We start from the raw sequence: 72,089 nt of genomic DNA on the forward strand, positions 1-72,089 counted from the left end.
CCAGAGTATGCTTCAAAATGTGACTGTGGTAAAACGGGGAACAATTGGCAGGAGTAACTATGACTCTCTAAAGTTAGCCAAATGCATCGTCAACTGGTGAAATACATCGGCAAACTCGACAAGCTCCTGGCAGGAGTACTGTGATAGTCTTTATCTCGACAGATAATGACGTATCGCTTCAGGTGAACTGGCAAGAGTAAGCGTGTAGGTGTGGCTGTTGTAAAACGGGGAGTAACGGACAGGAGTAACTATGACTCTCTTAAGGTGGCAAAATGCCTCGTCAACAGGCGAAATAATTCGGCAAACTGGAGGAGCTCCTAGCAGGAGTACTGTGAAAGTCATAATGTCGACAAATAATGGCGTATCGTTTCTGGTGAATGGGGCGGAGGAGGGTTGTAGATGTGATTGTGGTTTAACGGGGAGATACTGGCAGGAGTAACTATGACGCTCTTAAGGTAGCCAACTGCCTCGTCAACTGGCGAAATGCATCGGTAAACTAGAGAAGCTCCTGGCAGGAGTACTGTGAAAGTCTTTATGGCGACAGATAATGACATATCGCTACAGGTGAACTAGCTAGAGGAAGCTTGAAAATGTGACTGTGGTAAAACGTGGAACAATTGACAAGAGTAACTACGACTCTCTAAAGGTAACCAAATGATTCGTCAACAGGCGAAATATATCGGCAGACTGGAGGAGCTAATAGCAGGAGTACTGTGAAAGTCATAATGTCGACAAATAATTGCGTATGGCTTCTGGTGAACGGGACAGAGCAGGCTTGTAGATGTGACTGTGGTCTAACGGGGAGACACTGGCTGGAGTAACTATGACGCTCTTAAGGTAGCCAAATGCCTCGTCAATTGGCGAAATACATCGGCAAACTCGAGAAGCTCCTGGCAGGAGAACTTTGAAAGTCTTTATGTCGACAGATAATGACGTATCGCTTCAGGTGAACTGGCCAGAGTATGCTTGAAAATGTGACTGTGGTAAAACGGGGAACAATTGGCAGGAGTAACTATGACTCTCTAAAGTTAGCCAAATGCATCGTCAACTGGTGAAATACATCGGCAAACTCGACAAGCTCCTGGCAGGAGTACTGTGATAGTCTTTATCTCGACAGATAATGACGTATCGCTTCAGGTGAACTGGCAAGAGTAAGCGTGTAGGTGTGGCTGTTGTAAAACGGGGAGTAACGGACAGGAGTAACTATGACTCTCTTAAGGTGGCAAAATGCCTCGTCAACAGGCGAAATAATTCGGCAAACTGGAGGAGCTCCTAGCAGGAGTACTGTGAAAGTCATAATGTCGACAAATAATGGCGTATCGTTTCTGGTGAATGGGGCGGAGGAGGGTTGTAGATGTGATTGTGGTTTAACGGGGAGATACTGGCAGGAGTAACTATGACGCTCTTAAGGTAGCCAACTGCCTCGTCAACTGGCGAAATGCATCGGTAAACTAGAGAAGCTCCTGGCAGGAGTACTGTGAAAGTCTTTATGGCGACAGATAATGACATATCGCTACAGGTGAACTAGCTAGAGGAAGCTTGAAAATGTGACTGTGGTAAAACGTGGAACAATTGACAAGAGTAACTACGACTCTCTAAAGGTAACCAAATGATTCGTCAACAGGCGAAATATATCGGCAGACTGGAGGAGCTAATAGCAGGAGTACTGTGAAAGTCATAATGTCGACAAATAATTGCGTATGGCTTCTGGTGAACGGGACAGAGCAGGCTTGTAGATGTGACTGTGGTCTAACGGGGAGACACTGGCAGGAGTAACTATGACGCTCTTAAGGTAGCCAAATGCCTCGTCAATTGGCGAAATACATCGGCAAACTCGAGAAGCTCCTGGCAGGAGAACTTTGAAAGTCTTTATGTCGACAGATAATGACGTATCGCTTCAGGTGAACTGGCCAGAGTATGCTTCAAAATGTGACTGTGGTAAAACGGGGAACAATTGGCAGGAGTAACTATGACTCTCTAAAGTTAGCCAAATGCATCGTCAACTGGTGAAATACATCGGCAAACTCGACAAGCTCCTGGCAGGAGTACTGTGATAGTCTTTATCTCGACAGATAATGACGTATCGCTTCAGGTGAACTGGCAAGAGTAAGCGTGTAGGTGTGGCTGTTGTAAAACGGGGAGTAACGGACAGGAGTAACTATGACTCTCTTAAGGTGGCAAAATGCCTCGTCAACAGGCGAAATAATTCGGCAAACTGGAGGAGCTCCTAGCAGGAGTACTGTGAAAGTCATAATGTCGACAAATAATGGCGTATCGTTTCTGGTGAATGGGGCGGAGGAGGGTTGTAGATGTGATTGTGGTTTAACGGGGAGATACTGGCAGGAGTAACTATGACGCTCTTAAGGTAGCCAACTGCCTCGTCAACTGGCGAAATGCATCGGTAAACTAGAGAAGCTCCTGGCAGGAGTACTGTGAAAGTCTTTATGGCGACAGATAATGACATATCGCTACAGGTGAACTAGCTAGAGGAAGCTTGAAAATGTGACTGTGGTAAAACGTGGAACAATTGACAAGAGTAACTACGACTCTCTAAAGGTAACCAAATGATTCGTCAACAGGCGAAATATATCGGCAGACTGGAGGAGCTAATAGCAGGAGTACTGTGAAAGTCATAATGTCGACAAATAATTGCGTATGGCTTCTGGTGAACGGGACAGAGCAGGCTTGTAGATGTGACTGTGGTCTAACGGGGAGACACTGGCAGGAGTAACTATGACGCTCTTAAGGTAGCCAAATGCCTCGTCAATTGGCGAAATACATCGGCAAACTCGAGAAGCTCCTGGCAGGAGAACTTTGAAAGTCTTTATGTCGACAGATAATGACGTATCGCTTCAGGTGAACTGGCCAGAGTATGCTTCAAAATGTGACTGTGGTAAAACGGGGAACAATTGGCAGGAGTAACTATGACTCTCTAAAGTTAGCCAAATGCATCGTCAACTGGTGAAATACATCGGCAAACTCGACAAGCTCCTGGCAGGAGTACTGTGATAGTCTTTATCTCGACAGATAATGACGTATCGCTTCAGGTGAACTGGCAAGAGTAAGCGTGTAGGTGTGGCTGTTGTAAAACGGGGAGTAACGGACAGGAGTAACTATGACTCTCTTAAGGTGGCAAAATGCCTCGTCAACAGGCGAAATAATTCGGCAAACTGGAGGAGCTCCTAGCAGGAGTACTGTGAAAGTCATAATGTCGACAAATAATGGCGTATCGTTTCTGGTGAATGGGGCGGAGGAGGGTTGTAGATGTGATTGTGGTTTAACGGGGAGATACTGGCAGGTGTAACTATGACGCTCTTAAGGTAGCCAACTGCCTCGTCAACTGGCGAAATGCATCGGTAAACTAGAGAAGCTCCTGGCAGGAGTACTGTGAAAGTCTTTATGGCGACAGATAATGACATATCGCTACAGGTGAACTAGCTAGAGGAAGCTTGAAAATGTGACTGTGGTAAAACGTGGAACAATTGACAAGAGTAACTACGACTCTCTAAAGGTAACCAAATGATTCGTCAACAGGCGAAATATATCGGCAGACTGGAGGAGCTAATAGCAGGAGTACTGTGAAAGTCATAATGTCGACAAATAATTGCGTATGGCTTCTGGTGAACGGGACAGAGCAGGCTTGTAGATGTGACTGTGGTCTAACGGGGAGACACTGGCTGGAGTAACTATGACGCTCTTAAGGTAGCCAAATGCCTCGTCAATTGGCGAAATACATCGGCAAACTCGAGAAGCTCCTGGCAGGAGAACTTTGAAAGTCTTTATGTCGACAGATAATGACGTATCGCTTCAGGTGAACTGGCCAGAGTATGCTTGAAAATGTGACTGTGGTAAAACGGGGAACAATTGGCAGGAGTAACTATGACTCTCTAAAGTTAGCCAAATGCATCGTCAACTGGTGAAATACATCGGCAAACTCGACAAGCTCCTGGCAGGAGTACTGTGATAGTCTTTATCTCGACAGATAATGACGTATCGCTTCAGGTGAACTGGCAAGAGTAAGCGTGTAGGTGTGGCTGTTGTAAAACGGGGAGTAACGGACAGGAGTAACTATGACTCTCTTAAGGTGGCAAAATGCCTCGTCAACAGGCGAAATAATTCGGCAAACTGGAGGAGCTCCTAGCAGGAGTACTGTGAAAGTCATAATGTCGACAAATAATGGCGTATCGTTTCTGGTGAATGGGGCGGAGGAGGGTTGTAGATGTGATTGTGGTTTAACGGGGAGATACTGGCAGGAGTAACTATGACGCTCTTAAGGTAGCCAACTGCCTCGTCAACTGGCGAAATGCATCGGTAAACTAGAGAAGCTCCTGGCAGGAGTACTGTGAAAGTCTTTATGGCGACAGATAATGACATATCGCTACAGGTGAACTAGCTAGAGGAAGCTTGAAAATGTGACTGTGGTAAAACGTGGAACAATTGACAAGAGTAACTACGACTCTCTAAAGGTAACCAAATGATTCGTCAACAGGCGAAATATATCGGCAGACTGGAGGAGCTAATAGCAGGAGTACTGTGAAAGTCATAATGTCGACAAATAATTGCGTATGGCTTCTGGTGAACGGGACAGAGCAGGCTTGTAGATGTGACTGTGGTCTAACGGGGAGACACTGGCAGGAGTAACTATGACGCTCTTAAGGTAGCCAAATGCCTCGTCAATTGGCGAAATACATCGGCAAACTCGAGAAGCTCCTGGCAGGAGAACTTTGAAAGTCTTTATGTCGACAGATAATGACGTATCGCTTCAGGTGAACTGGCCAGAGTATGCTTCAAAATGTGACTGTGGTAAAACGGGGAACAATTGGCAGGAGTAACTATGACTCTCTAAAGTTAGCCAAATGCATCGTCAACTGGTGAAATACATCGGCAAACTCGACAAGCTCCTGGCAGGAGTACTGTGATAGTCTTTATCTCGACAGATAATGACGTATCGCTTCAGGTGAACTGGCAAGAGTAAGCGTGTAGGTGTGGCTGTTGTAAAACGGGGAGTAACGGACAGGAGTAACTATGACTCTCTTAAGGTGGCAAAATGCCTCGTCAACAGGCGAAATAATTCGGCAAACTGGAGGAGCTCCTAGCAGGAGTACTGTGAAAGTCATAATGTCGACAAATAATGGCGTATCGTTTCTGGTGAATGGGGCGGAGGAGGGTTGTAGATGTGATTGTGGTTTAACGGGGAGATACTGGCAGGAGTAACTATGACGCTCTTAAGGTAGCCAACTGCCTCGTCAACTGGCGAAATGCATCGGTAAACTAGAGAAGCTCCTGGCAGGAGTACTGTGAAAGTCTTTATGGCGACAGATAATGACATATCGCTACAGGTGAACTAGCTAGAGGAAGCTTGAAAATGTGACTGTGGTAAAACGTGGAACAATTGACAAGAGTAACTACGACTCTCTAAAGGTAACCAAATGATTCGTCAACAGGCGAAATATATCGGCAGACTGGAGGAGCTAATAGCAGGAGTACTGTGAAAGTCATAATGTCGACAAATAATTGCGTATGGCTTCTGGTGAACGGGACAGAGCAGGCTTGTAGATGTGACTGTGGTCTAACGGGGAGACACTGGCAGGAGTAACTATGACGCTCTTAAGGTAGCCAAATGCCTCGTCAATTGGCGAAATACATCGGCAAACTCGAGAAGCTCCTGGCAGGAGAACTTTGAAAGTCTTTATGTCGACAGATAATGACGTATCGCTTCAGGTGAACTGGCCAGAGTATGCTTCAAAATGTGACTGTGGTAAAACGGGGAACAATTGGCAGGAGTAACTATGACTCTCTAAAGTTAGCCAAATGCATCGTCAACTGGTGAAATACATCGGCAAACTCGACAAGCTCCTGGCAGGAGTACTGTGATAGTCTTTATCTCGACAGATAATGACGTATCGCTTCAGGTGAACTGGCAAGAGTAAGCGTGTAGGTGTGGCTGTTGTAAAACGGGGAGTAACGGACAGGAGTAACTATGACTCTCTTAAGGTGGCAAAATGCCTCGTCAACAGGCGAAATAATTCGGCAAACTGGAGGAGCTCCTAGCAGGAGTACTGTGAAAGTCATAATGTCGACAAATAATGGCGTATCGTTTCTGGTGAATGGGGCGGAGGAGGGTTGTAGATGTGATTGTGGTTTAACGGGGAGATACTGGCAGGAGTAACTATGACGCTCTTAAGGTAGCCAACTGCCTCGTCAACTGGCGAAATGCATCGGTAAACTAGAGAAGCTCCTGGCAGGAGTACTGTGAAAGTCTTTATGGCGACAGATAATGACATATCGCTACAGGTGAACTAGCTAGAGGAAGCTTGAAAATGTGACTGTGGTAAAACGTGGAACAATTGACAAGAGTAACTACGACTCTCTAAAGGTAACCAAATGATTCGTCAACAGGCGAAATATATCGGCAGACTGGAGGAGCTAATAGCAGGAGTACTGTGAAAGTCATAATGTCGACAAATAATTGCGTATGGCTTCTGGTGAACGGGACAGAGCAGGCTTGTAGATGTGACTGTGGTCTAACGGGGAGACACTGGCTGGAGTAACTATGACGCTCTTAAGGTAGCCAAATGCCTCGTCAATTGGCGAAATACATCGGCAAACTCGAGAAGCTCCTGGCAGGAGAACTTTGAAAGTCTTTATGTCGACAGATAATGACGTATCGCTTCAGGTGAACTGGCCAGAGTATGCTTGAAAATGTGACTGTGGTAAAACGGGGAACAATTGGCAGGAGTAACTATGACTCTCTAAAGTTAGCCAAATGCATCGTCAACTGGTGAAATACATCGGCAAACTCGACAAGCTCCTGGCAGGAGTACTGTGATAGTCTTTATCTCGACAGATAATGACGTATCGCTTCAGGTGAACTGGCAAGAGTAAGCGTGTAGGTGTGGCTGTTGTAAAACGGGGAGTAACGGACAGGAGTAACTATGACTCTCTTAAGGTGGCAAAATGCCTCGTCAACAGGCGAAATAATTCGGCAAACTGGAGGAGCTCCTAGCAGGAGTACTGTGAAAGTCATAATGTCGACAAATAATGGCGTATCGTTTCTGGTGAATGGGGCGGAGGAGGGTTGTAGATGTGATTGTGGTTTAACGGGGAGATACTGGCAGGAGTAACTATGACGCTCTTAAGGTAGCCAACTGCCTCGTCAACTGGCGAAATGCATCGGTAAACTAGAGAAGCTCCTGGCAGGAGTACTGTGAAAGTCTTTATGGCGACAGATAATGACATATCGCTACAGGTGAACTAGCTAGAGGAAGCTTGAAAATGTGACTGTGGTAAAACGTGGAACAATTGACAAGAGTAACTACGACTCTCTAAAGGTAACCAAATGATTCGTCAACAGGCGAAATATATCGGCAGACTGGAGGAGCTAATAGCAGGAGTACTGTGAAAGTCATAATGTCGACAAATAATTGCGTATGGCTTCTGGTGAACGGGACAGAGCAGGCTTGTAGATGTGACTGTGGTCTAACGGGGAGACACTGGCAGGAGTAACTATGACGCTCTTAAGGTAGCCAAATGCCTCGTCAATTGGCGAAATACATCGGCAAACTCGAGAAGCTCCTGGCAGGAGAACTTTGAAAGTCTTTATGTCGACAGATAATGACGTATCGCTTCAGGTGAACTGGCCAGAGTATGCTTCAAAATGTGACTGTGGTAAAACGGGGAACAATTGGCAGGAGTAACTATGACTCTCTAAAGTTAGCCAAATGCATCGTCAACTGGTGAAATACATCGGCAAACTCGACAAGCTCCTGGCAGGAGTACTGTGATAGTCTTTATCTCGACAGATAATGACGTATCGCTTCAGGTGAACTGGCAAGAGTAAGCGTGTAGGTGTGGCTGTTGTAAAACGGGGAGTAACGGACAGGAGTAACTATGACTCTCTTAAGGTGGCAAAATGCCTCGTCAACAGGCGAAATAATTCGGCAAACTGGAGGAGCTCCTAGCAGGAGTACTGTGAAAGTCATAATGTCGACAAATAATGGCGTATCGTTTCTGGTGAATGGGGCGGAGGAGGGTTGTAGATGTGATTGTGGTTTAACGGGGAGATACTGGCAGGAGTAACTATGACGCTCTTAAGGTAGCCAACTGCCTCGTCAACTGGCGAAATGCATCGGTAAACTAGAGAAGCTCCTGGCAGGAGTACTGTGAAAGTCTTTATGGCGACAGATAATGACATATCGCTACAGGTGAACTAGCTAGAGGAAGCTTGAAAATGTGACTGTGGTAAAACGTGGAACAATTGACAAGAGTAACTACGACTCTCTAAAGGTAACCAAATGATTCGTCAACAGGCGAAATATATCGGCAGACTGGAGGAGCTAATAGCAGGAGTACTGTGAAAGTCATAATGTCGACAAATAATTGCGTATGGCTTCTGGTGAACGGGACAGAGCAGGCTTGTAGATGTGACTGTGGTCTAACGGGGAGACACTGGCAGGAGTAACTATGACGCTCTTAAGGTAGCCAAATGCCTCGTCAATTGGCGAAATACATCGGCAAACTCGAGAAGCTCCTGGCAGGAGAACTTTGAAAGTCTTTATGTCGACAGATAATGACGTATCGCTTCAGGTGAACTGGCCAGAGTATGCTTCAAAATGTGACTGTGGTAAAACGGGGAACAATTGGCAGGAGTAACTATGACTCTCTAAAGTTAGCCAAATGCATCGTCAACTGGTGAAATACATCGGCAAACTCGACAAGCTCCTGGCAGGAGTACTGTGATAGTCTTTATCTCGACAGATAATGACGTATCGCTTCAGGTGAACTGGCAAGAGTAAGCGTGTAGGTGTGGCTGTTGTAAAACGGGGAGTAACGGACAGGAGTAACTATGACTCTCTTAAGGTGGCAAAATGCCTCGTCAACAGGCGAAATAATTCGGCAAACTGGAGGAGCTCCTAGCAGGAGTACTGTGAAAGTCATAATGTCGACAAATAATGGCGTATCGTTTCTGGTGAATGGGGCGGAGGAGGGTTGTAGATGTGATTGTGGTTTAACGGGGAGATACTGGCAGGAGTAACTATGACGCTCTTAAGGTAGCCAACTGCCTCGTCAACTGGCGAAATGCATCGGTAAACTAGAGAAGCTCCTGGCAGGAGTACTGTGAAAGTCTTTATGGCGACAGATAATGACATATCGCTACAGGTGAACTAGCTAGAGGAAGCTTGAAAATGTGACTGTGGTAAAACGTGGAACAATTGACAAGAGTAACTACGACTCTCTAAAGGTAACCAAATGATTCGTCAACAGGCGAAATATATCGGCAGACTGGAGGAGCTAATAGCAGGAGTACTGTGAAAGTCATAATGTCGACAAATAATTGCGTATGGCTTCTGGTGAACGGGACAGAGCAGGCTTGTAGATGTGACTGTGGTCTAACGGGGAGACACTGGCTGGAGTAACTATGACGCTCTTAAGGTAGCCAAATGCCTCGTCAATTGGCGAAATACATCGGCAAACTCGAGAAGCTCCTGGCAGGAGAACTTTGAAAGTCTTTATGTCGACAGATAATGACGTATCGCTTCAGGTGAACTGGCCAGAGTATGCTTGAAAATGTGACTGTGGTAAAACGGGGAACAATTGGCAGGAGTAACTATGACTCTCTAAAGTTAGCCAAATGCATCGTCAACTGGTGAAATACATCGGCAAACTCGACAAGCTCCTGGCAGGAGTACTGTGATAGTCTTTATCTCGACAGATAATGACGTATCGCTTCAGGTGAACTGGCAAGAGTAAGCGTGTAGGTGTGGCTGTTGTAAAACGGGGAGTAACGGACAGGAGTAACTATGACTCTCTTAAGGTGGCAAAATGCCTCGTCAACAGGCGAAATAATTCGGCAAACTGGAGGAGCTCCTAGCAGGAGTACTGTGAAAGTCATAATGTCGACAAATAATGGCGTATCGTTTCTGGTGAATGGGGCGGAGGAGGGTTGTAGATGTGATTGTGGTTTAACGGGGAGATACTGGCAGGAGTAACTATGACGCTCTTAAGGTAGCCAACTGCCTCGTCAACTGGCGAAATGCATTGGTAAACTAGAGAAGCTCCTGGCAGGAGTACTGTGAAAGTCTTTATGGCGACAGATAATGACATATCGCTACAGGTGAACTAGCTAGAGGAAGCTTGAAAATGTGACTGTGGTAAAACGTGGAACAATTGACAAGAGTAACTACGACTCTCTAAAGGTAACCAAATGATTCGTCAACAGGCGAAATATATCGGCAGACTGGAGGAGCTAATAGCAGGAGTACTGTGAAAGTCATAATGTCGACAAATAATTGCGTATGGCTTCTGGTGAACGGGACAGAGCAGGCTTGTAGATGTGACTGTGGTCTAACGGGGAGACACTGGCAGGAGTAACTATGACGCTCTTAAGGTAGCCAAATGCCTCGTCAATTGGCGAAATACATCGGCAAACTCGAGAAGCTCCTGGCAGGAGAACTTTGAAAGTCTTTATGTCGACAGATAATGACGTATCGCTTCAGGTGAACTGGCCAGAGTATGCTTCAAAATGTGACTGTGGTAAAACGGGGAACAATTGGCAGGAGTAACTATGACTCTCTAAAGTTAGCCAAATGCATCGTCAACTGGTGAAATACATCGGCAAACTCGACAAGCTCCTGGCAGGAGTACTGTGATAGTCTTTATCTCGACAGATAATGACGTATCGCTTCAGGTGAACTGGCAAGAGTAAGCGTGTAGGTGTGGCTGTTGTAAAACGGGGAGTAACGGACAGGAGTAACTATGACTCTCTTAAGGTGGCAAAATGCCTCGTCAACAGGCGAAATAATTCGGCAAACTGGAGGAGCTCCTAGCAGGAGTACTGTGAAAGTCATAATGTCGACAAATAATGGCGTATCGTTTCTGGTGAATGGGGCGGAGGAGGGTTGTAGATGTGATTGTGGTTTAACGGGGAGATACTGGCAGGAGTAACTATGACGCTCTTAAGGTAGCCAACTGCCTCGTCAACTGGCGAAATGCATCGGTAAACTAGAGAAGCTCCTGGCAGGAGTACTGTGAAAGTCTTTATGGCGACAGATAATGACATATCGCTACAGGTGAACTAGCTAGAGGAAGCTTGAAAATGTGACTGTGGTAAAACGTGGAACAATTGACAAGAGTAACTACGACTCTCTAAAGGTAACCAAATGATTCGTCAACAGGCGAAATATATCGGCAGACTGGAGGAGCTAATAGCAGGAGTACTGTGAAAGTCATAATGTCGACAAATAATTGCGTATGGCTTCTGGTGAACGGGACAGAGCAGGCTTGTAGATGTGACTGTGGTCTAACGGGGAGACACTGGCAGGAGTAACTATGACGCTCTTAAGGTAGCCAAATGCCTCGTCAATTGGCGAAATACATCGGCAAACTCGAGAAGCTCCTGGCAGGAGAACTTTGAAAGTCTTTATGTCGACAGATAATGACGTATCGCTTCAGGTGAACTGGCCAGAGTATGCTTCAAAATGTGACTGTGGTAAAACGGGGAACAATTGGCAGGAGTAACTATGACTCTCTAAAGTTAGCCAAATGCATCGTCAACTGGTGAAATACATCGGCAAACTCGACAAGCTCCTGGCAGGAGTACTGTGATAGTCTTTATCTCGACAGATAATGACGTATCGCTTCAGGTGAACTGGCAAGAGTAAGCGTGTAGGTGTGGCTGTTGTAAAACGGGGAGTAACGGACAGGAGTAACTATGACTCTCTTAAGGTGGCAAAATGCCTCGTCAACAGGCGAAATAATTCGGCAAACTGGAGGAGCTCCTAGCAGGAGTACTGTGAAAGTCATAATGTCGACAAATAATGGCGTATCGTTTCTGGTGAATGGGGCGGAGGAGGGTTGTAGATGTGATTGTGGTTTAACGGGGAGATACTGGCAGGAGTAACTATGACGCTCTTAAGGTAGCCAACTGCCTCGTCAACTGGCGAAATGCATCGGTAAACTAGAGAAGCTCCTGGCAGGAGTACTGTGAAAGTCTTTATGGCGACAGATAATGACATATCGCTACAGGTGAACTAGCTAGAGGAAGCTTGAAAATGTGACTGTGGTAAAACGTGGAACAATTGACAAGAGTAACTACGACTCTCTAAAGGTAACCAAATGATTCGTCAACAGGCGAAATATATCGGCAGACTGGAGGAGCTAATAGCAGGAGTACTGTGAAAGTCATAATGTCGACAAATAATTGCGTATGGCTTCTGGTGAACGGGACAGAGCAGGCTTGTAGATGTGACTGTGGTCTAACGGGGAGACACTGGCTGGAGTAACTATGACGCTCTTAAGGTAGCCAAATGCCTCGTCAATTGGCGAAATACATCGGCAAACTCGAGAAGCTCCTGGCAGGAGAACTTTGAAAGTCTTTATGTCGACAGATAATGACGTATCGCTTCAGGTGAACTGGCCAGAGTATGCTTGAAAATGTGACTGTGGTAAAACGGGGAACAATTGGCAGGAGTAACTATGACTCTCTAAAGTTAGCCAAATGCATCGTCAACTGGTGAAATACATCGGCAAACTCGACAAGCTCCTGGCAGGAGTACTGTGATAGTCTTTATCTCGACAGATAATGACGTATCGCTTCAGGTGAACTGGCAAGAGTAAGCGTGTAGGTGTGGCTGTTGTAAAACGGGGAGTAACGGACAGGAGTAACTATGACTCTCTTAAGGTGGCAAAATGCCTCGTCAACAGGCGAAATAATTCGGCAAACTGGAGGAGCTCCTAGCAGGAGTACTGTGAAAGTCATAATGTCGACAAATAATGGCGTATCGTTTCTGGTGAATGGGGCGGAGGAGGGTTGTAGATGTGATTGTGGTTTAACGGGGAGATACTGGCAGGAGTAACTATGACGCTCTTAAGGTAGCCAACTGCCTCGTCAACTGGCGAAATGCATTGGTAAACTAGAGAAGCTCCTGGCAGGAGTACTGTGAAAGTCTTTATGGCGACAGATAATGACATATCGCTACAGGTGAACTAGCTAGAGGAAGCTTGAAAATGTGACTGTGGTAAAACGTGGAACAATTGACAAGAGTAACTACGACTCTCTAAAGGTAACCAAATGATTCGTCAACAGGCGAAATATATCGGCAGACTGGAGGAGCTAATAGCAGGAGTACTGTGAAAGTCATAATGTCGACAAATAATTGCGTATGGCTTCTGGTGAACGGGACAGAGCAGGCTTGTAGATGTGACTGTGGTCTAACGGGGAGACACTGGCAGGAGTAACTATGACGCTCTTAAGGTAGCCAAATGCCTCGTCAATTGGCGAAATACATCGGCAAACTCGAGAAGCTCCTGGCAGGAGAACTTTGAAAGTCTTTATGTCGACAGATAATGACGTATCGCTTCAGGTGAACTGGCCAGAGTATGCTTCAAAATGTGACTGTGGTAAAACGGGGAACAATTGGCAGGAGTAACTATGACTCTCTAAAGTTAGCCAAATGCATCGTCAACTGGTGAAATACATCGGCAAACTCGACAAGCTCCTGGCAGGAGTACTGTGATAGTCTTTATCTCGACAGATAATGACGTATCGCTTCAGGTGAACTGGCAAGAGTAAGCGTGTAGGTGTGGCTGTTGTAAAACGGGGAGTAACGGACAGGAGTAACTATGACTCTCTTAAGGTGGCAAAATGCCTCGTCAACAGGCGAAATAATTCGGCAAACTGGAGGAGCTCCTAGCAGGAGTACTGTGAAAGTCATAATGTCGACAAATAATGGCGTATCGTTTCTGGTGAATGGGGCGGAGGAGGGTTGTAGATGTGATTGTGGTTTAACGGGGAGATACTGGCAGGAGTAACTATGACGCTCTTAAGGTAGCCAACTGCCTCGTCAACTGGCGAAATGCATCGGTAAACTAGAGAAGCTCCTGGCAGGAGTACTGTGAAAGTCTTTATGGCGACAGATAATGACATATCGCTACAGGTGAACTAGCTAGAGGAAGCTTGAAAATGTGACTGTGGTAAAACGTGGAACAATTGACAAGAGTAACTACGACTCTCTAAAGGTAACCAAATGATTCGTCAACAGGCGAAATATATCGGCAGACTGGAGGAGCTAATAGCAGGAGTACTGTGAAAGTCATAATGTCGACAAATAATTGCGTATGGCTTCTGGTGAACGGGACAGAGCAGGCTTGTAGATGTGACTGTGGTCTAACGGGGAGACACTGGCTGGAGTAACTATGACGCTCTTAAGGTAGCCAAATGCCTCGTCAATTGGCGAAATACATCGGCAAACTCGAGAAGCTCCTGGCAGGAGAACTTTGAAAGTCTTTATGTCGACAGATAATGACGTATCGCTTCAGGTGAACTGGCCAGAGTATGCTTGAAAATGTGACTGTGGTAAAACGGGGAACAATTGGCAGGAGTAACTATGACTCTCTAAAGTTAGCCAAATGCATCGTCAACTGGTGAAATACATCGGCAAACTCGACAAGCTCCTGGCAGGAGTACTGTGATAGTCTTTATCTCGACAGATAATGACGTATCGCTTCAGGTGAACTGGCAAGAGTAAGCGTGTAGGTGTGGCTGTTGTAAAACGGGGAGTAACGGACAGGAGTAACTATGACTCTCTTAAGGTGGCAAAATGCCTCGTCAACAGGCGAAATAATTCGGCAAACTGGAGGAGCTCCTAGCAGGAGTACTGTGAAAGTCATAATGTCGACAAATAATGGCGTATCGTTTCTGGTGAATGGGGCGGAGGAGGGTTGTAGATGTGATTGTGGTTTAACGGGGAGATACTGGCAGGAGTAACTATGACGCTCTTAAGGTAGCCAACTGCCTCGTCAACTGGCGAAATGCATCGGTAAACTAGAGAAGCTCCTGGCAGGAGTACTGTGAAAGTCTTTATGGCGACAGATAATGACATATCGCTACAGGTGAACTAGCTAGAGGAAGCTTGAAAATGTGACTGTGGTAAAACGTGGAACAATTGACAAGAGTAACTACGACTCTCTAAAGGTAACCAAATGATTCGTCAACAGGCGAAATATATCGGCAGACTGGAGGAGCTAATAGCAGGAGTACTGTGAAAGTCATAATGTCGACAAATAATTGCGTATGGCTTCTGGTGAACGGGACAGAGCAGGCTTGTAGATGTGACTGTGGTCTAACGGGGAGACACTGGCAGGAGTAACTATGACGCTCTTAAGGTAGCCAAATGCCTCGTCAATTGGCGAAATACATCGGCAAACTCGAGAAGCTCCTGGCAGGAGAACTTTGAAAGTCTTTATGTCGACAGATAATGACGTATCGCTTCAGGTGAACTGGCCAGAGTATGCTTGAAAATGTGACTGTGGTAAAACGGGGAACAATTGGCAGGAGTAACTATGACTCTCTAAAGTTAGCCAAATGCATCGTCAACTGGTGAAATACATCGGCAAACTCGACAAGCTCCTGGCAGGAGTACTGTGATAGTCTTTATCTCGACAGATAATGACGTATCGCTTCAGGTGAACTGGCAAGAGTAAGCGTGTAGGTGTGGCTGTTGTAAAACGGGGAGTAACGGACAGGAGTAACTATGACTCTCTTAAGGTGGCAAAATGCCTCGTCAACAGGCGAAATAATTCGGCAAACTGGAGGAGCTCCTAGCAGGAGTACTGTGAAAGTCATAATGTCGACAAATAATGGCGTATCGTTTCTGGTGAATGGGGCGGAGGAGGGTTGTAGATGTGATTGTGGTTTAACGGGGAGATACTGGCAGGAGTAACTATGACGCTCTTAAGGTAGCCAACTGCCTCGTCAACTGGCGAAATGCATCGGTAAACTAGAGAAGCTCCTGGCAGGAGTACTGTGAAAGTCTTTATGGCGACAGATAATGACATATCGCTACAGGTGAACTAGCTAGAGGAAGCTTGAAAATGTGACTGTGGTAAAACGTGGAACAATTGACAAGAGTAACTACGACTCTCTAAAGGTAACCAAATGATTCGTCAACAGGCGAAATATATCGGCAGACTGGAGGAGCTAATAGCAGGAGTACTGTGAAAGTCATAATGTCGACAAATAATTGCGTATGGCTTCTGGTGAACGGGACAGAGCAGGCTTGTAGATGTGACTGTGGTCTAACGGGGAGACACTGGCTGGAGTAACTATGACGCTCTTAAGGTAGCCAAATGCCTCGTCAATTGGCGAAATACATCGGCAAACTCGAGAAGCTCCTGGCAGGAGAACTTTGAAAGTCTTTATGTCGACAGATAATGACGTATCGCTTCAGGTGAACTGGCCAGAGTATGCTTGAAAATGTGACTGTGGTAAAACGGGGAACAATTGGCAGGAGTAACTATGACTCTCTAAAGTTAGCCAAATGCATCGTCAACTGGTGAAATACATCGGCAAACTCGACAAGCTCCTGGCAGGAGTACTGTGATAGTCTTTATCTCGACAGATAATGACGTATCGCTTCAGGTGAACTGGCAAGAGTAAGCGTGTAGGTGTGGCTGTTGTAAAACGGGGAGTAACGGACAGGAGTAACTATGACTCTCTTAAGGTGGCAAAATGCCTCGTCAACAGGCGAAATAATTCGGCAAACTGGAGGAGCTCCTAGCAGGAGTACTGTGAAAGTCATAATGTCGACAAATAATGGCGTATCGTTTCTGGTGAATGGGGCGGAGGAGGGTTGTAGATGTGATTGTGGTTTAACGGGGAGATACTGGCAGGAGTAACTATGACGCTCTTAAGGTAGCCAACTGCCTCGTCAACTGGCGAAATGCATCGGTAAACTAGAGAAGCTCCTGGCAGGAGTACTGTGAAAGTCTTTATGGCGACAGATAATGACATATCGCTACAGGTGAACTAGCTAGAGGAAGCTTGAAAATGTGACTGTGGTAAAACGTGGAACAATTGACAAGAGTAACTACGACTCTCTAAAGGTAACCAAATGATTCGTCAACAGGCGAAATATATCGGCAGACTGGAGGAGCTAATAGCAGGAGTACTGTGAAAGTCATAATGTCGACAAATAATTGCGTATGGCTTCTGGTGAACGGGACAGAGCAGGCTTGTAGATGTGACTGTGGTCTAACGGGGAGACACTGGCAGGAGTAACTATGACGCTCTTAAGGTAGCCAAATGCCTCGTCAATTGGCGAAATACATCGGCAAACTCGAGAAGCTCCTGGCAGGAGAACTTTGAAAGTCTTTATGTCGACAGATAATGACGTATCGCTTCAGGTGAACTGGCCAGAGTATGCTTGAAAATGTGACTGTGGTAAAACGGGGAACAATTGGCAGGAGTAACTATGACTCTCTAAAGTTAGCCAAATGCATCGTCAACTGGTGAAATACATCGGCAAACTCGACAAGCTCCTGGCAGGAGTACTGTGATAGTCTTTATCTCGACAGATAATGACGTATCGCTTCAGGTGAACTGGCAAGAGTAAGCGTGTAGGTGTGGCTGTTGTAAAACGGGGAGTAACGGACAGGAGTAACTATGACTCTCTTAAGGTGGCAAAATGCCTCGTCAACAGGCGAAATAATTCGGCAAACTGGAGGAGCTCCTAGCAGGAGTACTGTGAAAGTCATAATGTCGACAAATAATGGCGTATCGTTTCTGGTGAATGGGGCGGAGGAGGGTTGTAGATGTGATTGTGGTTTAACGGGGAGATACTGGCAGGAGTAACTATGACGCTCTTAAGGTAGCCAACTGCCTCGTCAACTGGCGAAATGCATCGGTAAACTAGAGAAGCTCCTGGCAGGAGTACTGTGAAAGTCTTTATGGCGACAGATAATGACATATCGCTACAGGTGAACTAGCTAGAGGAAGCTTGAAAATGTGACTGTGGTAAAACGTGGAACAATTGACAAGAGTAACTACGACTCTCTAAAGGTAACCAAATGATTCGTCAACAGGCGAAATATATCGGCAGACTGGAGGAGCTAATAGCAGGAGTACTGTGAAAGTCATAATGTCGACAAATAATTGCGTATGGCTTCTGGTGAACGGGACAGAGCAGGCTTGTAGATGTGACTGTGGTCTAACGGGGAGACACTGGCTGGAGTAACTATGACGCTCTTAAGGTAGCCAAATGCCTCGTCAATTGGCGAAATACATCGGCAAACTCGAGAAGCTCCTGGCAGGAGAACTTTGAAAGTCTTTATGTCGACAGATAATGACGTATCGCTTCAGGTGAACTGGCCAGAGTATGCTTGAAAATGTGACTGTGGTAAAACGGGGAACAATTGGCAGGAGTAACTATGACTCTCTAAAGTTAGCCAAATGCATCGTCAACTGGTGAAATACATCGGCAAACTCGACAAGCTCCTGGCAGGAGTACTGTGATAGTCTTTATCTCGACAGATAATGACGTATCGCTTCAGGTGAACTGGCAAGAGTAAGCGTGTAGGTGTGGCTGTTGTAAAACGGGGAGTAACGGACAGGAGTAACTATGACTCTCTTAAGGTGGCAAAATGCCTCGTCAACAGGCGAAATAATTCGGCAAACTGGAGGAGCTCCTAGCAGGAGTACTGTGAAAGTCATAATGTCGACAAATAATGGCGTATCGTTTCTGGTGAATGGGGCGGAGGAGGGTTGTAGATGTGATTGTGGTTTAACGGGGAGATACTGGCAGGAGTAACTATGACGCTCTTAAGGTAGCCAACTGCCTCGTCAACTGGCGAAATGCATCGGTAAACTAGAGAAGCTCCTGGCAGGAGTACTGTGAAAGTCTTTATGGCGACAGATAATGACATATCGCTACAGGTGAACTAGCTAGAGGAAGCTTGAAAATGTGACTGTGGTAAAACGTGGAACAATTGACAAGAGTAACTACGACTCTCTAAAGGTAACCAAATGATTCGTCAACAGGCGAAATATATCGGCAGACTGGAGGAGCTAATAGCAGGAGTACTGTGAAAGTCATAATGTCGACAAATAATTGCGTATGGCTTCTGGTGAACGGGACAGAGCAGGCTTGTAGATGTGACTGTGGTCTAACGGGGAGACACTGGCAGGAGTAACTATGACGCTCTTAAGGTAGCCAAATGCCTCGTCAATTGGCGAAATACATCGGCAAACTCGAGAAGCTCCTGGCAGGAGAACTTTGAAAGTCTTTATGTCGACAGATAATGACGTATCGCTTCAGGTGAACTGGCCAGAGTATGCTTGAAAATGTGACTGTGGTAAAACGGGGAACAATTGGCAGGAGTAACTATGACTCTCTAAAGTTAGCCAAATGCATCGTCAACTGGTGAAATACATCGGCAAACTCGACAAGCTCCTGGCAGGAGTACTGTGATAGTCTTTATCTCGACAGATAATGACGTATCGCTTCAGGTGAACTGGCAAGAGTAAGCGTGTAGGTGTGGCTGTTGTAAAACGGGGAGTAACGGACAGGAGTAACTATGACTCTCTTAAGGTGGCAAAATGCCTCGTCAACAGGCGAAATAATTCGGCAAACTGGAGGAGCTCCTAGCAGGAGTACTGTGAAAGTCATAATGTCGACAAATAATGGCGTATCGTTTCTGGTGAATGGGGCGGAGGAGGGTTGTAGATGTGATTGTGGTTTAACGGGGAGATACTGGCAGGAGTAACTATGACGCTCTTAAGGTAGCCAACTGCCTCGTCAACTGGCGAAATGCATCGGTAAACTAGAGAAGCTCCTGGCAGGAGTACTGTGAAAGTCTTTATGGCGACAGATAATGACATATCGCTACAGGTGAACTAGCTAGAGGAAGCTTGAAAATGTGACTGTGGTAAAACGTGGAACAATTGACAAGAGTAACTACGACTCTCTAAAGGTAACCAAATGATTCGTCAACAGGCGAAATATATCGGCAGACTGGAGGAGCTAATAGCAGGAGTACTGTGAAAGTCATAATGTCGACAAATAATTGCATATGGCTTCTGGTGAACGGGACAGAGCAGGCTTGTAGATGTGACTGTGGTCTAACGGGGAGACACTGGCTGGAGTAACTATGACGCTCTTAAGGTAGCCAAATGCCTCGTCAATTGGCGAAATACATCGGCAAACTCGAGAAGCTCCTGGCAGGAGAACTTTGAAAGTCTTTATGTCGACAGATAATGACGTATCGCTTCAGGTGAACTGGCCAGAGTATGCTTGAAAATGTGACTGTGGTAAAACGGGGAACAATTGGCAGGAGTAACTATGACTCTCTAAAGTTAGCCAAATGCATCGTCAACTGGTGAAATACATCGGCAAACTCGACAAGCTCCTGGCAGGAGTACTGTGATAGTCTTTATCTCGACAGATAATGACGTATCGCTTCAGGTGAACTGGCAAGAGTAAGCGTGTAGGTGTGGCTGTTGTAAAACGGGGAGTAACGGACAGGAGTAACTATGACTCTCTTAAGGTGGCAAAATGCCTCGTCAACAGGCGAAATAATTCGGCAAACTGGAGGAGCTCCTAGCAGGAGTACTGTGAAAGTCATAATGTCGACAAATAATGGCGTATCGTTTCTGGTGAATGGGGCGGAGGAGGGTTGTAGATGTGATTGTGGTTTAACGGGGAGATACTGGCAGGAGTAACTATGACGCTCTTAAGGTAGCCAACTGCCTCGTCAACTGGCGAAATGCATCGGTAAACTAGAGAAGCTCCTGGCAGGAGTACTGTGAAAGTCTTTATGGCGACAGATAATGACATATCGCTACAGGTGAACTAGCTAGAGGAAGCTTGAAAATGTGACTGTGGTAAAACGTGGAACAATTGACAAGAGTAACTACGACTCTCTAAAGGTAACCAAATGATTCGTCAACAGGCGAAATATATCGGCAGACTGGAGGAGCTAATAGCAGGAGTACTGTGAAAGTCATAATGTCGACAAATAATTGCGTATGGCTTCTGGTGAACGGGACAGAGCAGGCTTGTAGATGTGACTGTGGTCTAACGGGGAGACACTGGCTGGAGTAACTATGACGCTCTTAAGGTAGCCAAATGCCTCGTCAATTGGCGAAATACATCGGCAAACTCGAGAAGCTCCTGGCAGGAGAACTTTGAAAGTCTTTATGTCGACAGATAATGACGTATCGCTTCAGGTGAACTGGCCAGAGTATGCTTGAAAATGTGACTGTGGTAAAACGGGGAACAATTGGCAGGAGTAACTATGACTCTCTAAAGTTAGCCAAATGCATCGTCAACTGGTGAAATACATCGGCAAACTCGACAAGCTCCTGGCAGGAGTACTGTGATAGTCTTTATCTCGACAGATAATGACGTATCGCTTCAGGTGAACTGGCAAGAGTAAGCGTGTAGGTGTGGCTGTTGTAAAACGGGGAGTAACGGACAGGAGTAACTATGACTCTCTTAAGGTGGCAAAATGCCTCGTCAACAGGCGAAATAATTCGGCAAACTGGAGGAGCTCCTAGCAGGAGTACTGTGAAAGTCATAATGTCGACAAATAATGGCGTATCGTTTCTGGTGAATGGGGCGGAGGAGGGTTGTAGATGTGATTGTGGTTTAACGGGGAGATACTGGCAGGAGTAACTATGACGCTCTTAAGGTAGCCAACTGCCTCGTCAACTGGCGAAATGCATCGGTAAACTAGAGAAGCTCCTGGCAGGAGTACTGTGAAAGTCTTTATGGCGACAGATAATGACATATCGCTACAGGTGAACTAGCTAGAGGAAGCTTGAAAATGTGACTGTGGTAAAACGTGGAACAATTGACAAGAGTAACTACGACTCTCTAAAGGTAACCAAATGATTCGTCAACAGGCGAAATATATCGGCAGACTGGAGGAGCTAATAGCAGGAGTACTGTGAAAGTCATAATGTCGACAAATAATTGCGTATGGCTTCTGGTGAACGGGACAGAGCAGGCTTGTAGATGTGACTGTGGTCTAACGGGGAGACACTGGCTGGAGTAACTATGACGCTCTTAAGGTAGCCAAATGCCTCGTCAATTGGCGAAATACATCGGCAAACTCGAGAAGCTCCTGGCAGGAGAACTTTGAAAGTCTTTATGTCGACAGATAATGACGTATCGCTTCAGGTGAACTGGCCAGAGTATGCTTGAAAATGTGACTGTGGTAAAACGGGGAACAATTGGCAGGAGTAACTATGACTCTCTAAAGTTAGCCAAATGCATCGTCAACTGGTGAAATACATCGGCAAACTCGACAAGCTCCTGGCAGGAGTACTGTGATAGTCTTTATCTCGACAGATAATGACGTATCGCTTCAGGTGAACTGGCAAGAGTAAGCGTGTAGGTGTGGCTGTTGTAAAACGGGGAGTAACGGACAGGAGTAACTATGACTCTCTTAAGGTGGCAAAATGCCTCGTCAACAGGCGAAATAATTCGGCAAACTGGAGGAGCTCCTAGCAGGAGTACTGTGAAAGTCATAATGTCGACAAATAATGGCGTATCGTTTCTGGTGAATGGGGCGGAGGAGGGTTGTAGATGTGATTGTGGTTTAACGGGGAGATACTGGCAGGAGTAACTATGACGCTCTTAAGGTAGCCAACTGCCTCGTCAACTGGCGAAATGCATCGGTAAACTAGAGAAGCTCCTGGCAGGAGTACTGTGAAAGTCTTTATGGCGACAGATAATGACATATCGCTACAGGTGAACTAGCTAGAGGAAGCTTGAAAATGTGACTGTGGTAAAACGTGGAACAATTGACAAGAGTAACTACGACTCTCTAAAGGTAACCAAATGATTCGTCAACAGGCGAAATATATCGGCAGACTGGAGGAGCTAATAGCAGGAGTACTGTGAAAGTCATAATGTCGACAAATAATTGCGTATGGCTTCTGGTGAACGGGACAGAGCAGGCTTGTAGATGTGACTGTGGTCTAACGGGGAGACACTGGCAGGAGTAACTATGACGCTCTTAAGGTAGCCAAATGCCTCGTCAATTGGCGAAATACATCGGCAAACTCGAGAAGCTCCTGGCAGGAGAACTTTGAAAGTCTTTATGTCGACAGATAATGACGTATCGCTTCAGGTGAACTGGCCAGAGTATGCTTGAAAATGTGACTGTGGTAAAACGGGGAACAATTGGCAGGAGTAACTATGACTCTCTAAAGTTAGCCAAATGCATCGTCAACTGGTGAAATACATCGGCAAACTCGACAAGCTCCTGGCAGGAGTACTGTGATAGTCTTTATCTCGACAGATAATGACGTATCGCTTCAGGTGAACTGGCAAGAGTAAGCGTGTAGGTGTGGCTGTTGTAAAACGGGGAGTAACGGACAGGAGTAACTATGACTCTCTTAAGGTGGCAAAATGCCTCGTCAACAGGCGAAATAATTCGGCAAACTGGAGGAGCTCCTAGCAGGAGTACTGTGAAAGTCATAATGTCGACAAATAATGGCGTATCGTTTCTGGTGAATGGGGCGGAGGAGGGTTGTAGATGTGATTGTGGTTTAACGGGGAGATACTGGCAGGAGTAACTATGACGCTCTTAAGGTAGCCAACTGCCTCGTCAACTGGCGAAATGCATCGGTAAACTAGAGAAGCTCCTGGCAGGAGTACTGTGAAAGTCTTTATGGCGACAGATAATGACATATCGCTACAGGTGAACTAGCTAGAGGAAGCTTGAAAATGTGACTGTGGTAAAACGTGGAACAATTGACAAGAGTAACTACGACTCTCTAAAGGTAACCAAATGATTCGTCAACAGGCGAAATATATCGGCAGACTGGAGGAGCTAATAGCAGGAGTACTGTGAAAGTCATAATGTCGACAAATAATTGCGTATGGCTTCTGGTGAACGGGACAGAGCAGGCTTGTAGATGTGACTGTGGTCTAACGGGGAGACACTGGCTGGAGTAACTATGACGCTCTTAAGGTAGCCAAATGCCTCGTCAATTGGCGAAATACATCGGCAAACTCGAGAAGCTCCTGGCAGGAGAACTTTGAAAGTCTTTATGTCGACAGATAATGACGTATCGCTTCAGGTGAACTGGCCAGAGTATGCTTGAAAATGTGACTGTGGTAAAACGGGGAACAATTGGCAGGAGTAACTATGACTCTCTAAAGTTAGCCAAATGCATCGTCAACTGGTGAAATACATCGGCAAACTCGACAAGCTCCTGGCAGGAGTACTGTGATAGTCTTTATCTCGACAGATAATGACGTATCGCTTCAGGTGAACTGGCAAGAGTAAGCGTGTAGGTGTGGCTGTTGTAAAACGGGGAGTAACGGACAGGAGTAACTATGACTCTCTTAAGGTGGCAAAATGCCTCGTCAACAGGCGAAATAATTCGGCAAACTGGAGGAGCTCCTAGCAGGAGTACTGTGAAAGTCATAATGTCGACAAATAATGGCGTATCGTTTCTGGTGAATGGGGCGGAGGAGGGTTGTAGATGTGATTGTGGTTTAACGGGGAGATACTGGCAGGAGTAACTATGACGCTCTTAAGGTAGCCAACTGCCTCGTCAACTGGCGAAATGCATCGGTAAACGAGAGAAGCTCCTGGCAGGAGTACTGTGAAAGTCTTTATGGCGACAGATAATGACATATCGCTACAGGTGAACTAGCTAGAGGAAGCTTGAAAATGTGACTGTGGTAAAACGTGGAACAATTGACAAGAGTAACTACGACTCTCTAAAGGTAACCAAATGATTCGTCAACAGGCGAAATATATCGGCAGACTGGAGGAGCTAATAGCAGGAGTACTGTGAAAGTCATAATGTCGACAAATAATTGCGTATGGCTTCTGGTGAACGGGACAGAGCAGGCTTGTAGATGTGACTGTGGTCTAACGGGGAGACACTGGCTGGAGTAACTATGACGCTCTTAAGGTAGCCAAATGCCTCGTCAATTGGCGAAATACATCGGCAAACTCGAGAAGCTCCTGGCAGGAGAACTTTGAAAGTCTTTATGTCGACAGATAATGACGTATCGCTTCAGGTGAACTGGCCAGAGTATGCTTGAAAATGTGACTGTGGTAAAACGGGGAACAATTGGCAGGAGTAACTATGACTCTCTAAAGTTAGCCAAATGCATCGTCAACTGGTGAAATACATCGGCAAACTCGACAAGCTCCTGGCAGGAGTACTGTGATAGTCTTTATCTCGACAGATAATGACGTATCGCTTCAGGTGAACTGGCAAGAGTAAGCGTGTAGGTGTGGCTGTTGTAAAACGGGGAGTAACGGACAGGAGTAAGTATGACTCTCTTAAGGTGGCAAAATGCCTCGTCAACAGGCGAAATAATTCGGCAAACTGGAGGAGCTCCTAGCAGGAGTACTGTGAAAGTCATAATGTCGACAAATAATGGCGTATCGTTTCTGGTGAATGGGGCGGAGGAGGGTTGTAGATGTGATTGTGGTTTAACGGGGAGATACTGGCAGGAGTAACTATGACGCTCTTAAGGTAGCCAACTGCCTCGTCAACTGGCGAAATGCATCGGTAAACTAGAGAAGCTCCTGGCAGGAGTACTGTGAAAGTCTTTATGGCGACAGATAATGACATATCGCTACAGGTGAACTAGCTAGAGGAAGCTTGAAAATGTGACTGTGGTAAAACGTGGAACAATTGACAAGAGTAACTACGACTCTCTAAAGGTAACCAAATGATTCGTCAACAGGCGAAATATATCGGCAGACTGGAGGAGCTAATAGCAGGAGTACTGTGAAAGTCATAATGTCGACAAATAATTGCGTATGGCTTCTGGTGAACGGGACAGAGCAGGCTTGTAGATGTGACTGTGGTCTAACGGGGAGACACTGGCAGGAGTAACTATGACGCTCTTAAGGTAGCCAAATGCCTCGTCAATTGGCGAAATACATCGGCAAACTCGAGAAGCTCCTGGCAGGAGAACTTTGAAAGTCTTTATGTCGACAGATAATGACGTATCGCTTCAGGTGAACTGGCCAGAGTATGCTTGAAAATGTGACTGTGGTAAAACGGGGAACAATTGGCAGGAGTAACTATGACTCTCTAAAGTTAGCCAAATGCATCGTCAACTGGTGAAATACATCGGCAAACTCGACAAGCTCCTGGCAGGAGTACTGTGATAGTCTTTATCTCGACAGATAATGACGTATCGCTTCAGGTGAACTGGCAAGAGTAAGCGTGTAGGTGTGGCTGTTGTAAAACGGGGAGTAACGGACAGGAGTAACTATGACTCTCTTAAGGTGGCAAAATGCCTCGTCAACAGGCGAAATAATTCGGCAAACTGGAGGAGCTCCTAGCAGGAGTACTGTGAAAGTCATAATGTCGACAAATAATGGCGTATCGTTTCTGGTGAATGGGGCGGAGGAGGGTTGTAGATGTGATTGTGGTTTAACGGGGAGATACTGGCAGGAGTAACTATGACGCTCTTAAGGTAGCCAACTGCCTCGTCAACTGGCGAAATGCATCGGTAAACTAGAGAAGCTCCTGGCAGGAGTACTGTGAAAGTCTTTATGGCGACAGATAATGACATATCGCTACAGGTGAACTAGCTAGAGGAAGCTTGAAAATGTGACTGTGGTAAAACGTGGAACAATTGACAAGAGTAACTACGACTCTCTAAAGGTAACCAAATGATTCGTCAACAGGCGAAATATATCGGCAGACTGGAGGAGCTAATAGCAGGAGTACTGTGAAAGTCATAATGTCGACAAATAATTGCGTATGGCTTCTGGTGAACGGGACAGAGCAGGCTTGTAGATGTGACTGTGGTCTAACGGGGAGACACTGGCTGGAGTAACTATGACGCTCTTAAGGTAGCCAAATGCCTCGTCAATTGGCGACATACATCGGCAAACTCGAGAAGCTCCTGGCAGGAGAACTTTGAAAGTCTTTATGTCGACAGATAATGACGTATCGCTTCAGGTGAACTGGCCAGAGTATGCTTGAAAATGTGACTGTGGTAAAACGGGGAACAATTGGCAGGAGTAACTATGACTCTCTAAAGTTAGCCAAATGCATCGTCAACTGGTGAAATACATCGGCAAACTCGACAAGCTCCTGGCAGGAGTACTGTGATAGTCTTTATCTCGACAGATAATGACGTATCGCTTCAGGTGAACTGGCAAGAGTAAGCGTGTAGGTGTGGCTGTTGTAAAACGGGGAGTAACGGACAGGAGTAACTATGACTCTCTTAAGGTGGCAAAATGCCTCGTCAACAGGCGAAATAATTCGGCAAACTGGAGGAGCTCCTAGCAGGAGTACTGTGAAAGTCATAATGTCGACAAATAATGGCGTATCGTTTCTGGTGAATGGGGCGGAGGAGGGTTGTAGATGTGATTGTGGTTTAACGGGGAGATACTGGCAGGAGTAACTATGACGCTCTTAAGGTAGCCAACTGCCTCGTCAACTGGCGAAATGCATCGGTAAACTAGAGAAGCTCCTGGCAGGAGTACTGTGAAAGTCTTTATGGCGACAGATAATGACATATCGCTACAGGTGAACTAGCTAGAGGAAGCTTGAAAATGTGACTGTGGTAAAACGTGGAACAATTGACAAGAGTAACTACGACTCTCTAAAGGTAACCAAATGATTCGTCAACAGGCGAAATATATCGGCAGACTGGAGGAGCTAATAGCAGGAGTACTGTGAAAGTCATAATGTCGACAAATAATTGCGTATGGCTTCTGGTGAACGGGACAGAGCAGGCTTGTAGATGTGACTGTGGTCTAACGGGGAGACACTGGCTGGAGTAACTATGACGCTCTTAAGGTAGCCAAATGCCTCGTCAATTGGCGAAATACATCGGCAAACTCGAGAAGCTCCTGGCAGGAGAACTTTGAAAGTCTTTATGTCGACAGATAATGACGTATCGCTTCAGGTGAACTGGCCAGAGTATGCTTGAAAATGTGACTGTGGTAAAACGGGGAACAATTGGCAGGAGTAACTATGACTCTCTAAAGTTAGCCAAATGCATCGTCAACTGGTGAAATACATCGGCAAACTCGACAAGCTCCTGGCAGGAGTACTGTGATAGTCTTTATCTCGACAGATAATGACGTATCGCTTCAGGTGAACTGGCAAGAGTAAGCGTGTAGGTGTGGCTGTTGTAAAACGGGGAGTAACGGACAGGAGTAACTATGACTCTCTTAAGGTGGCAAAATGCCTCGTCAACAGGCGAAATAATTCGGCAAACTGGAGGAGCTCCTAGCAGGAGTACTGTGAAAGTCATAATGTCGACAAATAATGGCGTATCGTTTCTGGTGAATGGGGCGGAGGAGGGTTGTAGATGTGATTGTGGTTTAACGGGGAGATACTGGCAGGAGTAACTATGACGCTCTTAAGGTAGCCAACTGCCTCGTCAACTGGCGAAATGCATCGGTAAACTAGAGAAGCTCCTGGCAGGAGTACTGTGAAAGTCTTTATGGCGACAGATAATGACATATCGCTACAGGTGAACTAGCTAGAGGAAGCTTGAAAATGTGACTGTGGTAAAACGTGGAACAATTGACAAGAGTAACTACGACTCTCTAAAGGTAACCAAATGATTCGTCAACAGGCGAAATATATCGGCAGACTGGAGGAGCTAATAGCAGGAGTACTGTGAAAGTCATAATGTCGACAAATAATTGCGTATGGCTTCTGGTGAACGGGACAGAGCAGGCTTGTAGATGTGACTGTGGTCTAACGGGGAGACACTGGCTGGAGTAACTATGACGCTCTTAAGGTAGCCAAATGCCTCGTCAATTGGCGAAATACATCGGCAAACTCGAGAAGCTCCTGGCAGGAGAACTTTGAAAGTCTTTATGTCGACAGATAATGACGTATCGCTTCAGGTGAACTGGCCAGAGTATGCTTGAAAATGTGACTGTGGTAAAACGGGGAACAATTGGCAGGAGTAACTATGACTCTCTAAAGTTAGCCAAATGCATCGTCAACTGGTGAAATACATCGGCAAACTCGACAAGCTCCTGGCAGGAGTACTGTGATAGTCTTTATCTCGACAGATAATGACGTATCGCTTCAGGTGAACTGGCAAGAGTAAGCGTGTAGGTGTGGCTGTTGTAAAACGGGGAGTAACGGACAGGAGTAACTATGACTCTCTTAAGGTGGCAAAATGCCTCGTCAACAGGCGAAATAATTCGGCAAACTGGAGGAGCTCCTAGCAGGAGTACTGTGAAAGTCATAATGTCGACAAATAATGGCGTATCGTTTCTGGTGAATGGGGCGGAGGAGGGTTGTAGATGTGATTGTGGTTTAACGGGGAGATACTGGCAGGAGTAACTATGACGCTCTTAAGGTAGCCAACTGCCTCGTCAACTGGCGAAATGCATCGGTAAACTAGAGAAGCTCCTGGCAGGAGTACTGTGAAAGTCTTTATGGCGACAGATAATGACATATCGCTACAGGTGAACTAGCTAGAGGAAGCTTGAAAATGTGACTGTGGTAAAACGTGGAACAATTGACAAGAGTAACTACGACTCTCTAAAGGTAACCAAATGATTCGTCAACAGGCGAAATATATCGGCAGACTGGAGGAGCTAATAGCAGGAGTACTGTGAAAGTCATAATGTCGACAAATAATTGCGTATGGCTTCTGGTGAACGGGACAGAGCAGGCTTGTAGATGTGACTGTGGTCTAACGGGGAGACACTGGCAGGAGTAACTATGACGCTCTTAAGGTAGCCAAATGCCTCGTCAATTGGCGAAATACATCGGCAAACTCGAGAAGCTCCTGGCAGGAGAACTTTGAAAGTCTTTATGTCGACAGATAATGACGTATCGCTTCAGGTGAACTGGCCAGAGTATGCTTGAAAATGTGACTGTGGTAAAACGGGGAACAATTGGCAGGAGTAACTATGACTCTCTAAAGTTAGCCAAATGCATCGTCAACTGGTGAAATACATCGGCAAACTCGACAAGCTCCTGGCAGGAGTACTGTGATAGTCTTTATCTCGACAGATAATGACGTATCGCTTCAGGTGAACTGGCAAGAGTAAGCGTGTAGGTGTGGCTGTTGTAAAACGGGGAGTAACGGACAGGAGTAACTATGACTCTCTTAAGGTGGCAAAATGCCTCGTCAACAGGCGAAATAATTCGGCAAACTGGAGGAGCTCCTAGCAGGAGTACTGTGAAAGTCATAATGTCGACAAATAATGGCGTATCGTTTCTGGTGAATGGGGCGGAGGAGGGTTGTAGATGTGATTGTGGTTTAACGGGGAGATACTGGCAGGAGTAACTATGACGCTCTTAAGGTAGCCAACTGCCTCGTCAACTGGCGAAATGCATCGGTAAACTAGAGAAGCTCCTGGCAGGAGTACTGTGAAAGTCTTTATGGCGACAGATAATGACATATCGCTACAGGTGAACTAGCTAGAGGAAGCTTGAAAATGTGACTGTGGTAAAACGTGGAACAATTGACAAGAGTAACTACGACTCTCTAAAGGTAACCAAATGATTCGTCAACAGGCGAAATATATCGGCAGACTGGAGGAGCTAATAGCAGGAGTACTGTGAAAGTCATAATGTCGACAAATAATTGCGTATGGCTTCTGGTGAACGGGACAGAGCAGGCTTGTAGATGTGACTGTGGTCTAACGGGGAGACACTGGCTGGAGTAACTATGACGCTCTTAAGGTAGCCAAATGCCTCGTCAATTGGCGAAATACATCGGCAAACTCGAGAAGCTCCTGGCAGGAGAACTTTGAAAGTCTTTATGTCGACAGATAATGACGTATCGCTTCAGGTGAACTGGCCAGAGTATGCTTGAAAATGTGACTGTGGTAAAACGGGGAACAATTGGCAGGAGTAACTATGACTCTCTAAAGTTAGCCAAATGCATCGTCAACTGGTGAAATACATCGGCAAACTCGACAAGCTCCTGGCAGGAGTACTGTGATAGTCTTTATCTCGACAGATAATGACGTATCGCTTCAGGTGAACTGGCAAGAGTAAGCGTGTAGGTGTGGCTGTTGTAAAACGGGGAGTAACGGACAGGAGTAACTATGACTCTCTTAAGGTGGCAAAATGCCTCGTCAACAGGCGAAATAATTCGGCAAACTGGAGGAGCTCCTAGCAGGAGTACTGTGAAAGTCATAATGTCGACAAATAATGGCGTATCGTTTCTGGTGAATGGGGCGGAGGAGGGTTGTAGATGTGATTGTGGTTTAACGGGGAGATACTGGCAGGAGTAACTATGACGCTCTTAAGGTAGCCAACTGCCTCGTCAACTGGCGAAATGCATCGGTAAACGAGAGAAGCTCCTGGCAGGAGTACTGTGAAAGTCTTTATGGCGACAGATAATGACATATCGCTACAGGTGAACTAGCTAGAGGAAGCTTGAAAATGTGACTGTGGTAAAACGTGGAACAATTGACAAGAGTAACTACGACTCTCTAAAGGTAACCAAATGATTCGTCAACAGGCGAAATATATCGGCAGACTGGAGGAGCTAATAGCAGGAGTACTGTGAAAGTCATAATGTCGACAAATAATTGCGTATGGCTTCTGGTGAACGGGACAGAGCAGGCTTGTAGATGTGACTGTGGTCTAACTGGGAGACACTGGCTGGAGTAACTATGACGCTCTTAAGGTAGCCAAATGCCTCGTCAATTGGCGAAATACATCGGCAAACTCGAGAAGCTCCTGGCAGGAGAACTTTGAAAGTCTTTATGTCGACAGATAATGACGTATCGCTTCAGGTGAACTGGCCAGAGTATGCTTGAAAATGTGACTGTGGTAAAACGGGGAACAATTGGCAGGAGTAACTATGACTCTCTAAAGTTAGCCAAATGCATCGTCAACTGGTGAAATACATCGGCAAACTCGACAAGCTCCTGGCAGGAGTACTGTGATAGTCTTTATCTCGACAGATAATGACGTATCGCTTCAGGTGAACTGGCAAGAGTAAGCGTGTAGGTGTGGCTGTTGTAAAACGGGGAGTAACGGACAGGAGTAAGTATGACTCTCTTAAGGTGGCAAAATGCCTCGTCAACAGGCGAAATAATTCGGCAAACTGGAGGAGCTCCTAGCAGGAGTACTGTGAAAGTCATAATGTCGACAAATAATGGCGTATCGTTTCTGGTGAATGGGGCGGAGGAGGGTTGTAGATGTGATTGTGGTTTAACGGGGAGATACTGGCAGGAGTAACTATGACGCTCTTAAGGTAGCCAACTGCCTCGTCAACTGGCGAAATGCATCGGTAAACTAGAGAAGCTCCTGGCAGGAGTACTGTGAAAGTCTTTATGGCGACAGATAATGACATATCGCTACAGGTGAACTAGCTAGAGGAAGCTTGAAAATGTGACTGTGGTAAAACGTGGAACAATTGACAAGAGTAACTACGACTCTCTAAAGGTAACCAAATGATTCGTCAACAGGCGAAATATATCGGCAGACTGGAGGAGCTAATAGCAGGAGTACTGTGAAAGTCATAATGTCGACAAATAATTGCGTATGGCTTCTGGTGAACGGGACAGAGCAGGCTTGTAGATGTGACTGTGGTCTAACGGGGAGACACTGGCAGGAGTAACTATGACGCTCTTAAGGTAGCCAAATGCCTCGTCAATTGGCGAAATACATCGGCAAACTCGAGAAGCTCCTGGCAGGAGAACTTTGAAAGTCTTTATGTCGACAGATAATGACGTATCGCTTCAGGTGAACTGGCCAGAGTATGCTTGAAAATGTGACTGTGGTAAAACGGGGAACAATTGGCAGGAGTAACTATGACTCTCTAAAGTTAGCCAAATGCATCGTCAACTGGTGAAATACATCGGCAAACTCGACAAGCTCCTGGCAGGAGTACTGTGATAGTCTTTATCTCGACAGATAATGACGTATCGCTTCAGGTGAACTGGCAAGAGTAAGCGTGTAGGTGTGGCTGTTGTAAAACGGGGAGTAACGGACAGGAGTAACTATGACTCTCTTAAGGTGGCAAAATGCCTCGTCAACAGGCGAAATAATTCGGCAAACTGGAGGAGCTCCTAGCAGGAGTACTGTGAAAGTCATAATGTCGACAAATAATGGCGTATCGTTTCTGGTGAATGGGGCGGAGGAGGGTTGTAGATGTGATTGTGGTTTAACGGGGAGATACTGGCAGGAGTAACTATGACGCTCTTAAGGTAGCCAACTGCCTCGTCAACTGGCGAAATGCATCGGTAAACTAGAGAAGCTCCTGGCAGGAGTACTGTGAAAGTCTTTATGGCGACAGATAATGACATATCGCTACAGGTGAACTAGCTAGAGGAAGCTTGAAAATGTGACTGTGGTAAAACGTGGAACAATTGACAAGAGTAACTACGACTCTCTAAAGGTAACCAAATGATTCGTCAACAGGCGAAATATATCGGCAGACTGGAGGAGCTAATAGCAGGAGTACTGTGAAAGTCATAATGTCGACAAATAATTGCGTATGGCTTCTGGTGAACGGGACAGAGCAGGCTTGTAGATGTGACTGTGGTCTAACGGGGAGACACTGGCTGGAGTAACTATGACGCTCTTAAGGTAGCCAAATGCCTCGTCAATTGGCGACATACATCGGCAAACTCGAGAAGCTCCTGGCAGGAGAACTTTGAAAGTCTTTATGTCGACAGATAATGACGTATCGCTTCAGGTGAACTGGCCAGAGTATGCTTGAAAATGTGACTGTGGTAAAACGGGGAACAATTGGCAGGAGTAACTATGACTCTCTAAAGTTAGCCAAATGCATCGTCAACTGGTGAAATACATCGGCAAACTCGACAAGCTCCTGGCAGGAGTACTGTGATAGTCTTTATCTCGACAGATAATGACGTATCGCTTCAGGTGAACTGGCAAGAGTAAGCGTGTAGGTGTGGCTGTTGTAAAACGGGGAGTAACGGACAGGAGTAACTATGACTCTCTTAAGGTGGCAAAATGCCTCGTCAACAGGCGAAATAATTCGGCAAACTGGAGGAGCTCCTAGCAGGAGTACTGTGAAAGTCATAATGTCGACAAATAATGGCGTATCGTTTCTGGTGAATGGGGCGGAGGAGGGTTGTAGATGTGATTGTGGTTTAACGGGGAGATACTGGCAGGAGTAACTATGACGCTCTTAAGGTAGCCAACTGCCTCGTCAACTGGCGAAATGCATCGGTAAACTAGAGAAGCTCCTGGCAGGAGTACTGTGAAAGTCTTTATGGCGACAGATAATGACATATCGCTACAGGTGAACTAGCTAGAGGAAGCTTGAAAATGTGACTGTGGTAAAACGTGGAACAATTGACAAGAGTAACTACGACTCTCTAAAGGTAACCAAATGATTCGTCAACAGGCGAAATATATCGGCAGACTGGAGGAGCTAATAGCAGGAGTACTGTGAAAGTCATAATGTCGACAAATAATTGCGTATGGCTTCTGGTGAACGGGACAGAGCAGGCTTGTAGATGTGACTGTGGTCTAACGGGGAGACACTGGCTGGAGTAACTATGACGCTCTTAAGGTAGCCAAATGCCTCGTCAATTGGCGAAATACATCGGCAAACTCGAGAAGCTCCTGGCAGGAGAACTTTGAAAGTCTTTATGTCGACAGATAATGACGTATCGCTTCAGGTGAACTGGCCAGAGTATGCTTGAAAATGTGACTGTGGTAAAACGGGGAACAATTGGCAGGAGTAACTATGACTCTCTAAAGTTAGCCAAATGCATCGTCAACTGGTGAAATACATCGGCAAACTCGACAAGCTCCTGGCAGGAGTACTGTGATAGTCTTTATCTCGACAGATAATGACGTATCGCTTCAGGTGAACTGGCAAGAGTAAGCGTGTAGGTGTGGCTGTTGTAAAACGGGGAGTAACGGACAGGAGTAACTATGACTCTCTTAAGGTGGCAAAATGCCTCGTCAACAGGCGAAATAATTCGGCAAACTGGAGGAGCTCCTAGCAGGAGTACTGTGAAAGTCATAATGTCGACAAATAATGGCGTATCGTTTCTGGTGAATGGGGCGGAGGAGGGTTGTAGATGTGATTGTGGTTTAACGGGGAGATACTGGCAGGAGTAACTATGACGCTCTTAAGGTAGCCAACTGCCTCGTCAACTGGCGAAATGCATCGGTAAACGAGAGAAGCTCCTGGCAGGAGTACTGTGAAAGTCTTTATGGCGACAGATAATGACATATCGCTACAGGTGAACTAGCTAGAGGAAGCTTGAAAATGTGACTGTGGTAAAACGTGGAACAATTGACAAGAGTAACTACGACTCTCTAAAGGTAACCAAATGATTCGTCAACAGGCGAAATATATCGGCAGACTGGAGGAGCTAATAGCAGGAGTACTGTGAAAGTCATAATGTCGACAAATAATTGCGTATGGCTTCTGGTGAACGGGACAGAGCAGGCTTGTAGATGTGACTGTGGTCTAACGGGGAGACACTGGCTGGAGTAACTATGACGCTCTTAAGGTAGCCAAATGCCTCGTCAATTGGCGAAATACATCGGCAAACTCGAGAAGCTCCTGGCAGGAGAACTTTGAAAGTCTTTATGTCGACAGATAATGACGTATCGCTTCAGGTGAACTGGCCAGAGTATGCTTCAAAATGTGACTGTGGTAAAACGGGGAACAATTGGCAGGAGTAACTATGACTCTCTAAAGTTAGCCAAATGCATCGTCAACTGGTGAAATACATCGGCAAACTCGACAAGCTCCTGGCAGGAGTACTGTGATAGTCTTTATCTCGACAGATAATGACGTATCGCTTCAGGTGAACTGGCAAGAGTAAGCGTGTAGGTGTGGCTGTTGTAAAACGGGGAGTAACGGACAGGAGTAACTATGACTCTCTTAAGGTGGCAAAATGCCTCGTCAACAGGCGAAATAATTCGGCAAACTGGAGGAGCTCCTAGCAGGAGTACTGTGAAAGTCATAATGTCGACAAATAATGGCGTATCGTTTCTGGTGAATGGGGCGGAGGAGGGTTGTAGATGTGATTGTGGTTTAACGGGGAGATACTGGCAGGAGTAACTATGACGCTCTTAAGGTAGCCAACTGCCTCGTCAACTGGCGAAATGCATCGGTAAACGAGAGAAGCTCCTGGCAGGAGTACTGTGAAAGTCTTTATGGCGACAGATAATGACATATCGCTACAGGTGAACTAGCTAGAGGAAGCTTGAAAATGTGACTGTGGTAAAACGTGGAACAATTGACAAGAGTAACTACGACTCTCTAAAGGTAACCAAATGATTCGTCAACAGGCGAAATATATCGGCAGACTGGAGGAGCTAATAGCAGGAGTACTGTGAAAGTCATAATGTCGACAAATAATTGCGTATGGCTTCTGGTGAACGGGACAGAGCAGGCTTGTAGATGTGACTGTGGTCTAACGGGGAGACACTGGCTGGAGTAACTATGACGCTCTTAAGGTAGCCAAATGCCTCGTCAATTGGCGAAATACATCGGCAAACTCGAGAAGCTCCTGGCAGGAGAACTTTGAAAGTCTTTATGTCGACAGATAATGACGTATCGCTTCAGGTGAACTGGCCAGAGTATGCTTGAAAATGTGACTGTGGTAAAACGGGGAACAATTGGCAGGAGTAACTATGACTCTCTAAAGTTAGCCAAATGCATCGTCAACTGGTGAAATACATCGGCAAACTCGACAAGCTCCTGGCAGGAGTACTGTGATAGTCTTTATCTCGACAGATAATGACGTATCGCTTCAGGTGAACTGGCAAGAGTAAGCGTGTAGGTGTGGCTGTTGTAAAACGGGGAGTAACGGACAGGAGTAACTATGACTCTCTTAAGGTGGCAAAATGCCTCGTCAACAGGCGAAATAATTCGGCAAACTGGAGGAGCTCCTAGCAGGAGTACTGTGAAAGTCATAATGTCGACAAATAATGGCGTATCGTTTCTGGTGAATGGGGCGGAGGAGGGTTGTAGATGTGATTGTGGTTTAACGGGGAGATACTGGCAGGAGTAACTATGACGCTCTTAAGGTAGCCAACTGCCTCGTCAACTGGCGAAATGCATCGGTAAACGAGAGAAGCTCCTGGCAGGAGTACTGTGAAAGTCTTTATGGCGACAGATAATGACATATCGCTACAGGTGAACTAGCTAGAGGAAGCTTGAAAATGTGACTGTGGTAAAACGTGGAACAATTGACAAGAGTAACTACGACTCTCTAAAGGTAACCAAATGATTCGTCAACAGGCGAAATATATCGGCAGACTGGAGGAGCTAATAGCAGGAGTACTGTGAAAGTCATAATGTCGACAAATAATTGCGTATGGCTTCTGGTGAACGGGACAGAGCAGGCTTGTAGATGTGACTGTGGTCTAACTGGGAGACACTGGCTGGAGTAACTATGACGCTCTTAAGGTAGCCAAATGCCTCGTCAATTGGCGAAATACATCGGCAAACTCGAGAAGCTCCTGGCAGGAGAACTTTGAAAGTCTTTATGTCGACAGATAATGACGTATCGCTTCAGGTGAACTGGCCAGAGTATGCTTGAAAATGTGACTGTGGTAAAACGGGGAACAATTGGCAGGAGTAACTATGACTCTCTAAAGTTAGCCAAATGCATCGTCAACTGGTGAAATACATCGGCAAACTCGACAAGCTCCTGGCAGGAGTACTGTGATAGTCTTTATCTCGACAGATAATGACGTATCGCTTCAGGTGAACTGGCAAGAGTAAGCGTGTAGGTGTGGCTGTTGTAAAACGGGGAGTAACGGACAGGAGTAAGTATGACTCTCTTAAGGTGGCAAAATGCCTCGTCAACAGGCGAAATAATTCGGCAAACTGGAGGAGCTCCTAGCAGGAGTACTGTGAAAGTCATAATGTCGACAAATAATGGCGTATCGTTTCTGGTGAATGGGGCGGAGGAGGGTTGTAGATGTGATTGTGGTTTAACGGGGAGATACTGGCAGGAGTAACTATGACGCTCTTAAGGTAGCCAACTGCCTCGTCAACTGGCGAAATGCATCGGTAAACTAGAGAAGCTCCTGGCAGGAGTACTGTGAAAGTCTTTATGGCGACAGATAATGACATATCGCTACAGGTGAACTAGCTAGAGGAAGCTTGAAAATGTGACTGTGGTAAAACGTGGAACAATTGACAAGAGTAACTACGACTCTCTAAAGGTAACCAAATGATTCGTCAACAGGCGAAATATATCGGCAGACTGGAGGAGCTAATAGCAGGAGTACTGTGAAAGTCATAATGTCGACAAATAATTGCGTATGGCTTCTGGTGAACGGGACAGAGCAGGCTTGTAGATGTGACTGTGGTCTAACGGGGAGACACTGGCAGGAGTAACTATGACGCTCTTAAGGTAGCCAAATGCCTCGTCAATTGGCGAAATACATCGGCAAACTCGAGAAGCTCCTGGCAGGAGAACTTTGAAAGTCTTTATGTCGACAGATAATGACGTATCGCTTCAGGTGAACTGGCCAGAGTATGCTTGAAAATGTGACTGTGGTAAAACGGGGAACAATTGGCAGGAGTAACTATGACTCTCTAAAGTTAGCCAAATGCATCGTCAACTGGTGAAATACATCGGCAAACTCGACAAGCTCCTGGCAGGAGTACTGTGATAGTCTTTATCTCGACAGATAATGACGTATCGCTTCAGGTGAACTGGCAAGAGTAAGCGTGTAGGTGTGGCTGTTGTAAAACGGGGAGTAACGGACAGGAGTAACTATGACTCTCTTAAGGTGGCAAAATGCCTCGTCAACAGGCGAAATAATTCGGCAAACTGGAGGAGCTCCTAGCAGGAGTACTGTGAAAGTCATAATGTCGACAAATAATGGCGTATCGTTTCTGGTGAATGGGGCGGAGGAGGGTTGTAGATGTGATTGTGGTTTAACGGGGAGATACTGGCAGGAGTAACTATGACGCTCTTAAGGTAGCCAACTGCCTCGTCAACTGGCGAAATGCATCGGTAAACTAGAGAAGCTCCTGGCAGGAGTACTGTGAAAGTCTTTATGGCGACAGATAATGACATATCGCTACAGGTGAACTAGCTAGAGGAAGCTTGAAAATGTGACTGTGGTAAAACGTGGAACAATTGACAAGAGTAACTACGACTCTCTAAAGGTAACCAAATGATTCGTCAACAGGCGAAATATATCGGCAGACTGGAGGAGCTAATAGCAGGAGTACTGTGAAAGTCATAATGTCGACAAATAATTGCGTATGGCTTCTGGTGAACGGGACAGAGCAGGCTTGTAGATGTGACTGTGGTCTAACGGGGAGACACTGGCTGGAGTAACTATGACGCTCTTAAGGTAGCCAAATGCCTCGTCAATTGGCGACATACATCGGCAAACTCGAGAAGCTCCTGGCAGGAGAACTTTGAAAGTCTTTATGTCGACAGATAATGACGTATCGCTTCAGGTGAACTGGCCAGAGTATGCTTGAAAATGTGACTGTGGTAAAACGGGGAACAATTGGCAGGAGTAACTATGACTCTCTAAAGTTAGCCAAATGCATCGTCAACTGGTGAAATACATCGGCAAACTCGACAAGCTCCTGGCAGGAGTACTGTGATAGTCTTTATCTCGACAGATAATGACGTATCGCTTCAGGTGAACTGGCAAGAGTAAGCGTGTAGGTGTGGCTGTTGTAAAACGGGGAGTAACGGACAGGAGTAACTATGACTCTCTTAAGGTGGCAAAATGCCTCGTCAACAGGCGAAATAATTCGGCAAACTGGAGGAGCTCCTAGCAGGAGTACTGTGAAAGTCATAATGTCGACAAATAATGGCGTATCGTTTCTGGTGAATGGGGCGGAGGAGGGTTGTAGATGTGATTGTGGTTTAACGGGGAGATACTGGCAGGAGTAACTATGACGCTCTTAAGGTAGCCAACTGCCTCGTCAACTGGCGAAATGCATCGGTAAACTAGAGAAGCTCCTGGCAGGAGTACTGTGAAAGTCTTTATGGCGACAGATAATGACATATCGCTACAGGTGAACTAGCTAGAGGAAGCTTGAAAATGTGACTGTGGTAAAACGTGGAACAATTGACAAGAGTAACTACGACTCTCTAAAGGTAACCAAATGATTCGTCAACAGGCGAAATATATCGGCAGACTGGAGGAGCTAATAGCAGGAGTACTGTGAAAGTCATAATGTCGACAAATAATTGCGTATGGCTTCTGGTGAACGGGACAGAGCAGGCTTGTAGATGTGACTGTGGTCTAACGGGGAGACACTGGCAGGAGTAACTATGACGCTCTTAAGGTAGCCAAATGCCTCGTCAATTGGCGAAATACATCGGCAAACTCGAGAAGCTCCTGGCAGGAGAACTTTGAAAGTCTTTATGTCGACAGATAATGACGTATCGCTTCAGGTGAACTGGCCAGAGTATGCTTGAAAATGTGACTGTGGTAAAACGGGGAACAATTGGCAGGAGTAACTATGACTCTCTAAAGTTAGCCAAATGCATCGTCAACTGGTGAAATACATCGGCAAACTCGACAAGCTCCTGGCAGGAGTACTGTGATAGTCTTTATCTCGACAGATAATGACGTATCGCTTCAGGTGAACTGGCAAGAGTAAGCGTGTAGGTGTGGCTGTTGTAAAACGGGGAGTAACGGACAGGAGTAACTATGACTCTCTTAAGGTGGCAAAATGCCTCGTCAACAGGCGAAATAATTCGGCAAACTGGAGGAGCTCCTAGCAGGAGTACTGTGAAAGTCATAATGTCGACAAATAATGGCGTATCGTTTCTGGTGAATGGGGCGGAGGAGGGTTGTAGATGTGATTGTGGTTTAACGGGGAGATACTGGCAGGAGTAACTATGACGCTCTTAAGGTAGCCAACTGCCTCGTCAACTGGCGAAATGCATCGGTAAACTAGAGAAGCTCCTGGCAGGAGTACTGTGAAAGTCTTTATGGCGACAGATAATGACATATCGCTACAGGTGAACTAGCTAGAGGAAGCTTGAAAATGTGACTGTGGTAAAACGTGGAACAATTGACAAGAGTAACTACGACTCTCTAAAGGTAACCAAATGATTCGTCAACAGGCGAAATATATCGGCAGACTGGAGGAGCTAATAGCAGGAGTACTGTGAAAGTCATAATGTCGACAAATAATTGCGTATGGCTTCTGGTGAACGGGACAGAGCAGGCTTGTAGATGTGACTGTGGTCTAACGGGGAGACACTGGCTGGAGTAACTATGACGCTCTTAAGGTAGCCAAATGCCTCGTCAATTGGCGACATACATCGGCAAACTCGAGAAGCTCCTGGCAGGAGAACTTTGAAAGTCTTTATGTCGACAGATAATGACGTATCGCTTCAGGTGAACTGGCCAGAGTATGCTTGAAAATGTGACTGTGGTAAAACGGGGAACAATTGGCAGGAGTAACTATGACTCTCTAAAGTTAGCCAAATGCATCGTCAACTGGTGAAATACATCGGCAAACTCGACAAGCTCCTGGCAGGAGTACTGTGATAGTCTTTATCTCGACAGATAATGACGTATCGCTTCAGGTGAACTGGCAAGAGTAAGCGTGTAGGTGTGGCTGTTGTAAAACGGGGAGTAACGGACAGGAGTAACTATGACTCTCTTAAGGTGGCAAAATGCCTCGTCAACAGGCGAAATAATTCGGCAAACTGGAGGAGCTCCTAGCAGGAGTACTGTGAAAGTCATAATGTCGACAAATAATGGCGTATCGTTTCTGGTGAATGGGGCGGAGGAGGGTTGTAGATGTGATTGTGGTTTAACGGGGAGATACTGGCAGGAGTAACTATGACGCTCTTAAGGTAGCCAACTGCCTCGTCAACTGGCGAAATGCATCGGTAAACTAGAGAAGCTCCTGGCAGGAGTACTGTGAAAGTCTTTATGGCGACAGATAATGACATATCGCTACAGGTGAACTAGCTAGAGGAAGCTTGAAAATGTGACTGTGGTAAAACGTGGAACAATTGACAAGAGTAACTACGACTCTCTAAAGGTAACCAAATGATTCGTCAACAGGCGAAATATATCGGCAGACTGGAGGAGCTAATAGCAGGAGTACTGTGAAAGTCATAATGTCGACAAATAATTGCGTATGGCTTCTGGTGAACGGGACAGAGCAGGCTTGTAGATGTGACTGTGGTCTAACGGGGAGACACTGGCTGGAGTAACTATGACGCTCTTAAGGTAGCCAAATGCCTCGTCAATTGGCGAAATACATCGGCAAACTCGAGAAGCTCCTGGCAGGAGAACTTTGAAAGTCTTTATGTCGACAGATAATGACGTATCGCTTCAGGTGAACTGGCCAGAGTATGCTTGAAAATGTGACTGTGGTAAAACGGGGAACAATTGGCAGGAGTAACTATGACTCTCTAAAGTTAGCCAAATGCATCGTCAACTGGTGAAATACATCGGCAAACTCGACAAGCTCCTGGCAGGAGTACTGTGATAGTCTTTATCTCGACAGATAATGACGTATCGCTTCAGGTGAACTGGCAAGAGTAAGCGTGTAGGTGTGGCTGTTGTAAAACGGGGAGTAACGGACAGGAGTAACTATGACTCTCTTAAGGTGGCAAAATGCCTCGTCAACAGGCGAAATAATTCGGCAAACTGGAGGAGCTCCTAGCAGGAGTACTGTGAAAGTCATAATGTCGACAAATAATGGCGTATCGTTTCTGGTGAATGGGGCGGAGGAGGGTTGTAGATGTGATTGTGGTTTAACGGGGAGATACTGGCAGGAGTAACTATGACGCTCTTAAGGTAGCCAACTGCCTCGTCAACTGGCGAAATGCATCGGTAAACGAGAGAAGCTCCTGGCAGGAGTACTGTGAAAGTCTTTATGGCGACAGATAATGACATATCGCTACAGGTGAACTAGCTAGAGGAAGCTTGAAAATGTGACTGTGGTAAAACGTGGAACAATTGACAAGAGTAACTACGACTCTCTAAAGGTAACCAAATGATTCGTCAACAGGCGAAATATATCGGCAGACTGGAGGAGCTAATAGCAGGAGTACTGTGAAAGTCATAATGTCGACAAATAATTGCGTATGGCTTCTGGTGAACGGGACAGAGCAGGCTTGTAGATGTGACTGTGGTCTAACGGGGAGACACTGGCTGGAGTAACTATGACGCTCTTAAGGTAGCCAAATGCCTCGTCAATTGGCGAAATACATCGGCAAACTCGAGAAGCTCCTGGCAGGAGAACTTTGAAAGTCTTTATGTCGACAGATAATGACGTATCGCTTCAGGTGAACTGGCCAGAGTATGCTTGAAAATGTGACTGTGGTAAAACGGGGAACAATTGGCAGGAGTAACTATGACTCTCTAAAGTTAGCCAAATGCATCGTCAACTGGTGAAATACATCGGCAAACTCGACAAGCTCCTGGCAGGAGTACTGTGATAGTCTTTATCTCGACAGATAATGACGTATCGCTTCAGGTGAACTGGCAAGAGTAAGCGTGTAGGTGTGGCTGTTGTAAAACGGGGAGTAACGGACAGGAGTAACTATGACTCTCTTAAGGTGGCAAAATGCCTCGTCAACAGGCGAAATAATTCGGCAAACTGGAGGAGCTCCTAGCAGGAGTACTGTGAAAGTCATAATGTCGACAAATAATGGCGTATCGTTTCTGGTGAATGGGGCGGAGGAGGGTTGTAGATGTGATTGTGGTTTAACGGGGAGATACTGGCAGGAGTAACTATGACGCTCTTAAGGTAGCCAACTGCCTCGTCAACTGGCGAAATGCATCGGTAAACTAGAGAAGCTCCTGGCAGGAGTACTGTGAAAGTCTTTATGGCGACAGATAATGACATATCGCTACAGGTGAACTAGCTAGAGGAAGCTTGAAAATGTGACTGTGGTAAAACGTGGAACAATTGACAAGAGTAACTACGACTCTCTAAAGGTAACCAAATGATTCGTCAACAGGCGAAATATATCGGCAGACTGGAGGAGCTAATAGCAGGAGTACTGTGAAAGTCATAATGTCGACAAATAATTGCGTATGGCTTCTGGTGAACGGGACAGAGCAGGCTTGTAGATGTGACTGTGGTCTAACGGGGAGACACTGGCAGGAGTAACTATGACGCTCTTAAGGTAGCCAAATGCCTCGTCAATTGGCGAAATACATCGGCAAACTCGAGAAGCTCCTGGCAGGAGAACTTTGAAAGTCTTTATGTCGACAGATAATGACGTATCGCTTCAGGTGAACTGGCCAGAGTATGCTTGAAAATGTGACTGTGGTAAAACGGGGAACAATTGGCAGGAGTAACTATGACTCTCTAAAGTTAGCCAAATGCATCGTCAACTGGTGAAATACATCGGCAAACTCGACAAGCTCCTGGCAGGAGTACTGTGATAGTCTTTATCTCGACAGATAATGACGTATCGCTTCAGGTGAACTGGCAAGAGTAAGCGTGTAGGTGTGGCTGTTGTAAAACGGGGAGTAACGGACAGGAGTAACTATGACTCTCTTAAGGTGGCAAAATGCCTCGTCAACAGGCGAAATAATTCGGCAAACTGGAGGAGCTCCTAGCAGGAGTACTGTGAAAGTCATAATGTCGACAAATAATGGCGTATCGTTTCTGGTGAATGGGGCGGAGGAGGGTTGTAGATGTGATTGTGGTTTAACGGGGAGATACTGGCAGGAGTAACTATGACGCTCTTAAGGTAGCCAACTGCCTCGTCAACTGGCGAAATGCATCGGTAAACTAGAGAAGCTCCTGGCAGGAGTACTGTGAAAGTCTTTATGGCGACAGATAATGACATATCGCTACAGGTGAACTAGCTAGAGGAAGCTTGAAAATGTGACTGTGGTAAAACGTGGAACAATTGACAAGAGTAACTACGACTCTCTAAAGGTAACCAAATGATTCGTCAACAGGCGAAATATATCGGCAGACTGGAGGAGCTAATAGCAGGAGTACTGTGAAAGTCATAATGTCGACAAATAATTGCGTATGGCTTCTGGTGAACGGGACAGAGCAGGCTTGTAGATGTGACTGTGGTCTAACGGGGAGACACTGGCTGGAGTAACTATGACGCTCTTAAGGTAGCCAAATGCCTCGTCAATTGGCGAAATACATCGGCAAACTCGAGAAGCTCCTGGCAGGAGAACTTTGAAAGTCTTTATGTCGACAGATAATGACGTATCGCTTCAGGTGAACTGGCCAGAGTATGCTTGAAAATGTGACTGTGGTAAAACGGGGAACAATTGGCAGGAGTAACTATGACTCTCTAAAGTTAGCCAAATGCATCGTCAACTGGTGAAATACATCGGCAAACTCGACAAGCTCCTGGCAGGAGTACTGTGATAGTCTTTATCTCGACAGATAATGACGTATCGCTTCAGGTGAACTGGCAAGAGTAAGCGTGTAGGTGTGGCTGTTGTAAAACGGGGAGTAACGGACAGGAGTAACTATGACTCTCTTAAGGTGGCAAAATGCCTCGTCAACAGGCGAAATAATTCGGCAAACTGGAGGAGCTCCTAGCAGGAGTACTGTGAAAGTCATAATGTCGACAAATAATGGCGTATCGTTTCTGGTGAATGGGGCGGAGGAGGGTTGTAGATGTGATTGTGGTTTAACGGGGAGATACTGGCAGGAGTAACTATGACGCTCTTAAGGTTGCCAACTGCCTCGTCAACTGGCGAAATGCATCGGTAAACTAGAGAAGCTCCTGGCAGGAGTACTGTGAAAGTCTTTATGGCGACAGATAATGACATATCGCTACAGGTGAACTAGCTAGAGGAAGCTTGAAAATGTGACTGTGGTAAAACGTGGAACAATTGACAAGAGTAACTACGACTCTCTAAAGGTAACCAAATGATTCGTCAACAGGCGAAATATATCGGCAGACTGGAGGAGCTAATAGCAGGAGTACTGTGAAAGTCATAATGTCGACAAATAATTGCGTATGGCTTCTGGTGAACGGGACAGAGCAGGCTTGTAGATGTGACTGTGGTCTAACGGGGAGACACTGGCAGGAGTAACTATGACGCTCTTAAGGTAGCCAAATGCCTCGTCAATTGGCGAAATACATCGGCAAACTCGAGAAGCTCCTGGCAGGAGAACTTTGAAAGTCTTTATGTCGACAGATAATGACGTATCGCTTCAGGTGAACTGGCCAGAGTATGCTTGAAAATGTGACTGTGGTAAAACGGGGAACAATTGGCAGGAGTAACTATGACTCTCTAAAGTTAGCCAAATGCATCGTCAACTGGTGAAATACATCGGCAAACTCGACAAGCTCCTGGCAGGAGTACTGTGATAGTCTTTATCTCGACAGATAATGACGTATCGCTTCAGGTGAACTGGCAAGAGTAAGCGTGTAGGTGTGGCTGTTGTAAAACGGGGAGTAACGGACAGGAGTAACTATGACTCTCTTAAGGTGGCAAAATGCCTCGTCAACAGGCGAAATAATTCGGCAAACTGGAGGAGCTCCTAGCAGGAGTACTGTGAAAGTCATAATGTCGACAAATAATGGCGTATCGTTTCTGGTGAATGGGGCGGAGGAGGGTTGTAGATGTGATTGTGGTTTAACGGGGAGATACTGGCAGGAGTAACTATGACGCTCTTAAGGTAGCCAACTGCCTCGTCAACTGGCGAAATGCATCGGTAAACTAGAGAAGCTCCTGGCAGGAGTACTGTGAAAGTCTTTATGGCGACAGATAATGACATATCGCTACAGGTGAACTAGCTAGAGGAAGCTTGAAAATGTGACTGTGGTAAAACGTGGAACAATTGACAAGAGTAACTACGACTCTCTAAAGGTAACCAAATGATTCGTCAACAGGCGAAATATATCGGCAGACTGGAGGAGCTAATAGCAGGAGTACTGTGAAAGTCATAATGTCGACAAATAATTGCGTATGGCTTCTGGTGAACGGGACAGAGCAGGCTTGTAGATGTGACTGTGGTCTAACGGGGAGACACTGGCTGGAGTAACTATGACGCTCTTAAGGTAGCCAAATGCCTCGTCAATTGGCGAAATACATCGGCAAACTCGAGAAGCTCCTGGCAGGAGAACTTTGAAAGTCTTTATGTCGACAGATAATGACGTATCGCTTCAGGTGAACTGGCCAGAGTATGCTTGAAAATGTGACTGTGGTAAAACGGGGAACAATTGGCAGGAGTAACTATGACTCTCTAAAGTTAGCCAAATGCATCGTCAACTGGTGAAATACATCGGCAAACTCGACAAGCTCCTGGCAGGAGTACTGTGATAGTCTTTATCTCGACAGATAATGACGTATCGCTTCAGGTGAACTGGCAAGAGTAAGCGTGTAGGTGTGGCTGTTGTAAAACGGGGAGTAACGGACAGGAGTAACTATGACTCTCTTAAGGTGGCAAAATGCCTCGTCAACAGGCGAAATAATTCGGCAAACTGGAGGAGCTCCTAGCAGGAGTACTGTGAAAGTCATAATGTCGACAAATAATGGCGTATCGTTTCTGGTGAATGGGGCGGAGGAGGGTTGTAGATGTGATTGTGGTTTAACGGGGAGATACTGGCAGGAGTAACTATGACGCTCTTAAGGTTGCCAACTGCCTCGTCAACTGGCGAAATGCATCGGTAAACTAGAGAAGCTCCTGGCAGGAGTACTGTGAAAGTCTTTATGGCGACAGATAATGACATATCGCTACAGGTGAACTAGCTAGAGGAAGCTTGAAAATGTGACTGTGGTAAAACGTGGAACAATTGACAAGAGTAACTACGACTCTCTAAAGGTAACCAAATGATTCGTCAACAGGCGAAATATATCGGCAGACTGGAGGAGCTAATAGCAGGAGTACTGTGAAAGTCATAATGTCGACAAATAATTGCGTATGGCTTCTGGTGAACGGGACAGAGCAGGCTTGTAGATGTGACTGTGGTCTAACGGGGAGACACTGGCAGGAGTAACTATGACGCTCTTAAGGTAGCCAAATGCCTCGTCAATTGGCGAAATACATCGGCAAACTCGAGAAGCTCCTGGCAGGAGAACTTTGAAAGTCTTTATGTCGACAGATAATGACGTATCGCTTCAGGTGAACTGGCCAGAGTATGCTTGAAAATGTGACTGTGGTAAAACGGGGAACAATTGGCAGGAGTAACTATGACTCTCTAAAGTTAGCCAAATGCATCGTCAACTGGTGAAATACATCGGCAAACTCGACAAGCTCCTGGCAGGAGTACTGTGATAGTCTTTATCTCGACAGATAATGACGTATCGCTTCAGGTGAACTGGCAAGAGTAAGCGTGTAGGTGTGGCTGTTGTAAAACGGGGAGTAACGGACAGGAGTAACTATGACTCTCTTAAGGTGGCAAAATGCCTCGTCAACAGGCGAAATAATTCGGCAAACTGGAGGAGCTCCTAGCAGGAGTACTGTGAAAGTCATAATGTCGACAAATAATGGCGTATCGTTTCTGGTGAATGGGGCGGAGGAGGGTTGTAGATGTGATTGTGGTTTAACGGGGAGATACTGGCAGGAGTAACTATGACGCTCTTAAGGTAGCCAACTGCCTCGTCAACTGGCGAAATGCATCGGTAAACTAGAGAAGCTCCTGGCAGGAGTACTGTGAAAGTCTTTATGGCGACAGATAATGACATATCGCTACAGGTGAACTAGCTAGAGGAAGCTTGAAAATGTGACTGTGGTAAAACGTGGAACAATTGACAAGAGTAACTACGACTCTCTAAAGGTAACCAAATGATTCGTCAACAGGCGAAATATATCGGCAGACTGGAGGAGCTAATAGCAGGAGTACTGTGAAAGTCATAATGTCGACAAATAATTGCGTATGGCTTCTGGTGAACGGGACAGAGCAGGCTTGTAGATGTGACTGTGGTCTAACGGGGAGACACTGGCTGGAGTAACTATGACGCTCTTAAGGTAGCCAAATGCCTCGTCAATTGGCGAAATACATCGGCAAACTCGAGAAGCTCCTGGCAGGAGAACTTTGAAAGTCTTTATGTCGACAGATAATGACGTATCGCTTCAGGTGAACTGGCCAGAGTATGCTTGAAAATGTGACTGTGGTAAAACGGGGAACAATTGGCAGGAGTAACTATGACTCTCTAAAGTTAGCCAAATGCATCGTCAACTGGTGAAATACATCGGCAAACTCGACAAGCTCCTGGCAGGAGTACTGTGATAGTCTTTATCTCGACAGATAATGACGTATCGCTTCAGGTGAACTGGCAAGAGTAAGCGTGTAGGTGTGGCTGTTGTAAAACGGGGAGTAACGGACAGGAGTAACTATGACTCTCTTAAGGTGGCAAAATGCCTCGTCAACAGGCGAAATAATTCGGCAAACTGGAGGAGCTCCTAGCAGGAGTACTGTGAAAGTCATAATGTCGACAAATAATGGCGTATCGTTTCTGGTGAATGGGGCGGAGGAGGGTTGTAGATGTGATTGTGGTTTAACGGGGAGATACTGGCAGGAGTAACTATGACGCTCTTAAGGTTGCCAACTGCCTCGTCAACTGGCGAAATGCATCGGTAAACTAGAGAAGCTCCTGGCAGGAGTACTGTGAAAGTCTTTATGGCGACAGATAATGACATATCGCTACAGGTGAACTAGCTAGAGGAAGCTTGAAAATGTGACTGTGGTAAAACGTGGAACAATTGACAAGAGTAACTACGACTCTCTAAAGGTAACCAAATGATTCGTCAACAGGCGAAATATATCGGCAGACTGGAGGAGCTAATAGCAGGAGTACTGTGAAAGTCATAATGTCGACAAATAATTGCGTATGGCTTCTGGTGAACGGGACAGAGCAGGCTTGTAGATGTGACTGTGGTCTAACGGGGAGACACTGGCAGGAGTAACTATGACGCTCTTAAGGTAGCCAAATGCCTCGTCAATTGGCGAAATACATCGGCAAACTCGAGAAGCTCCTGGCAGGAGAACTTTGAAAGTCTTTATGTCGACAGATAATGACGTATCGCTTCAGGTGAACTGGCCAGAGTATGCTTGATAATGTGACTGTGGTAAAACGGGGAACAATTGGCAGGAGTAACTATGACTCTCTAAAGTTAGCCAAATGCATCGTCAACTGGTGAAATACATCGGCAAACTCGACAAGCTCCTGGCAGGAGTACTGTGATAGTCTTTATCTCGACAGATAATGACGTATCGCTTCAGGTGAACTGGCAAGGGTAAGCGTGTAGGTGTGGCTGTTGTAAAACGGGGAGTAACGGACAGGAGTAACTATGACTCTCTTAAGGTGGCAAAATGCCTGGTCAACAGGCGAAATAATTCGGCAAACTGGAGGAGCTCCTAGCAGGAGTACTGTGAAAGTCATAATGTGGACAAATAATGGCGTATGGCTTCTGGTGAACGGGACAGAGGAGGCTTGTAGATGTGACTCTGGTCTAACAGGGAGACACTGGCAGGCGTAACTATGACTCTCTTATGGTAGCCAAATGCCTCGTCAATTGGCGAAATACATCGGCAAACTCGAGAAGCTCCTGGCAGGAGAACTTTGAAAGTCTTTATGTCGACAGATAATGACGTATCGCTTCAGGTGAACTGGCCACAGTAATCTTGTAGATGTGACTGTTGTAAAACTGGGAAAAACTGACAGGAGTAACTATGACTGTCTTAAGGTAGCCAAATGCCTCGTCAACAGGCGAAATACATCGGCAAATTGGAGTAGCTTCTAGCAGGAGTACTGTGAAAGTCATAATGTCGGCAAATAATGGCGTATCGCTTCTGGTGAATGGGGGTGGAGGAGGCTTGTAGATGTGACTTTGGTTTAACGGGGAGACACTGACAGGAGCAACTATGACTCTCTTAAGGTTGCCAAATGCCTCATCACTGAAGAAATTCATCGGCAAACTCGAGAAGATCCCGGCAGGAGTACTATGAAAGTCTTTATGCGACAGATAATGGCGTATCGCTTCAGGTGAAATGTCCAGAGTAAGCTTGAAAATGTGACTGTGATAAAACGGGGAACAGTTGGCAGGAGTATCTATGACTCTCTAAAGGTAGCCAAATGCCTCGTCAACAGGCGAAATACATCGGCAAACTGGAGGAGCTCCTAGCAGGAGTACTGTGAAAGTCATAATGTCGACAAATAATGGCGTATCGCTTCTGATGAACGGGGCGGAGGAGGGTTGTAGATGTGACTGTGGTATAACAGGGAGACACTGGCTGGAGCAACTATGAGTCTCTTAAGGTAGTCAAATGCCCCGTCAACTGGCGAAACACATCGGAATACTTGAGAAGATCCCGGCAGGAGTACTGTGAAAGTCTTTATGCGACAGATAATGGCGTATCGATTCAGGTGAACTGGCAAGAGTAAGCTTGTATATGTGACGCTTGTAGAACGGTGAACAACTGACAGGAGTAACTATGACTCTCTTAAGGTGGCAAAATGCCTGGTCAACAGTCGAAATAATTCGGCAAACTGGAGGAGCTCCTAGCAGGAGTACTGTGAAAGTCATAATGTCGACAAATAATGGCGTATCGCTTCTGATGAACGGGGCGGAGGAGGGTTGTAGATGTGACTGTGGTATAACAGGGAGACACTGGCTGGAGCAACTATGAGTCTCTTAAGGTAGTCAAATGCCCCGTCAACTGGCGAAACACATCGGAATACTTGAGAAGATCCCGGCAGGAGTACTGTGAAAGTCTTTATGCGACAGATAATGGCGTATCGATTCAGGTGAACTGGCAAGAGTAAGCTTGTATATGTGACGCTTGTAGAACGGTGAACAACTGACAGGAGTAACTATGACTCTCTTAAGGTGGCAAAATGCCTGGTCAACAGTCGAAATAATTCGGCAAACTGGAGGAGCTCCTAGCAGGAGTACTGTGAAAGTCATAATGTCGACAAATAATGGCGTATCGCTTCTGGTGAACGGGGCGGAGGAGGGTTGTAGATGTGACTGTGGTCTAACGGGGAGACACTGGCAGGAATAACTATGACGCTCTTAAGGTAGCCAAATGCCTCGTCAATATGAGAAATACATCGGCAAACTCGAGAAGCTCCTGGCAGGAGAACTTTGAAAGTCTTTATGTTGACAGATAATGACGTATCGCTTCAGGTGAACTGGCCAGAGTATGCTTGATAATGTGACTGTGGTAAAACGGGGAACAATTGGCAGGAGTAACTATGACTCTCTAAAGTTAGCCAAATGCATCGTCAACTGGTGAAATACATCGGCAAACTCGACAAGCTCCTGGCAGGAGTACTGTGATAGTCTTTATCTCGACAGATAATGACGTATCGCTTCAGGTGAACTGGCAAGAGTAAGCGTGTAGGTGTGGCTGTTGTAAAACGGGGAGTAACGGACAGGAGTAACTATGACTCTCTTAAGGTGGCAAAATGCCTCGTCAACAGGCGAAATAATTCGGCAAACTGGAGGAGCTCCTAGCAGGAGTACTGTGAAAGTCATAATGTCGACAAGTAATGGCGTATCGTTTCTGGTGAATGGGGCGGAGGAGGGTTGTAGATGTGATTGTGGTTTAACGGGGAGATACTGGCAGGAGTAACTATGACGCTCTTAAGGTAGCCAACTGCCTCGTCAACTGGCGAAATGCATCGGTAAACTAGAGAAGCTCCTGGCAGGAGTACTGTGAAAGTCTTTATGGCGACAGATAATGACATATCGCTACAGGTGAACTAGCTAGAGGAAGCTTGAAAATGTGACTGTGGTAAAACGTGGAACAATTGACAAGAGTAACTACGACTCTCTAAAGGTAACCAAATGATTCGTCAACAGGCGAAATATATCGGCAGACTGGAGGAGCTAATAGCAGGAGTACTGTGAAAGTCATAATGTCGACAAATAATTGCGTATGGCTTCTGGTGAACGGGACAGAGCAGGCTTGTAGATGTGACTGTGGTCTAACGGGGAGACACTGGCTGGAGTAACTATGACGCTCTTAAGGTAGCCAAATGCCTCGTCAATTGGCGAAATACATCGGCAAACTCGAGAAGCTCCTGGCAGGAGAACTTTGAAAGTCTTTATGTCGACAGATAATGACGTATCGCTTCAGGTGAACTGGCCAGAGTATGCTTGAAAATGTGACTGTGGTAAAACGGGGAACAATTGGCAGGAGTAACTATGACTCTCTAAAGTTAGCCAAATGCATCGTCAACTGGTGAAATACATCGGCAAACTCGACAAGCTCCTGGCAGGAGTACTGTGATAGTCTTTATCTCGACAGATAATGACGTATCGCTTCAGGTGAACTGGCAAGAGTAAGCGTGTAGGTGTGGCTGTTGTAAAACGGGGAGTAACGGACAGGAGTAACTATGACTCTCTTAAGGTGGCAAAATGCCTCGTCAACAGGCGAAATAATTCGGCAAACTGGAGGAGCTCCTAGCAGGAGTACTGTGAAAGTCATAATGTCGACAAATAATGGCGTATCGTTTCTGGTGAATGGGGCGGAGGAGGGTTGTAGATGTGATTGTGGTTTAACGGGGAGATACTGGCAGGAGTAACTATGACGCTCTTAAGGTAGCCAACTGCCTCGTCAACTGGCGAAATGCATCGGTAAACTAGAGAAGCTCCTGGCAGGAGTACTGTGAAAGTCTTTATGGCGACAGATAATGACATATCGCTACAGGTGAACTAGCTAGAGGAAGCTTGAAAATGTGACTGTGGTAAAACGTGGAACAATTGACAAGAGTAACTACGACTCTCTAAAGGTAACCAAATGATTCGTCAACAGGCGAAATATATCGGCAGACTGGAGGAGCTAATAGCAGGAGTACTGTGAAAGTCATAATGTCGACAAATAATTGCGTATGGCTTCTGGTGAACGGGACAGAGCAGGCTTGTAGATGTGACTGTGGTCTAACGGGGAGACACTGGCTGGAGTAACTATGACGCTCTTAAGGTAGCCAAATGCCTCGTCAATTGGCGAAATACATCGGCAAACTCGAGAAGCTCCTGGCAGGAGAACTTTGAAAGTCTTTATGTCGACAGATAATGACGTATCGCTTCAGGTGAACTGGCCAGAGTATGCTTGAAAATGTGACTGTGGTAAAACGGGGAACAATTGGCAGGAGTAACTATGACTCTCTAAAGTTAGCCAAATGCATCGTCAACTGGTGAAATACATCGGCAAACTCGACAAGCTCCTGGCAGGAGTACTGTGATAGTCTTTATCTCGACAGATAATGACGTATCGCTTCAGGTGAACTGGCAAGGGTAAGCGTGTAGGTGTGGCTGTTGTAAAACGGGGAGTAACGGACAGGAGTAACTATGACTCTCTTAAGGTGGCAAAATGCCTGGTCAACAGGCGAAATAATTCGGCAAACTGGAGGAGCTCCTAGCAGGAGTACTGTGAAAGTCGTAATGTGGACAAATAATGGCGTATGGCTTCTGGTGAACGGGACAGAGGAGGCTTGTAGATGTGACTGTGGTCTAACAGGGAGACACTAGCAGGCGTAACTATGACTCTCTTATGGTAGCCAAATGCCTCGTCAATTGGCGAAATACATCGGCAAATTGGAGTAGCTTCTAGCAGGAGTACTGTGAAAGTCATAATGTCGGCAAATAATGGCGTATCGCTTCTGGTGAATGGGGGTGGAGGAGGCTTGTAGATGTGACTTTGGTTTAACGGGGAGACACTGACAGGAGCAACTATGACTCTCTTAAGGTTGCCAAATGCCTCATCACTGAAGAAATTCATCGGCAAACTCGAGAAGATCCCGGCAGGAGTACTATGAAAGTCTTTATGCGACAGATAATGGCGTATCGCTTCAGGTGAAATGTCCAGAGTAAGCTTGAAAATGTGACTGTGATAAAACGGGGAACAGTTGGCAGGAGTATCTATGACTCTCTAAAGGTAGCCAAATGCCTCGTCAACAGGCGAAATACATCGGCAAACTGGAGGAGCTCCTAGCAGGAGTACTGTGGAAGTCATAATGTCGACAAATAATGGCGTATCGCTTCTGATGAACGGGGCGGAGGAGGGTTGTAGATGTGACTGTGGTATAACAGGGAGACACTGGCTGGAGCAACTATGAGTCTCTTAAGGTAGTCAAATGCCCCGTCAACTGGCGAAACACATCGGAATACTTGAGAAGATCCCGGCAGGAGTACTGTGAAAGTCTTTATGCGACAGATAATGGCGTATCGATTCAGGTGAACTGGCAAGAGTAAGCTTGTATATGTGACGCTTGTAGAACGGTGAACAACTGACAGGAGTAACTATGACTCTCTTAAGGTGGCAAAATGCCTGGTCAACAGTCGAAATAATTCGGCAAACTGGAGGAGCTCCTAGCAGGAGTACTGTGAAAGTCATAATGTCGACAAATAATGGCGTATCGCTTCTGATGAACGGGGCGGAGGAGGGTTGTAGATGTGACTGTGGTATAACAGGGAGACACTGGCTGGAGCAACTATGAGTCTCTTAAGGTAGTCAAATGCCCCGTCAACTGGCGAAACACATCGGAATACTTGAGAAGATCCCGGCAGGAGTACTGTGAAAGTCTTTATGCGACAGATAATGGCGTATCGATTCAGGTGAACTGGCAAGAGTAAGCTTGTATATGTGACGCTTGTAGAACGGTGAACAACTGACAGGAGTAACTATGACTCTCTTAAGGTGGCAAAATGCCTGGTCAACAGTCGAAATAATTCGGCAAACTGGAGGAGCTCCTAGCAGGAGTACTGTGAAAGTCATAATGTCGACAAATAATGGCGTATCGCTTCTGGTGAACGGGGCGGAGGAGGGTTGTAGATGTGACTGTGGTCTAACGGGGAGACACTGGCAGGAATAACTATGACGCTCTTAAGGTAGCCAAATGCCTCGTCAATATGAGAAATACATCGGCAAACTCGAGAAGCTCCTGGCAGGAGAACTTTGAAAGTCTTTATGTTGACAGATAATGACGTATCGCTTCAGGTGAACTGGCCAGAGTATGCTTGATAATGTGACTGTGGTAAAACGGGGAACAATTGGCAGGAGTAACTATGACTCTCTAAAGTTAGCCAAATGCATCGTCAACTGGTGAAATACATCGGCAAACTCGACAAGCTCCTGGCAGGAGTACTGTGATAGTCTTTATCTCGACAGATAATGACGTATCGCTTCAGGTGAACTGGCAAGAGTAAGCGTGTAGGTGTGGCTGTTGTAAAACGGGGAGTAACGGACAGGAGTAACTATGACTCTCTTAAGGTGGCAAAATGCCTCGTCAACAGGCGAAATAATTCGGCAAACTGGAGGAGCTCCTAGCAGGAGTACTGTGAAAGTCATAATGTCGACAAATAATGGCGTATCGTTTCTGGTGAATGGGGCGGAGGAGGGTTGTAGATGTGATTGTGGTTTAACGGGGAGATACTGGCAGGAGTAACTATGACGCTCTTAAGGTAGCCAACTGCCTCGTCAACTGGCGAAATGCATCGGTAAACTAGAGAAGCTCCTTGCAGGAGTACTGTGAAAGTCTTTATGGCGACAGATAATGACATATCGCTACAGGTGAACTAGCTAGAGGAAGCTTGAAAATGTGACTGTGGTAAAACGTGGAACAATTGACAAGAGTAACTACGACTCTCTAAAGGTAACCAAATGATTCGTCAACAGGCGAAATATATCGGCAGACTGGAGGAGCTAATAGCAGGAGTACTGTGAAAGTCATAATGTCGACAAATAATTGCGTATGGCTTCTGGTGAACGGGACAGAGCAGGCTTGTAGATGTGACTGTGGTCTAACGGGGAGACACTGGCTGGAGTAACTATGACGCTCTTAAGGTAGCCAAATGCCTCGTCAATTGGCGAAATACATCGGCAAACTCGAGAAGCTCCTGGCAGGAGAACTTTGAAAGTCTTTATGTCGACAGATAATGACGTATCGCTTCAGGTGAACTGGCCAGAGTATGCTTGAAAATGTGACTGTGGTAAAACGGGGAACAATTGGCAGGAGTAACTATGACTCTCTAAAGTTAGCCAAATGCATCGTCAACTGGTGAAATACATCGGCAAACTCGACAAGCTCCTGGCAGGAGTACTGTGATAGTCTTTATCTCGACAGATAATGACGTATCGCTTCAGGTGAACTGGCAAGGGTAAGCGTGTAGGTGTGGCTGTTGTAAAACGGGGAGTAACGGACAGGAGTAACTATGACTCTCTTAAGGTGGCAAAATGCCTGGTCAACAGGCGAAATAATTCGGCAAACTGGAGGAGCTCCTAGCAGGAGTACTGTGAAAGTCGTAATGTGGACAAATAATGGCGTATGGCTTCTGGTGAACGGGACAGAGGAGGCTTGTAGATGTGACTGTGGTCTAACAGGGAGACACTAGCAGGCGTAACTATGACTCTCTTATGGTAGCCAAATGCCTCGTCAATTGGCGAAATACATCGGCAAACTCGAGAAGCTCCTGGCAGGAGAACTTTGAAAGTCTTTATGTCGACAGATAATGACGTATCGCTTCAGGTGAACTGGCCACAGTAATCTTGTAGATGTGACTGTTGTAAAACTGGGAAAAACTGACAGGAGTAACTATGACTGTCTTAAGGTAGCCAAATGCCTCGTCAACAGGCGAAATACATCGGCAAATTGGAGTAGCTTCTAGCAGGAGTACTGTGAAAGTCATAATGTCGGCAAATAATGGCGTATCGCTTCTGGTGAATGGGGGTGGAGGAGGCTTGTAGATGTGACTTTGGTTTAACGGGGAGACACTGACAGGAGCAACTATGACTCTCTTAAGGTTGCCAAATGCCTCATCACTGAAGAAATTCATCGGCAAACTCGAGAAGATCCCGGCAGGAGTACTATGAAAGTCTTTATGCGACAGATAATGGCGTATCGCTTCAGGTGAAATGTCCAGAGTAAGCTTGAAAATGTGACTGTGATAAAACGGGGAACAGTTGGCAGGAGTATCTATGACTCTCTAAAGGTAGCCAAATGCCTCGTCAACAGGCGAAATACATCGGCAAACTGGAGGAGCTCCTAGCAGGAGTACTGTGAAAGTCATAATGTCGACAAATAATGGCGTATCGCTTCTGATGAACGGGGCGGAGGAGGGTTGTAGATGTGACTGTGGTATAACAGGGAGACACTGGCTGGAGCAACTATGAGTCTCTTAAGGTAGTCAAATGCCCCGTCAACTGGCGAAACACATCGGAATACTTGAGAAGATCCCGGCAGGAGTACTGTGAAAGTCTTTATGCGACAGATAATGGCGTATCGATTCAGGTGAACTGGCAAGAGTAAGCTTGTATATGTGACGCTTGTAGAACGGTGAACAACTGACAGGAGTAACTATGACTCTCTTAAGGTGGCAAAATGCCTGGTCAACAGTCGAAATAATTCGGCAAACTGGAGGAGCTCCTAGCAGGAGTACTGTGAAAGTCATAATGTCGACAAATAATGGCGTATCGCTTCTGATGAACGGGGCGGAGGAGGGTTGTAGATGTGACTGTGGTATAACAGGGAGACACTGGCTGGAGCAACTATGAGTCTCTTAAGGTAGTCAAATGCCCCGTCAACTGGCGAAACACATCGGAATACTTGAGAAGATCCCGGCAGGAGTACTGTGAAAGTCTTTATGCGACAGATAATGGCGTATCGATTCAGGTGAACTGGCAAGAGTAAGCTTGTATATGTGACGCTTGTAGAACGGTGAACAACTGACAGGAGTAACTATGACTCTCTTAAGGTGGCAAAATGCCTGGTCAACAGTCGAAATAATTCGGCAAACTGGAGGAGCTCCTAGCAGGAGTACTGTGAAAGTCATAATGTCGACAAATAATGGCGTATCGCTTCTGATGAACGGGGCGGAGGAGGGTTGTAGATGTGACTGTGGTATAACAGGGAGACACTGGCTGGAGCAACTATGAGTCTCTTAAGGTAGTCAAATGCCCCGTCAACTGGCGAAACACATCGGAATACTTGAGAAGATCCCGGCAGGAGTACTGTGAAAGTCTTTATGCGACAGATAATGGCGTATCGATTCAGGTGAACTGGCAAGAGTAAGCTTGTATATGTGACGCTTGTAGAACGGTGAACAACTGACAGGAGTAACTATGACTCTCTTAAGGTGGCAAAATGCCTGGTCAACAGTCGAAATAATTCGGCAAACTGGAGGAGCTCCTAGCAGGAGTACTGTGAAAGTCATAATGTCGACAAATAATGGCGTATCGCTTCTGGTGAACGGGGCGGAGGAGGGTTGTAGATGTGACTGTGGTCTAACGGGGAGACACTGGCAGGAATAACTATGACGCTCTTAAGGTAGCCAAATGCCTCGTCAATATGAGAAATACATCGGCAAACTCGAGAAGCTCCTGGCAGGAGAACTTTGAAAGTCTTTATGTTGACAGATAATGACGTATCGCTTCAGGTGAACTGGCCAGAGTATGCTTGATAATGTGACTGTGGTAAAACGGGGAACAATTGGCAGGAGTAACTATGACTCTCTAAAGTTAGCCAAATGCATCGTCAACTGGTGAAATACATCGGCAAACTCGACAAGCTCCTGGCAGGAGTACTGTGATAGTCTTTATCTCGACAGATAATGACGTATCGCTTCAGGTGAACTGGCAAGAGTAAGCGTGTAGGTGTGGCTGTTGTAAAACGGGGAGTAACGGACAGGAGTAACTATGACTCTCTTAAGGTGGCAAAATGCCTCGTCAACAGGCGAAATAATTCGGCAAACTGGAGGAGCTCCTAGCAGGAGTACTGTGAAAGTCATAATGTCGACAAATAATGGCGTATCGTTTCTGGTGAATGGGGCGGAGGAGGGTTGTAGATGTGATTGTGGTTTAACGGGGAGATACTGGCAGGAGTAACTATGACGCTCTTAAGGTAGCCAACTGCCTCGTCAACTGGCGAAATGCATCGGTAAACTAGAGAAGCTCCTTGCAGGAGTACTGTGAAAGTCTTTATGGCGACAGATAATGACATATCGCTACAGGTGAACTAGCTAGAGGAAGCTTGAAAATGTGACTGTGGTAAAACGTGGAACAATTGACAAGAGTAACTACGACTCTCTAAAGGTAACCAAATGATTCGTCAACAGGCGAAATATATCGGCAGACTGGAGGAGCTAATAGCAGGAGTACTGTGAAAGTCATAATGTCGACAAATAATTGCGTATGGCTTCTGGTGAACGGGACAGAGCAGGCTTGTAGATGTGACTGTGGTCTAACGGGGAGACACTGGCTGGAGTAACTATGACGCTCTTAAGGTAGCCAAATGCCTCGTCAATTGGCGAAATACATCGGCAAACTCGAGAAGCTCCTGGCAGGAGAACTTTGAAAGTCTTTATGTCGACAGATAATGACGTATCGCTTCAGGTGAACTGGCCAGAGTATGCTTGAAAATGTGACTGTGGTAAAACGGGGAACAATTGGCAGGAGTAACTATGACTCTCTAAAGTTAGCCAAATGCATCGTCAACTGGTGAAATACATCGGCAAACTCGACAAGCTCCTGGCAGGAGTACTGTGATAGTCTTTATCTCGACAGATAATGACGTATCGCTTCAGGTGAACTGGCAAGGGTAAGCGTGTAGGTGTGGCTGTTGTAAAACGGGGAGTAACGGACAGGAGTAACTATGACTCTCTTAAGGTGGCAAAATGCCTGGTCAACAGGCGAAATAATTCGGCAAACTGGAGGAGCTCCTAGCAGGAGTACTGTGAAAGTCGTAATGTGGACAAATAATGGCGTATGGCTTCTGGTGAACGGGACAGAGGAGGCTTGTAGATGTGACTGTGGTCTAACAGGGAGACACTAGCAGGCGTAACTATGACTCTCTTATGGTAGCCAAATGCCTCGTCAATTGGCGAAATACATCGGCAAACTCGAGAAGCTCCTGGCAGGAGAACTTTGAAAGTCTTTATGTCGACAGATAATGACGTATCGCTTCAGGTGAACTGGCCACAGTAATCTTGTAGATGTGACTGTTGTAAAACTGGGAAAAACTGACAGGAGTAACTATGACTGTCTTAAGGTAGCCAAATGCCTCGTCAACAGGCGAAATACATTGGCAAATTGGAGTAGCTTCTAGCAGGAGTACTGTGAAAGTCATAATGTCGGCAAATAATGGCGTATCGCTTCTGGTGAATGGGGGTGGAGGAGGCTTGTAGATGTGACTTTGGTTTAACGGGGAGACACTGACAGGAGCAACTATGACTCTCTTAAGGTTGCCAAATGCCTCATCACTGAAGAAATTCATCGGCAAACTCGAGAAGATCCCGGCAGGAGTACTATGAAAGTCTTTATGCGACAGATAATGGCGTATCGCTTCAGGTGAAATGTCCAGAGTAAGCTTGAAAATGTGACTGTGATAAAACGGGGAACAGTTGGCAGGAGTATCTATGACTCTCTAAAGGTAGCCAAATGCCTCGTCAACAGGCGAAATACATCGGCAAACTGGAGGAGCTCCTAGCAGGAGTACTGTGAAAGTCATAATGTCGACAAATAATGGCGTATCGCTTCTGATGAACGGGGCGGAGGAGGGTTGTAGATGTGACTGTGGTATAACAGGGAGACACTGGCTGGAGCAACTATGAGTCTCTTAAGGTAGTCAAATGCCCCGTCAACTGGCGAAACACATCGGAATACTTGAGAAGATCCCGGCAGGAGTACTGTGAAAGTCTTTATGCGACAGATAATGGCGTATCGATTCAGGTGAACTGGCAAGAGTAAGCTTGTATATGTGACGCTTGTAGAACGGTGAACAACTGACAGGAGTAACTATGACTCTCTTAAGGTGGCAAAATGCCTGGTCAACAGTCGAAATAATTCGGCAAACTGGAGGAGCTCCTAGCAGGAGTACTGTGAAAGTCATAATGTCGACAAATAATGGCGTATCGCTTCTGATGAACGGGGCGGAGGAGGGTTGTAGATGTGACTGTGGTATAACAGGGAGACACTGGCTGGAGCAACTATGAGTCTCTTAAGGTAGTCAAATGCCCCGTCAACTGGCGAAACACATCGGAATACTTGAGAAGATCCCGGCAGGAGTACTGTGAAAGTCTTTATGCGACAGATAATGGCGTATCGATTCAGGTGAACTGGCAAGAGTAAGCTTGTATATGTGACGCTTGTAGAACGGTGAACAACTGACAGGAGTAACTATGACTCTCTTAAGGTGGCAAAATGCCTGGTCAACAGTCGAAATAATTCGGCAAACTGGAGGAGCTCCTAGCAGGAGTACTGTGAAAGTCATAATGTCGACAAATAATGGCGTATCGCTTCTGGTGAACGGGGCGGAGGAGGGTTGTAGATGTGACTGTGGTCTAACGGGGAGACACTGGCAGGAATAACTATGACGCTCTTAAGGTAGCCAAATGCCTCGTCAATATGAGAAATACATCGGCAAACTCGAGAAGCTCCTGGCAGGAGAACTTTGAAAGTCTTTATGTTGACAGATAATGACGTATCGCTTCAGGTGAACTGGCCAGAGTATGCTTGATAATGTGACTGTGGTAAAACGGGGAACAATTGGCAGGAGTAACTATGACTCTCTAAAGTTAGCCAAATGCATCGTCAACTGGTGAAATACATCGGCAAACTCGACAAGCTCCTGGCAGGAGTACTGTGATAGTCTTTATCTCGACAGATAATGACGTATCGCTTCAGGTGAACTGGCAAGAGTAAGCGTGTAGGTGTGGCTGTTGTAAAACGGGGAGTAACGGACAGGAGTAACTATGACTCTCTTAAGGTGGCAAAATGCCTCGTCAACAGGCGAAATAATTCGGCAAACTGGAGGAGCTCCTAGCAGGAGTACTGTGAAAGTCATAATGTCGACAAATAATGGCGTATCGTTTCTGGTGAATGGGGCGGAGGAGGGTTGTAGATGTGATTGTGGTTTAACGGGGAGATACTGGCAGGAGTAACTATGACGCTCTTAAGGTAGCCAACTGCCTCGTCAACTGGCGAAATGCATCGGTAAACTAGAGAAGCTCCTGGCAGGAGTACTGTGAAAGTCTTTATGGCGACAGATAATGACATATCGCTACAGGTGAACTAGCTAGAGGAAGCTTGAAAATGTGACTGTGGTAAAACGTGGAACAATTGACAAGAGTAACTACGACTCTCTAAAGGTAACCAAATGATTCGTCAACAGGCGAAATATATCGGCAGACTGGAGGAGCTAATAGCAGGAGTACTGTGAAAGTCATAATGTCGACAAATAATTGCGTATGGCTTCTGGTGAACGGGACAGAGCAGGCTTGTAGATGTGACTGTGGTCTAACGGGGAGACACTGGCAGGAGTAACTATGACGCTCTTAAGGTAGCCAAATGCCTCGTCAATTGGCGAAATACATCGGCAAACTCGAGAAGCTCCTGGCAGGAGAACTTTGAAAGTCTTTATGTCGACAGATAATGACGTATCGCTTCAGGTGAACTGGCCAGAGTATGCTTGAAAATGTGACTGTGGTAAAACGGGGAACAATTGGCAGGAGTAACTATGACTCTCTAAAGTTAGCCAAATGCATCGTCAACTGGTGAAATACATCGGCAAACTCGACAAGCTCCTGGCAGGAGTACTGTGATAGTCTTTATCTCGACAGATAATGACGTATCGCTTCAGGTGAACTGGCAAGGGTAAGCGTGTAGGTGTGGCTGTTGTAAAACGGGGAGTAACGGACAGGAGTAACTATGACTCTCTTAAGGTGGCAAAATGCCTGGTCAACAGGCGAAATAATTCGGCAAACTGGAGGAGCTCCTAGCAGGAGTACTGTGAAAGTCATAATGTGGACAAATAATGGCGTATGGCTTCTGGTGAACGGGACAGAGGAGGCTTGTAGATGTGACTGTGGTCTAACAGGGAGACACTGGCAGGCGTAACTATGACTCTCTTATGGTAGCCAAATGCCTCGTCAATTGGCGAAATACATCGGCAAACTCGAGAAGCTCCTGGCAGGAGAACTTTGAAAGTCTTTATGTCGACAGATAATGACGTATCGCTTCAGGTGAACTGGCCACAGTAATCTTGTAGATGTGACTGTTGTAAAACTGGGAAAAACTGACAGGAGTAACTATGACTGTCTTAAGGTAGCCAAATGCCTCGTCAACAGGCGAAATACATCGGCAAATTGGAGTAGCTTCTAGCAGGAGTACTGTGAAAGTCATAATGTCGGCAAATAATGGCGTATCGCTTCTGGTGAATGGGGGTGGAGGAGGCTTGTAGATGTGACTTTGGTTTAACGGGGAGACACTGACAGGAGCAACTATGACTCTCTTAAGGTTGCCAAATGCCTCATCACTGAAGAAATTCATCGGCAAACTCGAGAAGATCCCGGCAGGAGTACTATGAAAGTCTTTATGCGACAGATAATGGCGTATCGCTTCAGGTGAAATGTCCAGAGTAAGCTTGAAAATGTGACTGTGATAAAACGGGGAACAGTTGGCAGGAGTATCTATGACTCTCTAAAGGTAGCCAAATGCCTCGTCAACAGGCGATATACATCGGCAAACTGGAGGAGCTCCTAGCAGGAGTACTGTGAAAGTCATAATGTCGACAAATAATGGCGTATCGCTTCTGATGAACGGGGCGGAGGAGGGTTGTAGATGTGACTGTGGTATAACAGGGAGACACTGGCTGGAGCAACTATGAGTCTCTTAAGGTAGTCAAATGCCCCGTCAACTGGCGAAACACATCGGAATACTTGAGAAGATCCCGGCAGGAGTACTGTGAAAGTCTTTATGCGACAGATAATGGCGTATCGATTCAGGTGAACTGGCAAGAGTAAGCTTGTATATGTGACGCTTGTAGAACGGTGAACAACTGACAGGAGTAACTATGACTCTCTTAAGGTGGCAAAATGCCTGGTCAACAGTCGAAATAATTCGGCAAACTGGAGGAGCTCCTAGCAGGAGTACTGTGAAAGTCATAATGTCGACAAATAATGGCGTATCGCTTCTGATGAACGGGGCGGAGGAGGGTTGTAGATGTGACTGTGGTATAACAGGGAGACACTGGCTGGAGCAACTATGAGTCTCTTAAGGTAGTCAAATGCCCCGTCAACTGGCGAAACACATCGGAATACTTGAGAAGATCCCGGCAGGAGTACTGTGAAAGTCTTTATGCGACAGATAATGGCGTATCGATTCAGGTGAACTGGCAAGAGTAAGCTTGTATATGTGACGCTTGTAGAACGGTGAACAACTGACAGGAGTAACTATGACTCTCTTAAGGTGGCAAAATGCCTGGTCAACAGTCGAAATAATTCGGCAAACTGGAGGAGCTCCTAGCAGGAGTACTGTGAAAGTCATAATGTCGACAAATAATGGCGTATCGCTTCTGGTGAACGGGGCGGAGGAGGGTTGTAGATGTGACTGTGGTCTAACGGGGAGACACTGGCAGGAATAACTATGACGCTCTTAAGGTAGCCAAATGCCTCGTCAATATGAGAAATACATCGGCAAACTCGAGAAGCTCCTGGCAGGAGAACTTTGAAAGTCTTTATGTTGACAGATAATGACGTATCGCTTCAGGTGAACTGGCCAGAGTATGCTTGATAATGTGACTGTGGTAAAACGGGGAACAATTGGCAGGAGTAACTATGACTCTCTAAAGTTAGCCAAATGCATCGTCAACTGGTGAAATACATCGGCAAACTCGACAAGCTCCTGGCAGGAGTACTGTGATAGTCTTTATCTCGACAGATAATGACGTATCGCTTCAGGTGAACTGGCAAGAGTAAGCGTGTAGGTGTGGCTGTTGTAAAACGGGGAGTAACGGACAGGAGTAACTATGACTCTCTTAAGGTGGCAAAATGCCTCGTCAACAGGCGAAATAATTCGGCAAACTGGAGGAGCTCCTAGCAGGAGTACTGTGAAAGTCATAATGTCGACAAATAATGGCGTATCGTTTCTGGTGAATGGGGCGGAGGAGGGTTGTAGATGTGATTGTGGTTTAACGGGGAGATACTGGCAGGAGTAACTATGACGCTCTTAAGGTAGCCAACTGCCTCGTCAACTGGCGAAATGCATCGGTAAACTAGAGAAGCTCCTGGCAGGAGTACTGTGAAAGTCTTTATGGCGACAGATAATGACATATCGCTACAGGTGAACTAGCTAGAGGAAGCTTGAAAATGTGACTGTGGTAAAACGTGGAACAATTGACAAGAGTAACTACGACTCTCTAAAGGTAACCAAATGATTCGTCAACAGGCGAAATATATCGGCAGACTGGAGGAGCTAATAGCAGGAGTACTGTGAAAGTCATAATGTCGACAAATAATTGCGTATGGCTTCTGGTGAACGGGACAGAGCAGGCTTGTAGATGTGACTGTGGTCTAACGGGGAGACACTGGCAGGAGTAACTATGACGCTCTTAAGGTAGCCAAATGCCTCGTCAATTGGCGAAATACATCGGCAAACTCGAGAAGCTCCTGGCAGGAGAACTTTGAAAGTCTTTATGTCGACAGATAATGACGTATCGCTTCAGGTGAACTGGCCACAGTAATCTTGTAGATGTGACTGTTGTAAAACTGGGAAAAACTGACAGGAGTAACTATGACTGTCTTAAGGTAGCCAAATGCCTCGTCAACAGGCGAAATACATCGGCAAATTGGAGTAGCTTCTAGCAGGAGTACTGTGAAAGTCATAATGTCGGCAAATAATGGCGTATCGCTTCTGGTGAATGGGGGTGGAGGAGGCTTGTAGATGTGACTTTGGTTTAACGGGGAGACACTGACAGGAGCAACTATGACTCTCTTAAGGTTGCCAAATGCCTCATCACTGAAGAAATTCATCGGCAAACTCGAGAAGATCCCGGCAGGAGTACTATGAAAGTCTTTATGCGACAGATAATGGCGTATCGCTTCAGGTGAAATGTCCAGAGTAAGCTTGAAAATGTGACTGTGATAAAACGGGGAACAGTTGGCAGGAGTATCTATGACTCTCTAAAGGTAGCCAAATGCCTCGTCAACAGGCGATATACATCGGCAAACTGGAGGAGCTCCTAGCAGGAGTACTGTGAAAGTCATAATGTCGACAAATAATGGCGTATCGCTTCTGATGAACGGGGCGGAGGAGGGTTGTAGATGTGACTGTGGTATAACAGGGAGACACTGGCTGGAGCAACTATGAGTCTCTTAAGGTAGTCAAATGCCCCGTCAACTGGCGAAACACATCGGAATACTTGAGAAGATCCCGGCAGGAGTACTGTGAAAGTCTTTATGCGACAGATAATGGCGTATCGATTCAGGTGAACTGGCAAGAGTAAGCTTGTATATGTGACGCTTGTAGAACGGTGAACAACTGACAGGAGTAACTATGACTCTCTTAAGGTGGCAAAATGCCTGGTCAACAGTCGAAATAATTCGGCAAACTGGAGGAGCTCCTAGCAGGAGTACTGTGAAAGTCATAATGTCGACAAATAATGGCGTATCGCTTCTGATGAACGGGGCGGAGGAGGGTTGTAGATGTGACTGTGGTATAACAGGGAGACACTGGCTGGAGCAACTATGAGTCTCTTAAGGTAGTCAAATGCCCCGTCAACTGGCGAAACACATCGGAATACTTGAGAAGATCCCGGCAGGAGTACTGTGAAAGTCTTTATGCGACAGATAATGGCGTATCGATTCAGGTGAACTGGCAAGAGTAAGCTTGTATATGTGACGCTTGTAGAACGGTGAACAACTGACAGGAGTAACTATGACTCTCTTAAGGTGGCAAAATGCCTGGTCAACAGTCGAAATAATTCGGCAAACTGGAGGAGCTCCTAGCAGGAGTACTGTGAAAGTCATAATGTCGACAAATAATGGCGTATCGCTTCTGGTGAACGGGGCGGAGGAGGGTTGTAGATGTGACTGTGGTCTAACGGGGAGACACTGGCAGGAATAACTATGACGCTCTTAAGGTAGCCAAATGCCTCGTCAATATGAGAAATACATCGGCAAACTCGAGAAGCTCCTGGCAGGAGAACTTTGAAAGTCTTTATGTTGACAGATAATGACGTATCGCTTCAGGTGAACTGGCCAGAGTATGCTTGATAATGTGACTGTGGTAAAACGGGGAACAATTGGCAGGAGTAACTATGACTCTCTAAAGTTAGCCAAATGCATCGTCAACTGGTGAAATACATCGGCAAACTCGACAAGCTCCTGGCAGGAGTACTGTGATAGTCTTTATCTCGACAGATAATGACGTATCGCTTCAGGTGAACTGGCAAGAGTAAGCGTGTAGGTGTGGCTGTTGTAAAACGGGGAGTAACGGACAGGAGTAACTATGACTCTCTTAAGGTGGCAAAATGCCTCGTCAACAGGCGAAATAATTCGGCAAACTGGAGGAGCTCCTAGCAGGAGTACTGTGAAAGTCATAATGTCGACAAATAATGGCGTATCGTTTCTGGTGAATGGGGCGGAGGAGGGTTGTAGATGTGATTGTGGTTTAACGGGGAGATACTGGCAGGAGTAACTATGACGCTCTTAAGGTAGCCAACTGCCTCGTCAACTGGCGAAATGCATCGGTAAACTAGAGAAGCTCCTGGCAGGAGTACTGTGAAAGTCTTTATGGCGACAGATAATGACATATCGCTACAGGTGAACTAGCTAGAGGAAGCTTGAAAATGTGACTGTGGTAAAACGTGGAACAATTGACAAGAGTAACTACGACTCTCTAAAGGTAACCAAATGATTCGTCAACAGGCGAAATATATCGGCAGACTGGAGGAGCTAATAGCAGGAGTACTGTGAAAGTCATAATGTCGACAAATAATTGCGTATGGCTTCTGGTGAACGGGACAGAGCAGGCTTGTAGATGTGACTGTGGTCTAACGGGGAGACACAGGCAGGAGTAACTATGACGCTCTTAAGGTAGCCAAATGCCTCGTCAATTGGCGAAATACATCGGCAAACTCGAGAAGCTCCTGGCAGGAGAACTTTGAAAGTCTTTATGTCGACAGATAATGACGTATCGCTTCAGGTGAACTGGCCAGAGTATGCTTCAAAATGTGACTGTGGTAAAACGGGGAACAATTGGCAGGAGTAACTATGACTCTCTAAAGTTAGCCAAATGCATCGTCAACTGGTGAAATACATCGGCAAACTCGACAAGCTCCTGGCAGGAGTACTGTGATAGTCTTTATCTCGACAGATAATGACGTATCGCTTCAGGTGAACTGGCAAGGGTAAGCGTGTAGGTGTGGCTGTTGTAAAACGGGGAGTAACGGACAGGAGTAACTATGACTCTCTTAAGGTGGCAAAATGCCTGGTCAACAGGCGAAATAATTCGGCAAACTGGAGGAGCTCCTAGCAGGAGTACTGTGAAAGTCATAATGTGGACAAATAATGGCGTATGGCTTCTGGTGAACGGGACAGAGGAGGCTTGTAGATGTGACTGTGGTCTAACAGGGAGACACTGGCAGGCGTAACTATGACTCTCTTATGGTAGCCAAATGCCTCGTCAATTGGCGAAATACATCGGCAAACTCGAGAAGCTCCTGGCAGGAGAACTTTGAAAGTCTTTATGTCGACAGATAATGACGTATCGCTTCAGGTGAACTGGCCACAGTAATCTTGTAGATGTGACTGTTGTAAAACTGGGAAAAACTGACAGGAGTAACTATGACTGTCTTAAGGTAGCCAAATGCCTCGTCAACAGGCGAAATACATCGGCAAATTGGAGTAGCTTCTAGCAGGAGTACTGTGAAAGTCATAATGTCGGCAAATAATGGCGTATCGCTTCTGGTGAATGGGGGTGGAGGAGGCTTGTAGATGTGACTTTGGTTTAACGGGGAGACACTGACAGGAGCAACTATGACTCTCTTAAGGTTGCCAAATGCCTCATCACTGAAGAAATTCATCGGCAAACTCGAGAAGATCCCGGCAGGGGTACTGTGAAAGTCTTTATGCGACAGATAATGGCGTATCGCTTCAGGTGAAATGTCCAGAGTAAGCTTGAAAATGTGACTGTGATAAAACGGGGAACAGTTGGCAGGAGTATCTATGACTCTCTAAAGGTAGCCAAATGCCTCGTCAACAGGCGAAATACATCGGCAAACTGGAGGAGCTCCTAGCAGGAGTACTGTGAAAGTCATAATGTCGACAAATAATGGCGTATCGCTTCTGATGAACGGGGCGGAGGAGGGTTGTAGATGTGACTGTGGTATAACAGGGAGACACTGGCTGGAGCAACTATGAGTCTCTTAAGGTAGTCAAATGCCCCGTCAACTGGCGAAACACATCGGAATACTTGAGAAGATCCCGGCAGGAGTACTGTGAAAGTCTTTATGCGACAGATAATGGCGTATCGATTCAGGTGAACTGGCAAGAGTAAGCTTGTATATGTGACGCTTGTAGAACGGTGAACAACTGACAGGAGTAACTATGACTCTCTTAAGGTGGCAAAATGCCTGGTCAACAGTCGAAATAATTCGGCAAACTGGAGGAGCTCCTAGCAGGAGTACTGTGAAAGTCATAATGTCGACAAATAATGGCGTATCGCTTCTGATGAACGGGGCGGAGGAGGGTTGTAGATGTGACTGTGGTATAACAGGGAGACACTGGCTGGAGCAACTATGAGTCTCTTAAGGTAGTCAAATGCCCTGTCAACTGGCGAAACACATCGGAATACTTGAGAAGATCCCGGCAGGAGTACTGTGAAAGTCTTTATGCGACAGATAATGGCGTATCGATTCAGGTGAACTGGCAAGAGTAAGCTTGTATATGTGACGCTTGTAGAACGGTGAACAACTGACAGGAGTAACTATGACTCTCTTAAGGTGGCAAAATGCCTGGTCAACAGTCGAAATAATTCGGCAAACTGGAGGAGCTCCTAGCAGGAGTACTGTGAAAGTCATAATGTCGACAAATAATGGCGTATCGCTTCTGGTGAACGGGGCGGAGGAGGGTTGTAGATGTGACTGTGGTCTAACGGGGAGACACTGGCAGGAATAACTATGACGCTCTTAAGGTAGCCAAATGCCTCGTCAATATGAGAAATACATCGGCAAACTCGAGAAGCTCCTGGCAGGAGAACTTTGAAAGTCTTTATGTTGACAGATAATGACGTATCGCTTCAGGTGAACTGGCCAGAGTATGCTTGATAATGTGACTGTGGTAAAACGGGGAACAATTGGCAGGAGTAACTATGACTCTCTAAAGTTAGCCAAATGCATCGTCAACTGGTGAAATACATCGGCAAACTCGACAAGCTCCTGGCAGGAGTACTGTGATAGTCTTTATCTCGACAGATAATGACGTATCGCTTCAGGTGAACTGGCAAGAGTAAGCGTGTAGGTGTGGCTGTTGTAAAACGGGGAGTAACGGACAGGAGTAACTATGACTCTCTTAAGGTGGCAAAATGCCTCGTCAACAGGCGAAATAATTCGGCAAACTGGAGGAGCTCCTAGCAGGAGTACTGTGAAAGTCATAATGTCGACAAATAATGGCGTATCGTTTCTGGTGAATGGGGCGGAGGAGGGTTGTAGATGTGATTGTGGTTTAACGGGGAGATACTGGCAGGAGTAACTATGACGCTCTTAAGGTAGCCAACTGCCTCGTCAACTGGCGAAATGCATCGGTAAACTAGAGAAGCTCCTGGCAGGAGTACTGTGAAAGTCTTTATGGCGACAGATAATGACATATCGCTACAGGTGAACTAGCTAGAGGAAGCTTGAAAATGTGACTGTGGTAAAACGTGGAACAATTGACAAGAGTAAATACGACTCTCTAAAGGTAACCAAATGATTCGTCAACAGGCGAAATATATCGGCAGACTGGAGGAGCTAATAGCAGGAGTACTGTGAAAGTCATAATGTCGACAAATAATTGCGTATGGCTTCTGGTGAACGGGACAGAGCAGGCTTGTAGATGTGACTGTGGTCTAACGGGGAGACACTGGCAGGAGTAACTATGACGCTCTTAAGGTAGCCAAATGCCTCGTCAATTGGCGAAATACATCGGCAAACTCGAGAAGCTCCTGGCAGGAGAACTTTGAAAGTCTTTATGTCGACAGATAATGACGTATCGCTTCAGGTGAACTGGCCAGAGTATGCTTCAAAATGTGACTGTGGTAAAACGGGGAACAATTGGCAGGAGTAACTATGACTCTCTAAAGTTAGCCAAATGCATCGTCAACTGGTGAAATACATCGGCAAACTCGACAAGCTCCTGGCAGGAGTACTGTGATAGTCTTTATCTCGACAGATAATGACGTATCGCTTCAGGTGAACTGGCAAGGGTAAGCGTGTAGGTGTGGCTGTTGTAAAACGGGGAGTAACGGACAGGAGTAACTATGACTCTCTTAAGGTGGCAAAATGCCTGGTCAACAGGCGAAATAATTCGGCAAACTGGAGGAGCTCCTAGCAGGAGTACTGTGAAAGTCATAATGTGGACAAATAATGGCGTATGGCTTCTGGTGAACGGGACAGAGGAGGCTTGTAGATGTGACTGTGGTCTAACAGGGAGACACTGGCAGGCGTAACTATGACTCTCTTATGGTAGCCAAATGCCTCGTCAATTGGCGAAATA

This window comes from Schistocerca serialis, chromosome 4, assembly GCF_023864345.2.
Source record: "Schistocerca serialis cubense isolate TAMUIC-IGC-003099 chromosome 4, iqSchSeri2.2, whole genome shotgun sequence".
NCBI classification, from domain to species: Eukaryota; Metazoa; Arthropoda; class Insecta; order Orthoptera; family Acrididae; genus Schistocerca; species Schistocerca serialis.